The 71,740-nt window shown below is 43.0% G+C and overlaps 3 protein-coding genes across 5 annotated transcripts in view; 1 reads left to right on the top strand and 2 right to left on the bottom strand.

Annotated features, from left to right (window-relative positions):
- Positions 1–13,637: 13,637 nt before the first annotated feature.
- LOC138959444 (josephin-1-like) lies at positions 13,638–30,536 on the bottom strand. Its single transcript, XM_070330945.1, has 4 exons — positions 30,481–30,536; positions 29,743–29,937; positions 22,254–22,379; positions 13,638–21,791 (listed from the first exon to the last, which is right to left on the bottom strand). Exons 2-4 carry the CDS (start codon positions 29,910–29,912, stop codon positions 21,434–21,436), a joined length of 654 nt encoding a protein of 217 aa, XP_070187046.1. The 5' UTR covers positions 29,913–29,937; positions 30,481–30,536; the 3' UTR covers positions 13,638–21,433.
- A 177-nt stretch (positions 30,537–30,713) lies between these two features.
- LOC138959439 (GTP-binding protein 1-like) lies at positions 30,714–69,939 on the top strand. 3 transcript variants are annotated; one of them, XM_070330937.1, is made up of 11 exons: positions 30,714–30,846; positions 31,816–32,359; positions 34,760–34,868; positions 39,084–39,264; positions 40,018–40,264; positions 47,024–47,119; positions 48,188–48,426; positions 57,011–57,155; positions 57,514–57,696; positions 58,605–58,740; positions 65,309–69,939. In XM_070330937.1, the coding sequence occupies exons 2-11, from the start codon at positions 32,249–32,251 to the stop codon at positions 65,848–65,850; spliced, it is 1,989 nt and encodes a 662-aa protein (XP_070187038.1). In that variant the 5' UTR covers positions 30,714–30,846; positions 31,816–32,248; the 3' UTR covers positions 65,851–69,939. The 3 variants fall into 3 exon arrangements, with proteins under 3 accessions (XP_070187038.1, XP_070187039.1, XP_070187040.1); XM_070330938.1 differs by lacking the exon at positions 30,714–30,846 and adding an exon at positions 30,909–31,065; XM_070330939.1 differs by lacking the exon at positions 30,714–30,846 and adding an exon at positions 31,118–31,390.
- A 1,348-nt stretch (positions 69,940–71,287) lies between these two features.
- LOC138959441 (4-aminobutyrate aminotransferase, mitochondrial-like) overlaps positions 71,288–71,740 on the bottom strand; it is a 15,242-nt gene continuing 14,789 nt past the window's right edge. The window contains exon 13 of the mRNA XM_070330940.1: positions 71,288–71,740. This exon is cut by the window's right edge and continues 1,586 nt beyond it. The gene's annotated coding sequence lies outside the window, so the exon portion shown is untranslated.

The following is a 71,740-nucleotide window of genomic DNA, read 5'->3' as shown; positions in this document are numbered from 1 at the left end:
GTCTCTCTGTCTCTCTCTCTCTCTTTGAGAGCTCGTTATGCTGACAGTAGTTGGAGGGACAGCGTGACGTGTGATTGCCACCAAAGCGTGCTCGTGCATCCCGCCTCCCACAAATAAAACACGAATTGGAATATTCTGCTTTCTCGCTGTCTGGTCACCCCCTGGCAGCACTGTGGATGATATGAACTAGTCTGTGACCTTTGATTTCAGTCATTATGTTTGAATGTTCATGAAATTGAAAAAATAACTAAATTGTGATGCATAATTATGAGACAAAAATAAATCCTTTTTAAAACCATAAACATTACAAACAGATGACAAATAAAGTGCATTTGGAAAAAAACTGTTTTATTCCCTACAATAATGTTTCATAGTACAATGCAAGGCAAGGCAAGGCAATATAAGGCAATGCAATACAATACAAATGTTATGCTGGAGGGAGTTCCATTGTTTATGGGCAGCATAGGAGAATGACTTTTGACCGGCCAAAGGTTTTAGTTCTAACATGAGGAATTCGACAGGAAGAAAAAAACCGGGAATCAGAAAAGGAGCGAAGCAGTCTGGAGGAAGACTACACAGTCAAAAGATCAGTGAGATAGACAGGAGAAGTCTGATACAAAAACAAACTATAGAGTACAGAGTTTGTTGTCAATGTGGTGGGCTTGAGCACAGCATTGAGAGCACAGCCATGACAGCTGTCGACCCTGATGTTTGCAGAGAAAATCTGCCAATACTGAATAGTCAATATTAGCACAATGAAATGTTGTTGACTGTCCGTGTCCTGTGAACTGTAGGCTACACCTGTTGCTAGATGTAAATACTGATATGTGTGTTTATGTGTGTGTGTGTGTGTGTGTGTGTGTGTGTGTGTGTGTGTGTGTGTGTGTGTGTGTCAGTGCGCCGGTGTGTGTGTGTGTGCGCCGGTCAGTGTGTGTTTGTGTGTGTCAGTTTGTGTTTATGTGTGTGTGTGTGTGTGTGTGTGTGTGTCTGTGTGTGTCTGTGTTTGTGTCTGTATGACTGTGTTTGTGTCTGTATGTGGGCGTGCGTGTGTGTTTTACGTGGTGACTGAATAAGCAACCGCCTAAATGCGGGCGACATTTTTCAACCTGCTGAACCTCACCCTTTTTACTTTTCCGGAACAATTCACATAGGAGTGAGCGAGCCCTCCAAACTCTCTGGATGAGGATGTAAGGACAAATATATATTTATCAGACTGTCTGGTTAGCACTTAAAAATAGCCTGTTAATGTTTGCAATTAAGTGTGTTTGGCATTTGTTGTATATATCCGTGTTGGTTCTCTGTCAGGAATTGAATGTGTGCGTTGCGGGAGCCGTGGTGGAGTGAATAATCTTTTGCTAAACTGAGCAACCCGTTCTTGTATTCTAAAGGATCTCTGTGGGCGGGAATTTTGACTCAATGAATACAGACAAAACCAACTCTAAGATGACTGTTTCTCTCTCTCCTCCCCCCCCTCTCTCTCTCTCTCTCTCTCTCTCTCTCTCTCTCTCTCCGCACGGTGTGTATGTGTGAACTTGTGTGTGTGTGTGTGTATGTGTATGTGTAGCCTATGTGTGTGTGTGTGTGTGTGTGTGTGTGTGTGTGTGTGTGTGTACCACGGTGTAACGGAATGTACTGTGTGCTTGAGTTTGTGCGAGTTTATAGGCGTCAGTTGTGCTTCCATGACTGAAGTTCATTCTTTTATACATGTATGTACAGGAGTGGTGACATAAGTATTGCATATCGGAAGCGGTACATTTGGATCGCTCACACGACTGAAAAATCGAGAAAAAAGTACTTGCCTTAATTAAATGCTTTCGAAATTCCGATATTTAGCTAAGGTTATTTGCTCCGTGTATAAACGACGTGGTCTACGCCTGAAAAAGCGATAAGCCTAAGTACAAATTAAATCCGAGTGCGAGATCGAAGTGGACTTTGCACCCTCGAGTTTGCAATACTTAGTGTACCCCTCCGTGTAAGTGTGTACTTGTTCCAAGTCACATACACTCTTCAAAAAAAGTTAAGGATCGGTTGAAAAAAGGATCTAATTATAAAAAAATTGCCAAAAAATTAAACATCGACATAATAATTAAAAGATTAATGTGTTTGAATTAGAAAATGAACAATGAGTCTTGACCTAGAATTTTGTTTGGCAGGCAGAGTTATTTCCCTTGAATTCGGTCTTGTCTGTTTTGTGTGGCGTGCTTGTAAAAAAGTGATCCTTAACTTTTTTTTGAAGAGTGTATTGCAACAGAGATTTAAAGAACAAAAGAGTAATTCCTAGCTTTGCTTTTTATACTCGGACCGACGAATGGTCCCCACCTTGGCATAGTTCGTTCCTACTTCGACCGCCATGCCAAATAATGCTGCGTCGCCCAAAACAAATAACGGTTTTGGGTGTGACGAAAAAAAGAACAGGGCCGGAGTGCTATATGTAAGTTATGAGCAATTCTTCCAAATCCATTTAAAAAATCTGACACTACCAGACTGTTCCAGCATATTGAGCCAGAATTTTTCGTTATGGCAAATTGATGTTGCAATTCCGGAGCAAATGATCAAAATTTCTTTGCGAATTTGCGTTCAAACGTACGTGTTTTTCCCATAATATAACAATGCACAGCTCGAAAATATGGCCAAGAATAAATCTACGGTACTTCGAAGAAAGAAGAATAACAACATTCTTGTCCATTACGACTTGCAATTTACCGAGTGCGCTGTAAAATCTCCCTACCTTCAAAGCAGACGAAAAGCAGACATCTTCATTTTCTTCCAAGGGAGAAATCGTTGGTCATCAAGTCTGGCAGGACCCAAACATACTTCTGCACACTTTCTTTTCTTGTCATATTCAGTTGCTTCGCAAAAATAAAATGTCATTGGTTTTCTCAACTTGTCAAATCAGTCAAAACAACCACAGAGCACAGAACTCGGAAATGACACCGATTGAAATACGAAATATCTTCGATGACGAAAGTATAAATGACGTCATGTGGTCACACCTATCTCGAGAACTAAGCGTCGCTCAGAACCAGCGCCCTTCCATTAAAAGCTAAATGAATTCGTCCAAAACAAAGTGTATCTACGTAGCAACCGCAAATATCGTTGTATTGTGAAAACACTCTGATGTTTTCAAGCTTGGAATTTTTAATTTTCACAAGGTATTCCTGCAACTTGAGTTCCCAAACCCCGAAAAAATACATTTTTAACACTATTGTGACTAGCATTGCCACGGCGTACTACTTCGTATCATAATCCCCATCAAGCATCACTAATATCAAACGGATCCTTGAAACTAAATCTGGTAGAAAACGTAAAAACTGTTTTAACTTCGTGTAATAGGATGCTCATTAAAGCACCAGTAAGTGGAATGTTCACAACTAAAGTGTTTTTTTTTAGTGTTTTATTTTTATCATCCCAGTTGCTACACTGACATGAGTCAAATTGCGTTGCGCTTTTCTCTTGCCTGGAGATAATTGTCCATAGCGTTACGGTGTGAAAATACGCATGAATTAAGTTGCTGGTGTTCTCATATGGCATGAAGCTATTTTCAACTGGTTGCTAGGACGTAATTACATTATTGATGATTAACAGTGCTTAATTGTTCACTTATTTATTGCTTTCATGTTGAAACTGATGATCCTACTGCAAGATTGTACTTTTGTCCTTTATCTTTCAAGGTCGCTTTAAACGCAAGGCTCATGGCTTCCGCACGTTTTCGTACTATGGACCTCAGTTATGGAATTCACTCCCCTTTCAATTACGTCACTCTCCATCCATTTCATCTTTTAAGTCCAATTTGAAAACTCACTTGTTCCAACAACACTACGGATAGTTCCTTAGTATAGAGTCTGGGGATGTGAGATGTGCATGATGTGTTGTTTGAATCTGACAGTGATTGTATGATTTTTGTATACATGTATTGTTGTCACGCGCTTTGAACTTCTGATAAGGCGCTTTATAAATGCCCGTTATTATTATTATTATTATTATAGTTGTGTGCTTTTTGTGGAACAGGTCCGTGTTTTTACCGTATGCTGTCCTTAAAATGTGCTCCCAAAACCTGATGTGCTTTGATCATTTAAAAGTCAAACGAACTGCTTCATTATCCTTTTTTTTTATCAAATAATAAGCCTGTTTGAAATACAGACATGTTGAATTGAAGAAAGATTTAAGAATGGCAAGCAAGTGAGTGAGTGAGTGAGTGTGCATGCGCGTGTTGTGTGTGTGTGTGTGTGTGTGTGTGTGTGCAGTGGCGTGAAGTATAGTCCAACATGTCTGTCTGTGTGTGATGCTATTCACACTTGCATGCTGGTTTGAGTGAAAGATAATTTTTGCAATACATTGTACCAGAAGTCACAGATTTAATTTCCACAGCAACACACACAGTTGTAAAGGTATTATTGTTCAGTGTAGGAAAACAGTGAGGCAAGGAAAGAGTAACACACACACACACACACACACGCACACAGAAAAAGTATTCGTCATATCATTTAAATACAGGAACAGGTTTCTTTTTCAGAGCTCATAAAAATCCAAATTCACAGCATTTTCACAGAAACATCACCAATTACATATCAAGTTGAACAACTGTTTTCAAGAGTAGAGAATGAGGCAATATCATATATATATACCACAATGTTATTCCATTCAAAATAAATACTAGTATTGTCCATGTCAGCATACACTCTTCAAAAAAAGTTAAGGATCGGTTGAAAAAACGGATCTAATTATAAAAAATTGCCAAAAAATTAAACATCGAAATAATAATTAAAAGATTAATGTGTTTGAATTAACAAATGAACAATGAGTCTTGACCTAGAATTTTGTTTGGCAGGCAGAGTTATTTCCCTTTGTGGGACTTCTCAAAAGCTTCTGCATTTTGGAAGAAAAAGGGTGTTTTTTTATAGCCCCATGACATTTGCGGAACGCATGCCAGGGCAAAAGGTTGTGATGCACGTGCTACAACAGGGTCCTGGCTATGAACATCGCTCACCAGCTTGTGTTTAAAGGTTGACACGCTGACACAATTATGCACAGTAGCAACATGCCCCCACGAAGAAAACTGAGCGATTTGGATAGAGGAAGGGCAATAGGATGGCTACAAGACGGTGTTGCTGCCAGGCAAGTGGCCCAGATGCTTGCAGTATGGCTCCCTCTGTCATCATCAGACTAAAACAGAGATTCCACGCAACTGGAAGAGTGCAGGAGCGACAACGTTCTGGTCGGCCCAGAGTCACCACACAAAGAGAGGATCGCTTCATTCAGAGGCAGGCCATGCAACAAAGAATGGCTATGGCAAACAATATTGGGCAACGCCTACAAGCTACCACCGACACTGTTGTTAGTGGTCAGACGATCCGAAACCGCTTACACAACTTTGGCTTGCGTGCAAGGCATCCAGTCCGAGGAACAACCCTGACTGCTAATCACAGAGCAGCTCGCCGAGCCTGGTGCACTCAACATGTGAGGTGGCAACGTCAGCAGTGAGCTCAGGTGTTGTTTACAGATGAGTCCCGCTTTTGCTTGGAACCTGCTGATGGTCGCATCCGAGTGTGGAGGCGTCGTGGAGAGCGCTTCGCAGAAGGCGCTGTTCTGGAACGACAGCGTTTTGGCGGTGGCTCTGCGATGTTCTGGGGAGGGATCAGCACACGTCTAAGGACACCTCTGTATCATGTAGAGGGCAACTTGACCGGTGTCCGCTACAAGAATGAGATCCTGCAACCCCTGGTCGTTCCAGCCCTCCAAGCGATCGGCCCTCGTGCGATTCTTCAGGATGACAACGCACCTCCCCATCGCTCTGCAGCTGTAAACACCTTCATCCAGCAGGTTAGGGTCAACAGGATGCTGTGGCCAGCCAACAGCCCGGACCTGAACCCCATAGAGCACAGTCATGTGGGACGAGCTTTGTCGTCGGGTACAGCAACATCACCCTCCTCCTGCCAATCTGGGTCAACTGCAGCAATGGCTCCAGCAGGAGTGGAATGGAGTTCCCAGAGCATTCATATATGCAACCTGATCCACTCCATGCGCCAACGATGTGTTGAATGCCTGGCACACAACGGAGGGCACACGCGTTATTGACACTGATTCACATTGTTGTGAATTCCATTTTCGAGGGTTGTCACGTTTGACACACTCTAGCTAAATTGTCGCTGCCGCGTTCGATCTTTGCTTTGTTTGTCATTACTCCTTGGTTGTTCAATTCTATAATTTTTAAAAAATGAAAGAATTCGGTCTTGTCTGTTTTGTGTGGCGTGCTTGTAAAAAAGTGATCCTTAACTTTTTTTGAAGAGTGTATTTGTGTGTGTGTGTGTGTGTGTGTGTGTGTGTGTGTGTGTGTGTGTGTGTGTGTGTGTGTGTGTGCGCACACGCATGCATATATACTCTTCAAAAAAAGTTCAGGACCGGTCATGAAATGTTCACAATCTTTAAAATATTTGCCAAAAATCAAGGGTTTAAATTTTTTATTGAAACGTGACTTTTTTGAATTTACAAAAGGGCAGTGAGTCTTGCTCTAGGAATATTTTTGGCAGGCAGTGTTACTGTGTCATACAAATCAGGCGACTTTTTTTAACTTTATTTGGTGTTTAACGTCGTTTTCAACCGTTCAAGGTTATATCGCGACGGACAAATCAGGCGAAAAAAGTGAGGTTTTCTTTAAAAAGGAGGCAGTTTTCAAAGTTCTGTGAAATCGGTGCAAGACATACCAGGACAAAAACCAGTAATGCACATGCTACAACAGGGTTCCAGCCACGGAATGCGCCCACACATTTGTGTTTGTAAAATGACACACTGACGAAATAATGCAATAAAACAACATGCCCCTATCACGAAAACTGAGCGACTTGAATTAGGCAAGGGCAGTTTGATGGCTACAAGATGTTGTTTTTGCCAGGCAAGTGGTTCAGAGTGTTGCAGTGTCTCACTTCAACAACATCGGACTGAAGGAATGGCTTCAAGCATGGCAGAGTACAGTTACGACAGTGTTATGGTCGGCCTACTGTCACCACAACAATGAAGAATCGCCTCTTCCAAATGAAGGTTCTTTCTTTATTTGGTGTTTAACGTCGTTTTCAACCACGAAGGTTATATCGCGACGGGGAAAGGGGGGAGATGGGATAGAGCCACTTGTCAATTGTTTCTTGTTCACAAAAGCACTAATCAAAAATTTGCTCCAGGGGCTTGCAACGTAGTACAATGTATTACCTTACTGGGAGAATGCAAGTTTCCAGTACAAAGGACTTAACATTTCTTACATACTGCTTGACTAAAATCTTTACAAAAATTGACTATATTCTATACAAGAAACACTTAACAAGGGTAAAAAGAGAAACAGAATCCGTTAGTCGCCTCTTACGACATGCTAGGGAGCATCGGGTAAATTCTTCCCCCTAACCCGCGGGGGGTTCCAAATGAAGGTCATGCAGCAAAAAAAGGTTACTGAAAAGGCAGCAGGCATCGACAATGAGCAGCCATCACACACTGTTGTAATGAATCAAAGTGTTACAAACTGCTTACACGCTTTCAACTTCAGTGAAAGACGCCCAGTCCGCAAAACAACATTGACTGCCAACCATCCACCTGCCCACCGAGCCTGGTGCACTCAACATGTGAGGTGGTTACGTCATTGTAGGGCTCAGTTCTTGTTTACAGATGGGTCCCGCCTCTTCTTGGATCCTGTTGATGGACGCATCAGAGTCTGGAACTGGAAGCGCCGTAGAGAGCGCTTTGCAGATGGCGCTGTTCTAGAACGAAATCGTTTAATGGGGGCTCTGTGATGGTCCGGGAAGAGATCACCTGACGTCGTAGGACATCGCACTACCGATCAGTGGGAGATTAACTAGTGATCGCTGCCGGAATAAGATTTTGCAGTTTTTCGTTGTAAGAAATACTACAGTTGTGAATTTGAATCAGAGGGTTGTCTAGAGTAACAAGCTCTAGCGTTGTTTTCGCTGGCATGTTTGAATTGACATTTTTTGGAGACAGTCCTCAGTTCTTCAATAAAACAATACAGAAACAATTAACTCATTTAACCTTGTCCTTTCTGTATGGCATGCGTTTAAAAAAGTGGTCCTTAACTTTTTTTGAAGGGTATATATATGTGTGCTTAAGTCTCTTATACAACAAGCAATTTCTGTGTTCAAGAGAGCGTTAAATGCATGAAAATAAGCAATTATCACAAGCATGCGTTGAAGAATTCTTTGCCCAAGCAGAAATTGACAGAAGATAGAAATCAGTAAGTGTGGCACATATATAGGCTATACCAAAACTTCATTCATTTTCTTGTTCATCATGATTTTTTTGCATTTATGCAACACAATTCTCACCAAACACAAACTTCTGCAACACATGAACAAGGAAAACATCTATGCACACATATTTGAAACAACTTTAGTTGGACACCTACCAAATATTAATAGTATGGATGCTTCTTGTGCACATGAGTGGGAATTTGACGCTGATTTTTGTTTGTTTTATCACATTGATATAGGAGTCAGTTATGAAATCATTCAGCAACAAAATCCACTCTGCACAGAAAACAGCCAGGCTGTTAAATTTTTGCATGCATCCAAGTAGAATCTTATCTCATGTAAAAGCCTAGGAGGATCTATTGTGATTTACGTAATCTTCTTCTTCTTCTTCTGCGTTCGTGGGCTGAAACTCCCACGTACACTCGTGTTTTTGCACGAGTGGAATTGTACGTGTATGACCGTTTTTACCCCGCCATTAAGGCAGCCATACGCCGCTTTCGGAGGAAGCATGCTGGGTATTTTCGTGTTTCTATAACCCACCGAACTCTGACATGGATTACAGGATCTTTTCCGTGCGCACTTGGTCTTGTGCTTGCGTGTACACACGAAGGGGGATAAGCCACTAGCAGGTCTGCACATAAGTTGACCTGGGAGATCGGAAAAATCTCCACACTTAACCCACCAGGCGGCCGGGGCCGGGATTCGAACCCTCGACCTTCCGATTAAGAGGCCGACGTCTTACCACCCCGCCACAGCGCCCGTCGATTTACGTAATGGTCTTTGTCAAAAGGAAGGTAATTTAAGCATGATTTCAATGCATTTTTGAATACTTTCCAAACATAAACGCGAAGTTCATGTACTGGCTTTTTCAAGTATTTGTTTTACTGCAGGGTGATGAACTTACTGAAGATATGATTGCCTTTTACTTTCCATCACTTCAATTAAAAACTATAAAACAGAATCAGTAAAACAATTCACTTTTAAAGGGAAGTACAATAATTAAAAACAAATAATCCTTTTATAAGTCCTTTCTTTCTTTATTTGGTGTTTAACGTCGTTATCAACCACAAAGGTTATATCGCGACGGGGAAAGGGGGGGAGATGGGATAGAGCCACTTGTTAATTGTTTCTTGTTTACAAAAGCACTATTCAAACAAGAAGAGCAAACGCTCGATCGAGTCACTTTCGCAGTTCTGAATATTATATGAGGCATCAGATGGACAGGAAGAAATTGCTATTCACAACACAATGAGTCACGTTCACATAAAATTTGAGCCCGGTCACTTTTATAGTTTCCGAGAAAAGCCCAACATTAAGTTGTGTGTTGCCGAACAGAAAAGGCTAGTTATCTCCCTTGTTTTTCTGATAACGTTCGTAAAAGGCTACAGATGTAAATACTTTGATGTAAAGAATAATCCTACAAAGTTTCAATCACATCCGATGAACTTTGTCAAAGATATAAAATGTCTAATTTTTCCTTTGACGCTGACCTGTGACCTTGAAAAAGGTCAAAGGTCAACGAAACCATCGTTAAAGTGTAGAGGTCATTGGAGGTCACGACTAAACAAAATATGAGCCCGATCGCTTTGATAGTTTCCGAGAAAAGTCCAACGTTAAGGTGGTGTCTACGGCCGGCCGGCCGGACGGCCGGCCGGACAGACTAACACTGACCGATTACATAGAGTCACTTTTTCTCAAGTGACTCAAAAATTACTCCAGGGGCTTGCAATATATGACCTTACTGGGAGAATGCAAGTTTCCAGTACAAAGGACTTAACATTTCTTACATACTGCTTGACTAAAATCTTTACAAACATTGACTATATTCTATACAAGAAACACTTAACAAGGGTAAAAGGAGAAACAGAATCCGTTAGACGCCTCTTACGACATGCTGGGGAGCATCGGGTAAATTCTTCCCCCTAACCCGCGGTTTTTTTTTATAAGTCCTTCAGAAAAATGAAAAGCATCCTCCCAACGAAACAAAAATGGTATACCTGTATAACTGAGAAAAGAGCAAAAGCCGTATAACCGTATACAAGGATTCAAAACAAATACAATATGTATATATTAACACAATTTCCATGTGAAAGTCTTTAACAAAACATGAACTTCAAATCCACAAAAACAAAAACAGAATGGCAAAGAATTACAAAATGTTAAGTCATATCTCAAACTACTCTCTTGTCTTACATTAAAAAAAAAAGATTTCTACAACTAAATGATAAAACTATTAGTATTAGATTAATCATAGACTGAAATAAATTAAGATGAAAAATGGAAACATTCTGAACATGCACTGAAAAAGGTGAGAGCATGGGCTTTTCAAGCTTACTGAAGCAGAATTCAAAATCACATTTGTTTTGGATTTGTGTACGTGTACAGCAACAACAACAACAGATTACAAAATCACACTTCTCGGGGAAACACTTGAAACAATCACAAAATCTTAGAACATGCAGGTATAAGGTACCATGCCACAAAACCTGATTGTTTACAACAAAACCTACCTGCTAACAACAGTAACAACGACTGAAGAAATCTAGACATACAGAGCAGCTGAAACAACACTCAAAGTTGTAAAACAAAAACAACAACAACAGAACTTATTATAAATAATGCTTTTCACAAAACAAAACAAAAAGCACACATCTTTCTTTCTTTATTTGGTGTTTAACGTCGTTTTCAACCGTTCAAGGTTATATCGCGACGGGGGATGGGATAGAGCCACTTGTTAATTGTTTCTTGTTCAAAAAAGCACTAATCAATAATTTGCTCCAGGGGCTTGCAACGTAGTACAATATATGACCTTACTGGGAGAATGCAAGTTTCCAGTACAAAGGACTTAACATTTCTTACATACTGCTTGACTAAAAATCTTTACAAACATTGACTATATTCTATACAAGAAACACTTAACAAGGGTAAAAGAAGAAACAGAATCCGTTAGTCGCCTCTTACGACATGCTGGGGAGCATCGGGTAAATTCTTCCCCCTAACCCGCGGGGGGTAAAAAGCACACATACACACAAATAAAAATAAATAAATAAATAAATCAGACACTAAAATACAACAGGCTACAAAGTCATTTTGTATAGGACGGCTAACAAATGACATTCAGAGCCACAAAGAAAGACAAGTACATGTACTACAATCAACCAAGGAAGTCTTGTTCTTCATAGTAATACTGATCTGTCACACTACCTTCTGTTTAAACACAGAAAACTAGATTTTCAACACAACATTTGCACACAGAACGGGTGTGTTTAAAAGCTAATCAAATATAAGCAAAATCAATTTAAAAATACTACACTCAACACTATGATCAAAACCTGGAAAAGCTACATAGATAAGGAAGAGTGTCTTAACTTTCTGTCTACTTGTACACAGATGATCAGTTGTGATGGAATTATTAAGAATGTATACTAGACATACATAGGATGACATATAAAAAAAACAACTTTAAACAAAAAGTACCACAGGTAAAAGCTCAGTATCTATCTATATATATATATATACAACTTGTGTCTGTGTGTGTGTGTGTCCGCGATGCACGCCCAAGGTTCTCGATGGATCTCTTTCAAATTTGGTGGCCATATTCAGGTACACCCCGGACACAACCTGCTCGATGAGATATTTCAACATGTGCTCTCAGCGTGCAGCGCTGAAACGATTTTGGTTTTTCTCTGGATCCATTCCCAGTAACTCTTCCTTATCTTCTCCAGTGTTTTCAGCGTTTATCTCCCTTCCTTCGTGTGGCGTCAATCCATATTCCCATTTCTATTTTTAGAAGGTCACTGTCGACAACGCTCAATCCATATTCCCGTTATACTATTTTTACTCTTCTCCAGTGTTTTGCGCGTTTATCTCCCTTCCTTTGTGCGGTGCGCCGGCAAAGCCGGCGTACACCTGGCAAAGCCAGGTCCCCGGCTGTGCCGGGTATTCGGCTCGACTTCTTCCCGGCGAAGCCGTACCCGGCGAAGCGGGTATTCATCTAGTGTATCAATGTACAAGCAGAATCCTGTCACACTAGACACACACACCCTTCTGAAACTGTGAAAAGAAGCAATGTATTCACAGGTGCACACATACATATGTACACATACTGAGAAAATGGAGGGAAATTGTCAGAAATAAGCACACTGGTACATGTAGAAACAAAATTAAAATAAACATAATAACCCCCTGAATTCAGACCAAAAAACCCTTGGTAAAACCCATATCAACAGAGCAAGAGTAAACTATCTACAAAACAGATTCTGAAATACTAATCTCGGTATCTAACAGAGAATTTATTCTCACAGGTAAACAGTGTGGTAGTCTGAAAGCATGTATGTTACACCTTGGAGTGTGTCAAATAGACATTTTCTGTTGGCTCTTTTTCTACTGACAAAATTGAATACAAATGAAGAATTATACTGATTCTGAACAAAAAATAAAAACTACAGTACAATATTAAACGCATATATATCAGCATGCCATAAAACACACACATTTCAATCCAGTCAATAGTCACTAATACAACTACAATGTATCATTACAGTATCAGCATTCCATAAAACAAATACATTTCAATCCAGTCAATAGTCACTGATGCGACTATCATTACAATAAAACTTTGATCAGTGTTGAGTTGTAAGCTTATGTTGCTTCTTTTTTTTTTAAGGCGCAGTTATCAGCAAAGGCTGAGCAAGAGTTGGTATGTGTAATCGCTGTACAAGAATGGACAAATCTGCATGGTCAAGATACATACATCATTACAATCAGTTAGCTTTACAATACTTTTGTTGTCACAAGCATAATATACAGGTTCACATCGAAAATCCTAAACAAATGAAAATCTGTATTACAAAGCTTGGAATCAAAATATCACATCAAGGTTAAATGACTAAAAAGTAACCTGTCATGTGGTCACTCACAGCACACACAGAAGATACCTACTACAGCAGACCACACTCCCCCTTTTTAAGAAAAAAGAAAAAAAAAGAAAAGAAAAAAGCTGAAGAATCAGGTCTTAAAAAGGAGGTTGTCTTGAAATGGGAGATAAATTCACAGAGATTATGAATAGAAGAATCAGTAAAACAAGGTCTCTAACGGAGGGAAGTCTTAATTAAATTGAAAATTTTCATCTAAATTTTAATTTGATTATATACTTACCCAACTCACATCAAGCAATTTACTCCAGTTTAGTGCTAGGACGCTGAATAGCATCGCCTTGGTAACAAGGGGAGGTCACCCTAAAAAAGAGCTACCTTGACCCCTTATCATGACAAAGTCACGCGTGACTTCCTGACCTTGCCGCCATCTTTGAATCATTCAATCGAAAGCGAACATAGAAAAATTTCCCTCTTTTTTAGGAAAAAACCCCCATAAAAACCCCAAAAGCGGGGCAGGTGGGCGGGTATCAACTATGTGAGTTGGGTAAGTATATAATCAAATTAAAATTTAGATGAAAATTTTCAATTAAATTACATTCTTATCCCAACTCACATCAAGCAGAATGCTAATGAAGGAGGTGGGGAAACAAAATTCCACTTGTCCAGCCGACAATGGCTGGTAGGGAGCTACTGCCACCATGACGAGTGCTGGCCACATCTCGCAGGTAAAAGTTGATGAAAACACCCTGCGATTTCCAGTAGGCAGCGCCTAAGACCTCTGCCAGCACGCCTGAGCGGAGGACTGCCAGAGAAGTAGCCCAGGCTCTGGCTTCATGAGTTCTTGACAACTTCATAGGAAGGACAGAATGCCCAATCCCAACTTGTCTGTGCCACCACGCATACGCTTGTTTAATAAGCGTAGAGACCCATCTTACCAAAGTGACCCGCGACAAGTCCTTGCTCCTTTCAGTGTCAACTGAGATGAAGAGCAGTTTATGGTCCCTAGACCTAATGGGCGTGGTACGGGATAAGTAGCTGGTAAGAGTACGAACAGGACAATTGACCATATCAGGGTCACCAGACGCAAGAATCCTACTTAAAGGAGGAATGCGAATAACAGAGGAGGACAGACCTTGTTTTTGGTTTTGGCAAGGAACTCCGGCCGAAATCTTAAAACAAAAGAGCCATAGCTCTCAAAAGAAATATCCTTAGCCAGGCCTGAAAGAGCGTGCACCTCACCGCCTCCACTGGCAGAGGCTAACAAAACGAGGAACAAGGCTTTACGAGTCAAGTTAGCTAAGCTCGCTGAAGCTAAAGGTTCGAAATCCGAAGAGGCTAGAAACTTGAGTACCAAAAAATAAGTCCCACGCGGGAAGAGGGGACTTAGCCTTCGTAAAACCAATCGCTGCCCCCTTAAGAACACTAGCAATTACACCGCCCAGGTTAATGCTATGCCCTAATTGCTTCAGAGTAGAAGAAATGGCTGAGCGCCTGACTCTCAAAAAAGAAGGAGCCAAGCCCTGAGCAGCCAAACACGAGAGATGATTTGCTACATGCATAGAGCGAGGTGAAGTAGCAGTAACTCCATTCTCCGAGCACCACTTTGTCCAAGCTGACCAGTGTGACGCATAAACAGTGCTGGTCGATTCCCTGTGGGCCTTTTGGACAAAGCCTAAAGTAGCGTCTGAGGAGCCAGAACGGCGCAGCGACCTAGAAAGAATGGAGGGCCGTCTGCGAGGCGAAGGAGGACGGGGAACCAATGTTGGCTGGGCCACCAAGGGGCCACCAACACCAAGCAAGGCTGTCCCCGCTCCGCCTTCCTGAGAACCTCTCCCAAGAGATGAAACGGGGGGAAAGCATAGGCTCAGACGCGACCAGTTACTTCGAGGGCGTCTGTTTCCCTCCCCTCTGGGTCTGGAAAGGGGGAGATAAAGACCTGAAGCCTGCAGGAGAATCTTGTCACAAACAGATCGACTGTAGGCTTGCTGAAATGCCACCCAGACGTTGTAGGACCTGATGAGTCAGAGTCTACTCCGTGTGCATCGTACACTACGGGCGACTGAAGTAGTCAGCAAGAACGTTGAGTATGCCTGGGACGTCCTTCGCTGACAACAGAATAAGGTGCTGGCTGCCCCAGGCAAGAATCTGACCTGACCTGACAGAAAGAGCGAGAGACAAAGTGCCTCCCTGTTTGTTGAAATAGGCCGCCATGGTCGTGTTGTCTGTGCGAACCCCAATTTATTCGTTCCTGACCATAGACAGAAACGATTGGAGTCCCAGGAAAACAGCCTCTAACTCTAGGGCATTAATGTGCCCCCCACTCTGCGTCTCGTTCCACAGACCTGACGCAGTGTGAACAGAAAGATGGGCACCCCAGCCCTCCATAGACGCGTCTGTGAACAGAAACTCATCCGGGGGGGGCAAACGAGATTGGCACTCCCTGTGAAATCCCAGGGAGCAGCCACTGCCTCGTTGTGTGCCGAAACCAGCTTTCAAGAGAGACTACTGTCTCCCAGCCCTGAAGAGAAGGCTTCCACAGCGAACCCAGGGCAGCCTGAAATGGCCGCTTGTGGACTCTGCCTAAGGGCACAAGAGTGGCCATCGATTCCATTTGGCCAAGAAGAGAGGTCAGAACACGTACAGCCGCTCTCTTTATCAAGGACAGAGTACGAAACAGACTTTGCAACCTGTCCACCCTTCTCTGTGAAGGGCGTACCCGCCAATCGACGGTGTATGTCTTTGCGTGTGGAAGAAAAACAACCCCAATGCTAAAAACGTCTGTGCCAAACCTAGGCTTAGCCACATGATGGTGTTTAGTTCTTTCCGTAACCTCTTAGAAAGAAAAGCTGAAACTAAGGAATTCCTGCGAGTCCTTTGTGCTGCGCCGCGAAAGTCGCTGACAGAAGCCACTGCCTCAAGAGGTAGGCTTAGCCGGAAAAGTTCCGACTGAGAGGTTACGAGCAATGGCTCAGTGAGCCTAAAAATTCAGTCAGAATGTGAGCCCATAATTTGGACATGTTCTGGCGACTTGTCAGCAACCAAAGCTTATGACCCTGATGAGAAAGCGCAATTCCGTAAGCCGTAAAAGCCGAGAAAGTTTTAACAGCTTGCCTTGTTTTTCACCACAGAGGCAAAAAACAAAAATTGAGGCCTTAGCAACTTCACCCTAGAAGGTGAAAAATAAGAGGTATGCCGCACCAAAGATGGGCGTACATACCGCGAAGCTGCCTAAGGCAGAGGGTTTAACCCAATGTGTGTTTGCTTAGCTCCGTATCTTGCCTAAATAAAGGCCAAATGTGGCCAGCCGACGCAGATCACAGCTTCTCCCAGAAGATGAACCACAAAAAGCAAAGAGCGGAGTAGATCCGCCTCTTGTTTGCAAACTGAGCCAAGCAATGTGCCAAGAAAAGCGCTGGGAGGCTCCGCTGTTCAAAAGACTTTAGCCAAAGCAGCTAGAAGCGACATGACATCCTTCTCCCGTGCGTCACGACGAAACTCGAAGTTAACAAGAGCAGAGAAGATAGAGCTCTATAAAAAAATCTTGCAAAGTTTCCTAAACAGAGGATAACTTGAAAAGATCATGTGCTTATTCCCCCAGAGACAAGAAAGAGGACTCAGTATAACATACTGTTCTACTGTAGCCGTCTTCCCTACCAGAATAGTGACAACTTTCTCTACCGCATCGTCACGAAACCTGAATTGGTCTAATGACGACGCGATCAATCTCGACAGAGATCTCTGCAAAGTCTCAGAGAGAGACGATAACTCAAGCGTAAGCCAGTTACTCCAAAGACAAAAGAGAATTCTCCGAAAACGGGACTACTCTGTCTCTGCTGTATCATCTTGCCTAAGGACTGCAAGTTCCGGAAAAGTGGAACGAGGCAAGGCAAACGAGCCAATCAAATTGACTGAATTATGCAGCAGTGTAAACCTCTTAGCCAAACCAGCAGGCAAAGCTGAGGCTAAAAACAAAGAAGCACGGTAAGGCTGCGCTGAATCAGGAGCCAGACCTTGTGCTGTTAACCACGGTACAGCGTGAAACGCACCGCCGTACTGCCCAGTAGTCAGTAGCATAGACAGCTCAAACGCTACCAACGGGAATTTCCGAAAACGGGAATTTCCGAAAACTGAACTGCTGTTTCCGTCCTTTGCAGAACGGGAATCCCCCAAAGCGGAAGGAGGTTGGGCAACAAGCCTACAAGTGTTGCCGCACCCTCCTCGAACTACCTTGAAGTAACTTCCGCCGCCAAAGCCAGTGCTAGCGGAAGTTCAACCAGTACACGGAAGTTGGCATCTTTGTCAACCTGAACAGAAGCACCAAAATCCGACTCATACTGAATCCCGCACATCCGTGCAACAAGGCAACGAACTTCCGCCCTGACTACTATAGTCAGGCGAAGCGTCACCCAGAAGAGACGACACACGAGGGATGCGATACCCAAGCAGTGTGTCCCTAGGGACTGCTTTCCTGCCCAGAGGGCGGAAGCGGGGAATGTCACCCCCTCCTCAAAATACCGTGAAGCCACTTCCTCCGCTAAAGCCAGAGCTTGCGGAAGCTTAGTCGGTATGCGGAAGTTGACATCTTCGTCACCCTGGACGGAAGTGCCAAAATCCGACTCGTAGTCCCTCACTTCCGTGAAGTCAGGCAAGACACTTCCGCCGTGACTACCATAGTCCGATGAAGTGTCGCCCGGAAGAGACGCCCACGAGGGATTTTATAATAATAATAATAATAATAATAAATAACTTTTCTATAGCGCGAGTCCCATCAATTGGCTCCAGGCGCTTTACAAATTCATTATAGAATAAACTAGCACAAATCAACAAGCATACAAAGCATACATTTAACTGAGACATAACACCAAGAACCCAAGCACTAAGCAAAACTTAGCGTACAATGTTAAAAGTACACACACACACACACACACACACACACACACACACACACACACACACACACACACACACACACACGCACGCACGCACGCGCACACACAAAGCGGTACGTCCCTAGGGACTGCTTCCTGCCTGAAAGGCGGAAGCGGGGAAAGCTATGAAAGCTGTGCTGCCGCACCCACTGTTCCTCTAGGGAGTGTAGGAGGACGCACTTCCCCTGTTCGGTCAGAGACCGAACGCGTGTCTGGGCTTTTCCCTCGATCTAGACGTTCACTCAATCGGAACGACGTAGACCTAGGGCCTAAGCTTTCGCGCACACGAACTGGTGTGGCTACTCTCTCCAAACACGCACTTCGTTTTGGCCGGAGAACCCGGTTACTGGCGAAGTATAAATACCTTGATCGTCGTCAGTCCAAGAGGCCTGGGAACGCAGCAGGGAAACACCACAGATGCCCTCAAACGAGGCGTGAACGTCGGCGGACGTAAAAGTGGAGGAAGGCGGAACACACACCCTGGCAAGGGAACGCACACCTCCCACACCGGAAGGCAAAGACACATCTCAGCCTTGGTAGACGAAAACTCGGCTGAAAGAGAGGATATCTAAGCACTCAAGGAGTGCAAAATAGCATAAACATCCTGCTTCTCGCTAACAGGGCCTGAACCGGACAAAACCGGTGAAGCAGCTGAAGGCAAAGTAGGCATAGCCGGAGAATTAGGTAAGTCTATCGCACATCAAACGAGGATTTAGTCAAGGATCTGTGACTTTAATCAAAGCTTAACATGCCGAACTCTACGACTTACGAGAAGGCTTCTTTGTGGGAGAAGGCTCGGCCACCAACTTAGCATTTTTATTCTTTCCTTATCCGACATGGCGAACGGAAAAAATGTAAACAAAGCTAAGTATTCGACCAAACCTAAGTCACAAAACGATAACAAACGACAAAAAAGCTCACCCAAACACACAGTAGGAGCAGAGGGACCGTGTGCAAGTACCAAGGCAGGGTCTGACAAAGGCAGAAGTCAGACAAACCGGCTGAAAGCCGGAGCAAAATCAAAACACGTCTGTAGACACAGATCGCTGGAGAGTGAATGATTCAAAGATGGCGGCAAGGTCAGGAAGTCACGCGTGACTTTGTCATGATAAGGGGTCAAGGTAGCTCTTTTTTAGGGTGACCTCCCCTTGTTACCAAGGCGATGCTATTCAGCGTCCTAGCACTAAACTGGAGTAAATTGCTTGATGTGAGTTGGGATAAGAATGTAATTTAATCGGGGGTTCAAAAGAGGGAGTTACACTGACCTATAAAGCTTGGAATCTCACACTGGCCATGACACATCACACATGACAATACTGATGATGATGATGATGACAGCAATGATAATAACAATGATGATCAGCTGAAGATGACTGTGGTATTGATGATTCTGTGGCCATGAATATTAACAGTGTATGTATTGTAAAGAGTGTGTGTGTGTGTGTGGGGGGGGGGGTCAGTGTGTGCGTGCATGTATGTGAGTATGCGTGTGCTCTTGCCCGTACCAGTACGTGCCTGCACATGTGAGTGAACATGTGTGTAAGCGCATGTAAGCGCATGCATGCGCATGGTTCTAGAGAGGGAATTAATGCACATATTGTAGGATGTAGACAAAAGAATGACCCACAGATCCCTAAGGTAATATCTTAAGATAAACTTCAGCTAAAAAATAAACGCATTTAGCACAAAGCAGTGAATGCATGCATATTTTTGTGAATGTTTATACCACAGATGCTAGATTTACTCAGGTCACTCACTGGCACAACTTCTATTAATTCTTTTAGGTATGTACTCAATCGCACTGAAAAAGTAGGTCAGCTTCATCAGGAGGCTGGCCTTACCAGCAAAACGTGTTGAACTCATCCTAAAATTCACAGACTTTTTTTTAAAGACCTTCAGTCATAAAGACTGTCAATCATTACCCAGACACAGGCTAAAGGCATCAACGTTACCAAACTCAACCAGTCAGTAAAGGAAGATAACCCAGCCAAGACCTTAGACTTAAAGAGGGGGCGAAATCAGCAGCATTGCTCAAGAACTTTATCTGTCTAGTCTAGACCATTGATTGAAAGGACATTACTTTAAGCGCCCATTTCATCCACTTCCCACTAAAACTCACATGATTTTTGTCATTTGTGTGAATTGGTAGCATGAAATAGGACTTTAAAAGACCTCCCATAGTTACTTTGAATTAATCTTTGTGTCTTCCTAAAAATGTTCTTGGTTTTATAAAATGCACCGCAGTTTCTTCAAACTTCCACAGGTATGAATAGATCATGCAACCTGGTATGTATGTAGAAGATCTACCAAGGAAAATGTCCATCTACTATTCTATCTAACAAGATACAGGTGCAAAATGCACTGTCACACTGATATAACACATTTCAGGGATTACAAATCAACAGCTTGCCTGAAGCAGTTAAAAATACATGAAGCAGCACAGAAATTAAAACCAACAAATGCAAAAGCATACAAAGTTGCACAAGTGCTTTTCACAGAATTGCTGAAACATGTGCTGCCATTCAGGGAATACCAGAGAGAGTTTAAAGCATTCGTAAAGCACTGAGGGTCTTCCGTACCTGAATATGCTTGGCGACCCATGATTACACAGATACAGTCATATCACACCAACAAAGTGTCAAAGTACAAATCATGACACAACAAAGCCAGTCAGATACAAAATGAGTTTTCTGGTTACACTGTGAGGTCTGTGCAGACCTGCAAACCTCCCAGACCAGACCGGTCTGACTAGATTCAGTCGCCTCTTTGGAGGGATCAGACTTTGCCCCGTTTCAAAGACGAGCAGAGGTTAGTGCCTAAATGCTCTGGATGGTCTCTGCTGGAGCAGAAAAACGTTCACTTGCAGACGCATACAAGGGCTTGACTCATGCAAGGCTTGACACAAGGTTTCATATTCATAAACACAGCTTCTTAAGCTGCAGTTTTGCAATGGAAACACATATATGTCCTGCTTCGCTCAGCACAATTCATGCTGACACAAACATCTGTCTTCATTTTTTGCACACACAAGGTCCGATCAGACTAAGCTATCATATTCAAGTCTGCCATTTTGTAATGTTTCATGCCTTATGTTGTAGTACTAGTACTGCCCAGTTTGCCATTTTGTCAAGATTGCCATTCTGCCAAGCTTGCCATTTTACATTAGCTTTTCCATGCATCTTCAGCTGTTGAAAATCTATTAATTTCCGCACAAAATGCTCAACCCTATGAGCAGGTTGCTGTGTGGAGTGCAAACTTTTGCCAGCAAGTGCACGGTTTTGCGCAGCCATCACTACTTGTGACATCAAGATGCGTACATCACACAAGGACCAACAGAATAATTAACACAAAGACAAAGTCACCCCAGCTTTTGAGGCCTACATCATACATCATGCATCACTTCCCCGTTGTCTTTCACAATGTGGTTGCTGTGCTGCGTTGGTGTCAAACTATCTCGTCGCCATGATGCAGCTTCCGAAACTCCTGGCTCTACCACCAGCAGCAGCTCTTTGTCACCGTCCCGTAACTCACGTCGTAAAAATGTCACCAGGTCTAGGGCGTCACCTATCGTTTCTGGGCTCTCCAGCTTGGAGTCTAGGTTGAGGTAATAGTTGCCCACCTTGCGAATGGCAATCCAGTGCTTGCGGTGAAAAGGGAGGCGAACAAAGCCAAAGCGATAGTCTGTGGGCGTGTTGAGGATGAAACCCATGATGTTGTCGACGACCAACACTCCTACATCCCTGGAACCAACAAGACAGATTCGTTTCACTTCAATGCTCAGTTTGAAAAGGACATGCACGCAAAATGAATGTCTCCCCTCCTCAAACCTGTCCTTCTGTGGCGACACTGACAGATGTTTCTAACTATCTATTTTTTTAAAATGTAGCTTTTATCAAATAAAAACAAAATGATATGAGATATATTACTCATAACAATCACCTTGAAAAATTTAGTTCTCCCAGTCTAGAGGACTTTGCTTCTCTGAATAGCGCCAATGTCAAAACAAAAAAAATCCTATAGAATCTGTAACTCCTGCCATTACGCCCATTAGTTATCTTCCTTAGACCCTGTGTAGATCATTGTTAAAAGTTTTCTTCAAGTTGCAAAAAAGTAATTGTCTCAACATCTGTAGGGAATAAAGTTCACCAACATATTGTCAGTTAACGATAACATCATCAAAAACGTCCCCATTTAGAACTTACTTGCGTTTATCAAACCAGATGGTTTCATATCCTTTCTTCTGTAAGGCAGCCATGATGACATTCACGTCATAATTGCCAAGTCCAAACATATTGCGATGAGGGTTGATAAATGCATTTGGAGACATCCTGAAACAAAGCAAAAAACTGTTTCAATAAAGTTATACAGAGGCACAAATACACACATCATATGCAGTGCACACAAAAGATTACAAATCATACTTTAAAATTGAAATATAATATATATATACATCTATATATTTTTGTTATTATGTAACAGGTTAACGAAATGAAGTGTAGAGAGCTTTTGTGTTTTGAAAATAAATGTGTGTGTTGCAAAACAAAACACAATTTCCAGTTTAATATTCAGAATTGGTATTTTGACGAAAGACCAAATACATGTACACACACACAAAAAATTCTCCCCTGTCCTTCACGCAAGAGCAGTTTTCACCTAATAACTATGTTTGGAACCTCAAGTATTCTGGCACACACACTCTCTCTCTCTCTCTCTCTCTCTACGGGACTACGGGAGAAAATGGCGGCCATGTGTGATCCTCCATAAAATGCCTCTGTGATTTTTTTTCTTCGATTGTGTGTGTTTCCATGATATGGCTATTGTTAACATTCATATGCTTCTCATATGTTACAAGGCTCGTGTCTGAGATAGATTCAAGGAGAAATTCAATGTTGTTCATCAGTGAACACTGTTTATTTCTTCTGAAACCGTGATCTTCTACTTTTTCTAACAATACTGTGGTGACTGGGGAGTTCTGAGATGGAAAAAGATTAACACTTGGATTTCATCGCTATATGCTTCATTTCAATGCAGGCACATTGTTTCATGTGTTTGTTCTTGTGTTGAAATCGTGGAAGTTACTAACTATTGAATTGAGGAAAAGCTGATAATTGTGTTGTTTTGACTCTATATGGAAAAGGGAAAGAGGTAACGTCATATCTCTGCGTCAGACAATGATACGTCATTAGTTGAAGAGACATTCCAGAAATACATTATGTAACACATTGTGATATTTTTCTGGATCATTGAATTATAGTGTGTTTTAGTATACAGAAGTTGACGGCAATTCTGGGTCTTTTGTCTATATTGGAGAATTATAGTATATGTCAATACAATGACATGACAATAAACTTGAACTTGAAATGTAAACAATGTTGAGATATCTTGATACATTTTTTTTTGTCAATTCTTTTTCTAATGACACCTGGAATGGAGTATAGACTATATCTGTAAGCTACATGGAATTACCAGCACCTGACCATGTTCAGGCTGTTATGGCCCAAACTCTGGACCCTATTCAAAAGACATATAAATGTTCTCTAGCAGAACTTTATAACTGGAGGTCTGTGCTAATCACAAAGTATGGTGAACTTCGGGATGATCAGCAACAAATAACTTTGGAAGTGGAAGATAGGAATGAGGAAGAACAATGTTTGTCTTTCCCTACTAACGAACCTGCCTACAGTTGTGGCACACAACTCATCAAAGATGTTCCAAATGATCTCAGAAAAACAATTATAAGACTGTTTGATACAAACATTGATTCTCGAGATCAAAAACTGATAACAATTACACTCTTTTTCAAACATAAATCGCAGAGCGGCACACTGCTTGCTCAAGGACACAAATGTCCAAACTGGAGTGAAGAGGACTTCCTACAAACTGCAAGCTTAGTGACTGCCATGAACGACGAAACGAAATCATCGACTGACGCTGATCTTATAAAAGACATTAAAACTGCCCCTGTCCCTTTCATCCAGTCGTATCTCAACCTATCAAACTGGGATGATGATGACAGTTCACCAAACACAACGAACACCCCCAACTCAACAACATCAACCTCAGCTAAAAAGAGACTTAAAAAAAGAAGACAATCAACTAGATTGACACCTATCTGCACAATGGTAATGAAAACCAGATTGGAAGATGTTGAACATGAAACCATGGACCTAAAAATGAATATGGCCAATGTTAACGAATTATTAGCTGTTAACCTGCAAGACGTTGAGAAACGCATCAAGTCCTCTATGCGGATTGAAAATAGTGCGGCAGTACAAAAACTAGAAGATAAAATAACAGCACTGTCAAACCAAGTGAACAATCTGGAAGAGGAGAATCACAAACTCAAAAGTCTTGTTGGTGATCTAAAAGTGAAACTGAACGACCAACACACGTTTGTCAACAACAAACCTGCAAAAAAATCCATTTCAACTCATTCTCATGAAAACAAACCCACTACTCCCCATCCTTCTACCCCCTCATCTACTAAAGACACGCCGACAATGTATACAAACCTTAAGCACCGACGATCTTTTGTGACACCTCCTTCCTCCCCTGTTAAATCAACAATGACGCAGCAACAAATCAATATGAGTCAACATAATGAACCATCGGAATGTGAAGTCAACTCAGAAAAAGATGTCACCAGTGAAGATGACAATAGTCAAGAGGAACATCGACCCACCCCAGAGGAAATACTTAGAAAAATTACCATCCAACCAGATGCCACTTTCATACTCATTGGCGATTCTGTACTGAAGACAGTAAACTTAAACAAGTCCTTGCCATCAAAATATAGTGTGCCTCAGAAAGTGAGTGTGGATGGAATGATGGTTGAGGACGCAGTTATGTGGGGAAAAGATCTGTCGCCATCCCCTTCAGTGAAACAGGTCACTGTACATGTAGGCATCAATACATGTACAAACACCTCTAGCACCATTAGTGAGGTGATGTGGACCGATTTACTGCTAACTCTTAGGTGTGCATTTCCCCGTGCAGTCCTGAGAGCATCATCAATCATACCTGCTCGTGGGCGTAGTGATCTAAATGATATCATCCGACCATCCAATGAAAACCTGTCCAGAGTATGTGCAAGACATGGTGTCGTCTTTGTGGACAACATGCCTGTCTTTGTGACTGAGAGTGGAGCCCCGCGTCTCGCCCTTTGTGACTGAGAGTGGAGCCCCGCGTCTCGCCCTTTACAGGGACAGGATTCATCCTAGTCCAAGAGGCGTAGCTCGGCTGGCAGAAAATCTGTTCCCCCCCTCCCTCACCAAGTACTACACCAAATCAACCATCAATGACAATCGTGTGTCAAAGCATCAACACGTTGATCAAAGAGGTCACTCTAAAAGATACCAATCGGTGCAGAGATATGAAGAAGACTTTCCCGCCCTCCCACAGCACTTGGAGACCCGCCTCCCAACAAATCATCAGGGCTTCTTCCGTGACAGACCATTGCCGGCAAACATCGCTCCACAGCATCGCTCAGGTGGTGACAGCCTGGCTTCTCCTCTTCCCTTCGCCGTAACACACAATCAGCAGCATTCGAGTGCAAATGACTACTACGTGACACCTGCTTTGACCTCTCGCAACCAACACGCCGCTGATGAACACAACGTTGGACCGGCCAACGCTTATCACCAGTATCAGCCATCTTTTCGGCACTTCAACCGTTTCGGACAACCTATCAGCTACCCTCCACCACCACATGACGCCGCCCACCTTGCTCCACCCCATATGCACCCAGCCATGGTTCTTCCGCCACATGACACAGCTCATCTGGCTCCACCTCCTGTGCACCCAGCCATGGTGCATGCTTTCTTATCATATCTACACAATTTTAATGAGATGCGCCCATCAATGGCCTACTAAAAGTGCCATCTTTTAAGCGTGTGTGTATGAGTGTGTGTATGTGTGGTGTGTGTGTGTGTATGTATGTGTGTATATGTGTGTGTATATATATGTGTGTGTATGTGTGTGTGTGAGTGTGTGTGTGAGTGTGTGTTTGTGTGTGTGTGTGTGTGCATGTGTATGTGGTTATGTGCTGGTAGTCTTAGCTTTTAGATATTTGAATCCCTATTGCCAAACTTTTAAAGTGATTGCTTTTTGTGTCATTGTGACTGAAATTTAATCTGTGTTGTATTTTTATAATACATCCTCAGACTCAACGGTACATTTCTCTCTACGCTACGTTAAGACTATATATAATATAACAGAGCTTTGAAAGAAGAAAAAGGACTTCACCTGCGATTCAAAGCTTTCGCATATTTCAAAATTGTTTTTATAAACAATAATATTAACATTGATTAATCTGTTAAAATAGTTCTTCTATAATTACATTATTAACTGTAATTATTGAAATTCCTTTTGTGAACAATTTTGCTTAATCGGTATCTTATCATCGTGGGGTTTTGTGTGTGAGGTGTTTGCTTTTGTATTTTTTTATCCTTGAAATTTTGTTGTATGTCTTCTTCAACTCATAATTGTCAAAATAATTGGCTTGTAAAACAAGGGCTTCATATTGGCCATTTAAACATAAACCATGCATATAACAAAATGACAGACATATTATCCTTACTTTCTAACAATGGTAGAAACTTTCATATTTTTGGATTTTCAGAATCTAGATTATCTAACAACATACTTGATTCGGATATTTTCGTTTCAGGTTATAAAACATTACGAAAAGATTCTTCCAAAGACTTAGAAACTGGTTTGTTAGTTTATATTAATGATTCATTAACCTACAAGCGTCTTGAAAAACTTGAATCTCATGGAATAGAATCCATTTGGGTGGAAATATGCTTACAAAAATCAGCATCAATTATTGTTGGATTCTGTTACAGAAACCCAGCAGAGAAGGTAAACTGGTGTGATAAATTCATGGACATGATGGATGCAGTTTTAAATGAATCAAAAGAAATCATTCTTCTTGGAGACTTTAACATCGATCTTCTGAAGCATAATAAGAATTGGTTGGAAACACTAAATCTATTAAATTTACATCAAATGATTCAAAAACCTACTCGTATTACTTCCACCTCTAAAACACTTATTGATCATATCTATGTTTCTGAAAAACGTCATATTAAAGAAACATATGTACCATGTTTTGCTGTGAGTGACCATTTTCCCATTTGTACCACATGGTCTCGTAAAGGGGTAAAAATTCCAAAAACAGGTCACAGAACAATTACATATCGTTCATTCTCTCATTTCAATGAAAGTGCATTTCTTTCTGATCTAAAAAATAGTCCACTTTCAAATACTTACAATTTTACAAACCCTGACCAAGCTTTGGATTTTTGGATATCTGTATTCATTAATATTTATAACAAACACGCACCCCTTAAAACACATCGAATCAAGCAGATTGAAAAACCTAAATGGATCGACAAAGACATAGAAAATGCAGCAAATTACCGTGATTTTTTAAAAGAACATGGTACACATGAAGAGTACAAACAACAAAGAAATAAAGTGAACTCCCTGAAACGAAAACGTAAACAACAATATTTTCAAAACCTCATTACATCTAAACAAGATTCAAAATCTATTTGGAAAGCAATTAACCAACTCACAAACAAAGACATTGCAAATAAATCCTCACAAGTTATTAATATTTCTGTAGATACACTTAATGAACATTTCTCAAAAATTGCCGATAAAGTGATTTCTTATGATCGGACAGAATCAAATGATTTAAAACTTTTGAAAGAATACTGCAATTCCAAACATATCCATGTTCATCATGCATTGCAACCAATGACTATATTGGATGTTTACTCTCAGCTACAACATCTTAAACAAAGCGGAACACGTGACATAGATGGGCTTGATGCAAAAATTATAAAAATGGCAGCTCCAATAATCACGGATACATTAACTTTCATTTATAACATATGTATCGACCAATGTTGTTTTCCAAGTAAATTCAAACAGGCTAAAGTGATTCCTCTTTTTAAATCGGGGGATACTACAAATCCTTCAAATTACAGACCAATATCAATTCTATCAATCCTTTCAAAGCCTCTTGAAAAACATATCAATAAGCATATTCTTTTGCACTTTGAGGACAACAAATTGATACATGATAAGCAATCAGGTTTTAGGAAAAAACACTCATGTCAAACAGCGCTGATTAGCTTAGTTGACCAATGGCTAAACAACATTAATAGTAACCAGTTCTGTGCTGCTCTATTTGTTGACTTTGCTAAAGCTTTTGACCTAATTGACCATAAACTCCTTATCAAAAAGCTTGAGATTTATGGTTTGGCAACTGATTCTGTTAACATTTTAAAATCTTTCCTGTCAGACAGACAGCAAAGTACTTATCTGAATCAATCATACTCTTGTAAACAAACAGTAAGGTTTGGAGTTCCACAAGGTTCTATTCTTGGTCCTTTACTATTTTCTATCTATATTAATGACCTACCATTATTTGTTAAATGTATGTGTGAACTATTTGCAGATGATACTACAATTCATTCTAGTCACAAAGATCTAAGTGAGCTAGCAAGAGTCCTCCAAGAAAACATTGATCGATTGCTGGAATGGTCAGAACTAAACCATATGTCACTGAACCCAAATAAAACTAAATGCATGCTTCTAACCACTAGACAAAAACGACAAAATCTATCATCAAAATTTCCTAAACTACAAATACAAAATCAAGATGTAACTGAAGTTGATAACCATAAGGTTTTGGGAATAACCATTGATAATAATCTGTCTTGGTCAAAACATTTAGATACACTTTGTAGAAATACTTCTAAAAAAATATATCAGTTATCAAAAATTAAACACTTTCTAGACCTACGCACACGGAAACTGTTTTTTCAGGCATATATTCAATCAACTATTGATTATGCGTCCACAGTGTGGGACTCTGCAAGTGCAAACACTTTGAAACACCTGTGCTCTTTACATAGACGAGCTGTAAAATTAATTCTTTTAAAAAATGCATCTCTCTCTATGTCTGATTATAAAAAATTAAAGATTCTTCCTATCAAATCACGATTCATCTATAACAAAGGTGTAATGATGCATAGAATTATGTCAGGGAATGCACCTACATTCATTGCCTCAGATTTCAAACTGAATAATTCAATAAAACTAAACAAATTAATTACCCCAACCCCTAGAATTGACCTTTACAAATCAAGTCTTTCTTATTCTGGCGCCTTATTGTGGAACTCCATTCCTGATTTAATTAAAATGCAATTCAGTGAAACTTCCTTCAAAGAAATGTATATGCTGTTTCTCTTGGAAACAAGTAAATAATTATGTGATAATAATACATCATTGCTTGATATTCATAATGCATTTTGAATGTCTTTTTAACTGTTTGACATGTTAATTATATACATTGTATTGTAATTAATTTAATTTCTATTTCTTCTTGTTATTAATCGAGTTACCCTCAATGGGCGAGGGCCGGACGAAAAAAAGCATGTATATTTTGCTTATTCTGTTACCCTCGATAAATAAATAAAGTTCAAAGTTCAAAGTTCAAAGTTCTGGCCTTCTAATGCACACAGACAGACACACACAGACACACACTAATTCACACGCTGCACTTAAAGTCCAGGAGCAACAAATGCAAACAGACCAGGTTTACATTAACTTGAAAGAATACAACAAAACCAAACACCAAAAAATTAAATTGTTAAAAATGAACGCATGACACACCTGTTACAAATCTCATCCAGGTCTTTCTTGGTAAAGGCACAACCAGACTGGAAGAGATTGTTGAGAGCATGAAGGGCACACAGCTCCTTCATCTGCCGTTCATGGTAGACATCTTCCGAGGGGCTGAGATCTTGTGTATCCATTCCACAATGTGTCAGCTGAATTCCCATAACATTAACACGCCGCACCGCCTTTCTGTTTCAGTAAAACAGACAGTGTTTCGTTACAGCCTGAGTACACTATAGGATGACTTTGCTGGCATTCTGTCTGTGAAATGAATATGAGAAAGGACAAAGCCATTCAATACACATGAATGACATGTATCACAATGAACTGTAAATCTTACTAACATCTTCACCTCCTCTTAATGGTGCGCACAGTTTCCCAACAGCTCAATTAGTAGTTGAATTACTGAACTCTTAAAAAGCTAAAACTTAACAACACAAGCATAAAAAGTTATCATTAAGATATACATTAACAAATACTAGCTTTGTTGTACAAAATCATCTTACTCAAATAACCTGTTGGACCTGCGGACATTTCAAAAGAATAAATTTTTATCTAGATACACTAGAATAACAACACAGTCATGGCAAAGTGCTTTTTCAGGCTGCAATCATGCCAGGAGCGATGGAAAGAGACAAAACTGCTCTGTCAAAGTCAAAACACTGCTGAATTCCAAAACATGGAAAATGTGTGTGTTATTTTGAAGAATTGCAAATGAACTGTAATAATTACCTGAATGATCACTGACTGAAGCATCAAACCTTCGGCAGGCTCATCCCGGAAGTGTCGGCAGACGACTCATACTGTTGCACCGCAGAAAATGCACTAGTTTGGTGTGATTTTTCTCTCATACATAAAAACATTTTTTGTGGCAAAAGAATGAATCGTCTACCAATGTTTCTGAGTTGATTATTTTGGAGATGAGTTGTATATATCACCATGTTGGAGTTTTTATTTCTGCGGATCGTATGCCGAGGCCCGGTAGAACAACTTCCGGCTAAAGTCCTGATGATCAGTGGTGCAACGAATAAGAACAAAATACTCTTGTTGCTGTTTGACCCTGGAATCATTGACCGAGTTTCGCCAGCATTGCATCAGGTATATTACGAATCTCCCTAATGTATAAGCCCAACACACCCTACACTTATTTTTGCGGATGTGATCACCCCGTTTCAGTTTGCGTTGCAACTAATGCAAGGCAGCAGACTGCAATCCAGATCTATGCAAAACGCAACAGCATTGACAAGAAAGTTGATTGCATTCTTTCTTTTGTTGGTTGGCATTACCTGAGAAAATCGGAGGATGTAGTAAGACGTTGTAAGTGCACTGAGGCTGCGTGGTGTTTGTTTTAGTGTGAGTTGTGAGGAGCACTAGAGCTCACAGTTTTTGATTCCAGCATGATACTTAGCTGTTACTAACTGACAGTGACACGTGGATTGATTCTTGGTCTCGTAACTTTAAAAAAAACTGAAGTGTACGTGAAAGGGTTTACATTGAATTGCTGCACTGCGCTATTTTCGTTTTTCTTGAGAGCTGTTTATGATGTAGAGGTATACTTTTTTTTTTGCATTGAGGGGAGTGCACTCTGATACAATCTTGTGATAAGACACTTGATCTGTCCATATTGACTACACTACCTACGGTAGGTAATCTGCAACAGCTGTTTTTGCGTCTCTCTCTCTCTCTCTCTCTCTCTCTCTCTCTCTCTCTCTCTCTCTCTCTCTCTCTCTCTCTCTCTCTCTCTCTCTCTCTCTCTCTCTCTCTCTCTCTCTCTCTCTCTCTCTCTGTAACTTCAGGAGATTAGTGCATAGATTAGAACTTTCCTTCATTATGAATCATTAACATTGTGTTTATAAATTATATATTTTAGATATTGTACAATCACATTTTTACGGGTTTATCAAAGAGATTATTTTAATTTGTGTGGGTGTGTTGATTTTTCTTTTCTGTTGCATTTTCTTGTTACTTTTCAAGGATGTGAGTCGTGAGACTAACGTAGTAATATGAATGTCTTTACCTATTTAAGTTATGCATAATCTTCACAGTGGAAATATTGTCATTTTCCAGGTTCTGATCAGGAGACAAAATCAAAATGATCCTTCGAATACCATTAAGCATACAGTGACAGGCGTGAAGTTTACAACTGCATGGACATTTGAAAAGAAGTTAAGAAGTTCACCTTTACCCCCATAAATAAGCACTTTTGTATTCTTTTTTCCATTGTGATTATATACTTGTGTTCTTAAAAGACATTGAATGCAGAATCAGTCAGGCTCATTGTCAAAGTAGGAAAGGCATTGCCTGAAATAAGGTGCAAAAGAGCAAAACAAACTAACAGGACAAAGAACAAATTGACCTTTAATTTTGGAAATAGCAGGCTAACCAAAATAAGGAAACACAACAAGGAAAAGAAAAAATCAAAAACAACAGAAGACGTAACAAAATTGTTGGAAAGCTTGTGAGACAGAAAATCTCAAGGCTTACACAAGGGCTGTGCAAGATGGCTGCCATTATGGAGGTGATCGATCAGGACTCTGATGAGATGGAAAATGGAGGGGGTCTCTTTGGTCCTGGCGATGAGGATGAGGACATGCTGCCTTCTTTGGGAAAGGTAAATCCTGCAATTGTTTGAATTTTGTTAGTTAATATAATAATAACTTAGTAATTCCAGTTTCCATAGTGTGTTAGGTTATTGATAGGAGCCTGATAGGCATCAGTTTTGTAATTTGTAAAAATTGTATGCAGTGTGTTAAGTACTGGTTGCTGCTCACACAAAACTTGCATAATAAAAAGAAATGTCAAGTTCCAAAGGAAGAACTCAAATATATATGTATGAGGAGTTTTAATGTATGCTGGCAGTGGTACTTGTGTGTGTCTATGAATGTAAACCATAGTGACAAAGTGAGATTCATTGTAATTTCCCTCTTTTCCGATATATATATATCCTAGATGAATACCCGCTTCGCCGGGTACGGCTTCGCCGGGAAGAAGTCGAGCTGAATACCCGGCTACTCCGGGGACCCGGCTTTGTCGGGTGTTTGCCGGCGCACCGCACGAAGGAAGGGAGATAAACGCGCAAAACACTGGAGAAGAGTAATACCCGGCTTTGCCGGGACAGTGACCTTCTAAAAATAGTATAACAGGAATATGGATTGAGCGTTGTCGACAGTGACCTTCTAAAAATAGAAACGGGAATATGGATTGACGCCACACGAAGGAAGGGAGATAAATGCTGAAAACACTGGAGAAGATAAGGAAGAGTTGCTGGGAATGGATCCAGAGAAAAACCAAAATCGGTTCAGCGCTGCGCGCTGAGAGCACATGTTGAAATATCTCATCGAGCAGGTTGTGTCCGGGGTTAGGGTTGTTGTTAAATTGATTTCAAAAATTTAATTTTGATCATAATTTTTATATTTTTAATTTTCAGAGCTTGTTTTTAATCCAAATATAACATATTTATATGTTTTTGGAATCAGAAAATGATGGAGAATAAGATGAACGTAAATTTGGATCGTTTTATAAAAAAAAATTTTTTTTTCAATTTTCAGATTTTTAATGACCAAAGTCATTAATTAATTTTTAAGCCACAAAGCTGAAATACAATACCGAAGTCTGGGCTTCGTCGGAGATTACTTGACCAAAATTTCAACCAATTTGGTTGAAAAATGAGAGCGTGACAGTGCCGCCTCAACTTTCACGAAAAGCCGGATGTGACGTCATCAAAGACATTTATCCAAAAAATGAAAAAAAACGTCTGAGGATATCATACCCAGGAACTTTCATGTCAAATTTCATAAAGATCGGTCCAGTAGTTTAGTCTGAATCGTTGTACACACACACACAGACAGACACACACACACATACACCACGACCCTCGTCTCGATTCCCCCCTCTATGTTAAAACATTTAGTCAAAACTTGACTAAATGTAAAAAGAACTTTAACTTAAAAAGTGTTTAATTTGCATATTTCAGCCATTTGTAAAGCCTTTAATTGATCAAAAACAACTTCTCGATTCTTGCTGCACGAAGCTTTGGCACTGAATTTTTGGTAAAAAGACTTTGCTCAATTAAGTACGGCCTTCAACTAAGTTCCAGGTGAACCCAGCTTTGATTGTTTATGTAACTAAGTTATTGTGGGCATTATGTGTCATGTGATTTTTGACTCACATGCGAAGCAAAAGTGAGTCTATGTACTCACCCGAGTCGTCCGTCCGTCCGTCCGTCCCCCCCGTCCGGACGTCCGTCCGGAAAACTTTAACGTTGGATATTTCTTGGACACTATTCAGTCTATCAGTACCAAATTTGGCAAGATGGTGTATGATGACAAGGCCCCAAAAAACATACATAGCATCTTGACCTTGCTTCAAGGTCAAGGTCGCAGGGGCCATAAATGTTGTCTAAAAAACAGCTATTTTTCACATTTTTCCCATTTTCTCTGAAGTTTTTGAGATTCAATACCTCACCTATATATGATATATAGGGCAAAGTAAGCCCCATCCTTTGATACCAGTTTGGTTTACCTTGCTTCAAGGTCAAGGTCACAGGAGCTCTTCAAAGTTGGATTGTATACATATTTTGAAGTGATCTTGACCCTGAACTATGGAAGATAACTGTTTCAAACTTAAAAATTATGTGGGGCACATGTTATGCTTTCATCATGAGACACATTTGGTCACATATGGTCAAGGTCACTTTGACCCTTATGAAATGTGACCAAAATAAGGTAGTGAACCACTAAAAGTGACCATATCTCATGGTAGAAAGAGCCAATAAGCACCATTGTACTTCCTATGTCTTGAATTAACAGCTTTGTGTTGCATGACCTTGGATGACCTTGACCTTGGGTGTATTTTGGTAGGAAAAATGTGTAAAGCAGTTCTTAGTGTATGTCATTGCTAAGTTTAGTTATTTGACCTGAAGGTCAAGGTCATGTAAAGGTCAAGGTCAAGCATGTGAGTCGTATGGGCTTTGCCCTTCTTGTTTGATGATTGTTTTGGTGTGTGTGGGCAGCATGCTTTGGTGAGCCCGAACAACGAAGAGTTTGAAATGCTGGTGGAAACCATCAAACACAGGGTGGAGGATGCACAAGGGGAAACCATCTATGAACTTGGAATGGGAGGTAAGCCACTTCACCAACCTTGATGGTATCATCTCTAATACTGTTTCTTTCTCTCTCTCTCTCTCTCTCTCTCTCTCTCTCTCTCTCTCTCTCTCTCTCTCTCTCTCTCTCTCTCTCTCTCTCTCTCTCTCTCTCTCTCTCTCTCTCTCTCTGTTTAAAACATTCAGGGATGTATTTTCATGTGGATCTTTACAATTTACTGCGTTATCTATTTCCCAAAGCCATGTTTCTGCGCACTTGTCTTTCTTGCTTTTGTCAAGAGTGATTGAATACATTGGCCCCATTACCGATTTCAGGAGGGTAGGGATGACGCATAGAGAACTCTCTCTTTTTCTCTCTCTCTCTCTCTCTCTCTCTCTCTCTCTCTCTCTCTCTCTCTCTCTCTCTCTCTCTCTCTCTCTCTCTCTCTCTCTCTCTCTCTCTCTCTCTCTCTCTCTCTCTCTCTCTCTCTCTCTCTCTCTCTCTCTCTCTCTCTCTCTCTCTCTCTCTCTCTCTGGAGGATCAGCTTGTATCCTTTGCAAAGTACCTGTTCTTGGCCTCACGAATGCGACAAAAAAGACTTGCAGAAAACGAACCGCTCACATGATTCTCGCGTTCCCTGTACGAACATATATCATGCTCTGGAATCATTGATGCATTCCCCGTAACAAGAGATTGACTTGAAGGTGCCGTAAACGTGAATTCCCTGGCATGTTACAACCTCTTCTTATTATGCATTTCATCTCGGAAAATATGTGCGTAAATTCGGGTGTGTGTGTGTGTGTGTGCGCGTGCGTGCGTGCGTGTATATATGTATGTTTATGTATTTGATGTTGTGACAAAAGGTCGTGGCAAAAAGAGTAGAAAAATCAAAAATCTAAAAATATTTTTTGACACAAGTGCATTTTTATGCTGAATGTTTCATATTTTCATTACATAAAATAAAATAGGAAAAGATAGTTTGGTCAGCGGATTCTGTAGAATAAGCATATTTTGTTAACAATCTGACAGATGTTGGTCGTGATGCTGGACATACCATTTGATTGATTTACCTCCATAAATGAAACTTCTGCAATCCAAATACCTTTTATAAATCAAAAGAAAGTACAACACCAGTGAATTACACGCAAACAATTCCAAAACCAACTTACATTATTTATTTTTTATACATGATGTTATGTCCAACATCACGACCGACATAAACATCACATTTCCGTTTGATGTGTTTACGAAATAAATGACAAAAGAACACTTCTGTCAGTTAAAATCAAGGATATGTAATTCCTTTTACATAAAAACACACACAAAAGAGCTCACAAACTTCAAATTACCATGATCATGGCACTTTTTGAGTCGGTTGTGATGATTAGGCGATGGACAAACTTGATGCTTGTCATTTCATTTTCAACAAAAGAGAATACAAAAAACAATTTTGGGGGGCTATTACCTAACTACTACAGATCTAGTATTTGCAAAAAAACATAAAGGGGACTGGAAGAGCCTTTGTTACGATGACTGTGCTTAATCTTATGGTCGGTTGTGATGACATAGCGATGGACAAACAAAATTAACCATAACACTTAAAGTTAAAACTAAAAGACAGACAACTCTTTTTCTGTCTTATTTTGCATTCTCTCTCTCTCTCCATATATAATACTAATAATATGCAAAACAAAACCCATAAAGAGGACTGGAAGAGCCTTTGGTTTATGGCTTAGCATGTTATCGTAGCGAACGTTCGCAAGCTCTTTCCTCTGTGCAACTCACGACAGGCCTGGAAAAAGTCATAATTAATTTGTAGCTTAAGTTAAATAATGGGAAAATGGGAAAATGCTGTAGAGTGGGAAAGCATCTTAAATGCACCTTCATCGGCGATGATCAGGACTCTGCAGTAATCTGGACTACAACATAAATTGTTTAGGCTACGTTAATTCAATATAAGTTATAAGCCCATAACTATAGCTTATGTAACTCTGTAAGCAAGCACACACACACACATACACATACACACACACACACACACACACACACAGAGCCTGCACTGACAGTGACACCCAACATTTTTTTTTTTACTTAAAAGTTAAACTGAGTTTTTAGGCCATGACCTACTGGTAGGCCTACTACAACTAGTGTCGTCTGATAATCAATTGACAACTGACCTACTTCTTTACTACTACTTTAAAAGAAGGGAAAACAGCTTACAACAACAAAAATTCAAAAAAATATACCAAAGAAATGTAAGGTCAGTTGGTTATGACAGTGAACATAGCAAGTTTGTCTCCTGGAAAAATCATCACAACCAACATAGCAAAGAGTTTGTCTTCTGGAGAAGTCATCACAACCGACAGTAAACTATGTGTGGATTGGAAATATTCATGCAGAAATTCATTCCGTTGCTTGTCGTCAATAATTAGCTGCTGTACAAAACATCGAACGAACACTTGCTTTCTCGAAACAGCCGTGAATTACATTTCGTATGTCGGTCATGTTCGGTTGTGACTTTGGACATACAAAATAATTTGTCCTCTCTCAGCTTTTTACCTATCGCACTCATTCGATGAGCGCGAACAACAAACAGAGAGCAGTGTGTCGTATTTTGATGCGCTCTGTTTCGTTTGAATAACATGCAAATTCGAAATGAGTTCAATGAAAAATTATTTCTAACAGATTGTTTGTCGGTTGTGATGTAAATGTCGGTTGTGACGTCAACTTGTAATTCAGAAAATACGGACAAACGAAGCTCTCTTACTTTCCCTTCTTCGACGCGCCATTTCCAAGAAAAACAAGCCTCGGTTTGAAATCAGTTGGGAGCGATGCTATTAAAACGTACGATCGGAAGTCAACGGAGAGTGTCAGTTGTTGAAAAATTCGTGATTGCTTGGTTGTGACGTCCGGACAAATGATTCGATGCTTAGCAAATTATTCGGCATATCTCTGTCATGTTTGTAAATTTCAAATGCCCAGCGATCTCAACTAATACATTAATTCTTTTTGTGTTCTGGAAACTGCAAAAGTTCGGACTGGAGCATAGATGATACATACACACGATGTCAAAACATCGTTGTCACTTCGGACAAACATCGTCACAACCAACAACCTGAAGTTAATTTCTCCGTTTCTAATTAAATATTTTTATATAGAAGCAGGTTTGTTTACACACATATTGATTTATTATTCTTATTTCCAGATTTACAATGCAGTTTGGTTTTGTGCATTAAAAAGAGTGTTCTGGGTTGATAACAAAAGTATGAGTTCTTGCTTATTGGTTTCGGCGGGAAATTTTTCCACAGTTTTTCACTTTCATCGTAGATTTAATTCACAAAGCTGTTGTTAAAACACACAATTTTATCGTAGGTATCTCTTCATCCTATTTTCAATCCAACAAACAAACACAGACACATACATGTTTTTGATAATGTTGTTTAATTGCTTACAAACACACATGGGGTCTGGAGCACGACCTTTTGTCACAACATCATTTACGTGCGTGCGTGTGTGCGCGTGTGTGTGTGTATGCTTTTGCTATCAAGCATATGATACCTACTGTAATAGTTTCATGCATTTGTTGTATGCATTTAATGACTGCTTCAGATGTGTATATTTGCATATAATTTGCTGTGTGTGTCCCCACACAAGTGTGTATCTATATGTGTGTGTGTGTGTGTGTCCGTGTCTGTACGTGTATATATCTGTGTATGTGTCTTGGTGTCGTTTGACAATGTTTGCTTAAGTTATATCATCTTTCCAAGCTATGTTTTCATGATTATGTCTCAACATTTGGCAGGCTCTTTCTTTATTTTGCCTCACTTATTTGCATGTGTAGGCTATTTTTTTAAGCCCAATGTATCTCACCCTTATTAATTTCGTTTATGCACCAATTTCATTTGTCTGAAAATTGTCAAAATCAACTCATTGATTAGAACAATAAAACATCCATCCATCCATCCATCTCTCTCTCTCTCTCTCTCTCTCTCTCTCTCTCTCTCTCTCTCTCTCTCTCTCTCTCTCTCTCTCTCTCTCTCTAAGCTTACATATATGCCATTATTTCACACCATTTCTCACTTCTGCATTTTTTTTTCTTCTTCTGCGTTCCCAGCCATGCTAAAACTTTAATCCAGTCTGTAGGGCGAAGTCAGCAGTCCACCGCAGCGACATTGCCAGCCTCCAGAGCTTCTTGTGGGCCTCCAATTTTTTTGTTCATATTCCTGCTCTCATGTTTATATTTATCCATCACAGATGGAGAACAGCCCGGTCTGAAGCCGGAGGACTTCCAGGCGTCAGTGGCCACGCTGCGCAGTATCACAGAGTCGCTGGGTCTGGAGTGTGTGCAGCTGAGGGAGCGTACCGTGGAGGAGGGCTCAGTTGCCGAGTTCTTGCTCAGGCAAAAGGTGGATTCTGAGGACTTCATGGAAGTCAGGTACACTGTGTGTGTATGTAAGTGTGTGAGTAAGTGTGCTATTAAATATGTGTGTGTGTGTCTGTGAATTCATTCATTTGCTCAATGTGCTTTGTGAGAGTGAGTGAGTCTCTGTGTGTGCATGTTTGTGAATTCATTCATTTGCTCAATGTGCTTTGTGTTTGTTAGAGTGTGAGTGTACATATGTATGCTTTTGTCTTACTACATATGTGAATTCCGCTCATGTGCTATGACGTCCAGACGTAACTGGTTATGGATTTGTTGGTAAACTCTGTGCATTAAATGATTAACTGGCACTGGAGTTTTGACCCTGTGTTGTTGTTGATTAACCTTCGCAGTTGGAGTTCACAGGCAGGTGCCACTAGGAATGTGTATCTGTCAGATGACAGTAAAGTAGATAGATTTTCTTTATTTACTTACAATGTACCACTGCAAGTCTTGCCAGATGTTATTGTTTGTGTTGTGTGCTCATATATATATATAGAGAGGTTACTACACGAGTGGTTTTTTATATGGCTTGTATTTCAGTCAAGAACCCAGCGGATGAATATCAAGGGACCCACAAGCCTCAATTTTTCAATGAAAATTTGGTTAGCCAACTTATCTTGTTTGTTTGTTTTTACTGTTCAACTAATGTTTGCTGTATATGTATATATATATGAATGATCTGGTTGTTACTTTTCAGGCTTAGGTACAACTCCTGAAGTTTGAAAATTATGATTTCAAACCTGGTTGTTTTTCTCTTGTCTCCAGGGTAGCTGTGGTGGGCAACGTAGACGCAGGAAAGAGCACACTGCTTGGCGTTCTGACCCATGGCGAGCTGGACAACGGACGAGGCTTTGCTCGTCAGAAGCTGTTCAGACACAAACACGAGATGGAGTCAGGGCGAACGAGTAGCGTTGGCAATGATATCCTTGGCTTTGACTCTTGCGGCGAAGTTGTGAACAAACCAGACCACGGCCACCTGGACTGGATAAAGATCTGTGAGGATGCTGCTAAGGTGGGTCTAATTTCTCTCTCTCTCTCGCTCTCATTCTCTCTCGCTCTCATTCTCTCTCTCTCTCTCTCTCTCTCTCTCTCTCTCTCTCTCTCTCTCTCTCTCTCTCTCTCTCTCTCTCTGTGCCATGGTTTGTGCTTTGCATGCCCCTGCTTCGGTTTCTGTCATGTTTGTTACTGTGAATTTAATTGTCCACGTCACCTTAAGTACTTTGGTGTGATCCCTGGAATCTCCATGGTTTTGATCAATCATTTCTTTCATAGTCCCACTATTGAAGCAACAATGTTTGCGACAGATTTATTACTACTACTACCACAGTTTAAACAGTTTGTTCACACATATGTGGCTGTTACAAGCAAGAGAGTGCTAATATATTATGGAAAGATTGCTCCTGTTGCCGCCTGTGTGGAAGTTGTGCGAGCACCTTGTTGTAGATTTGACACTGTGTTTGAGCATTGTACACATAGAACATTTCTTTGTTGGAGGCTTTGTCTCCGGCTCATTGCTGTGCACCAATTCAAAATGACACTTCCAAATAGAGGAACTCCTGAAATAACTCTGTCGAGTTTGTATGGGTTGTGAAAGAGTGAATACCCTTGCTTGCAAGCTTTTCACACATACTCCTTGTCCACGTGTGTCCGACACACTCCACACTAGTGACTGGCCTATAATGTCACATGGGAAAGTTTGCCTCAATAAAAGCAAAAGTAATCACTCTTTCACGACCCATACAAACCCGACAGTCTTGTCTAAACATCGTCTATTAAATTACATCCTTTACCCAACTCACAAATAGCAATTAACTCTAGTTCAGTGCTGGTAACGCTGTACGCGTCCCCTTGGTAACAAGGAAGGCGCCTCTAAAAAAAAGAGTGACAGAGACCCGTAAGGGTGTCAAAGCCAGCCCGGAAACGAGGCCCCTTCCGTATGCGTGCGCATAAGCCGCCAACTTATCATTCTCAACTCAGCGCCCAACAGGACGGGTCGCTTTACTGTACGCTCCGACTGTTTTCAGTCTTGTTGCTTGGTCTTCTGACTTTGGCTTCTACCCCTTGGTCTGCCGCCTAGCTGGGTCCGCATCCTTGCCGTTATTGGGTGAGAGATTTCTTGTTTTTGTAACTTTGGCGACATTTTGTCGCATGTTTGTGAACTTATGAAATTTTCTTGAAGAAATATTTTTTCGTGAGTTTGCTTTACCATGGCGGATAGCGTCAAGCCTAAGACTAGTTCGAGACAGGCTTCGGCTACTACTTCTCCTACTGCTAGTTTAGCTTCGTCTAAGTCTTCTTCTAGAAGGGAGAGTGCTGGAAAGGCCGCTTCTTCTTCTGGGTCGGGGATTGATAAATGTCCGAAAGTTGTTGACAAAACTTCGTCCGCCATTTTGTCCGTCGAAAAGGACAAGGTCACGCCTTGTGACAAAAATGTTTCGAATGTGGATAAACTTGCTTTGTTGTCGGGGGCCCCTGGCGATTCAGGGTTTTTGCCCTCCGATATTGCGTCTTTGCTTCTGACTATTAGTTCACAGGTTTCGACTTTGGCCGCAGATTTGACGGCGACGAAAGCAGAGTTACGTTCTTCCGTTTCAGCTTCCTCTCTCGCAGGTGCAGCTGTGGCTGCTACTTCGGTGGTCCGGGCTGAGGTTCATGCGTCGCAGCAGGGCGATGGACGTCTTGTGCCCTCGTTGTCTGAGCATGGGCTCTTTGAAGGTATGTCCTCACCACATGGTGCCGGGTTCTCCGGTGCCAGTGGTGTGCGAAAACAGGAGCGAGTAGACCGTGTTCGCGGCGAAAGCACCGAAACCCCCGCCGTTAATCCGCATCGAGCGCTTTCGGTAGAGGCTAGGAGCCCTGTTGTTCGTAGGGATTTGTCATACCACTCTCACTCAGAGTCGGGTCGATCATTTCCCCTTCCGCCCTGGGGGCAGGAAGATGATGGTGTCTCCGGAGCTGACCAGGAGAGTCTCTCTGGGGTTCACCTGCCTGACTGCGATGGCGAGCAGGCTGAAGAGATGGATGAGGGTGCTTCCACGGCTGTGGATGACACCCAACTTAACGTGCCGTTTAAGCTGTCGAGCGCAGTGTCGTCGGCAGCTGAGACGCCTTTTAAGTACTTTCCGGAAGGGGTGGTGCGAAGCAAGCAGAGACTTCCACCACCGCTGTCCGCCTTTGACGATTTTCGGTCCTCCAAGAGTCCGAAGGATCAGTTCCGGTTTCGGGAGTCGTCATCGGTTGCTTATGTCTTGGCACATGTGTTCAAGGGAAGGAATACTCCTGCGGTGCCGTTGTTGGCTCAACACGGAGAGGCACCAGAGGATGTGTTGCCTTGGTTGGCTAAAGCGGGGGAGAGGGCTGTTTCTGGGATTCAGAAACTTAGGCTCACCCCTCGTCCTATCAGTTTGGTCGAGACGTTTGCTCTGCCCTCTACTGTGCTTCCGGTTTCCCCGGAATTGGCTTCTTTGAGGGAGGATGGCTACGGCAACAACAGGGTTGTCCCGTATTCCGAAGCCTCTCTTTTGGCTTTGGAGGAAGCAGGGAGAGCTCAGCTTGAGCTGGCCTCAGTGTCAGAATCGTTGCAGCGGGCCCTTTCTAGGTCTATTGCTTCGTCGTTGGACCCGTTTGAATTTCGTTTTGAAGCGTCTGCACTTGATGTGAGTACTCTTTTTGCCACGCTGGCGAAGGTCACTAGAGAACAGATGGTGATCTCCGCTAACCTTTATGCGCATGCCGTGCATTCAAGAAGGACAGCGTTCTTGACAGGTTCTAGGATTACCAACAAATCCACGATCGAGAGTTTAAAGGTTTCTCCTTTCTCGGAGGGGTCCCTGTTGGGTCAGGCATCTCTTGATGCGCTGCAGAGGGAGACCCAGGACGCTAGGGACCTAGCTATAGCCCGTCTCGCTTCTCACGGGTTTTCGAAGCCCCAGAACAAACCACACATGCAATCACAGTCCTCCGCCAAGCCTCAGACTGCTTCGTCTGGTGGTGGCAAGACTCACAAACAATCCTTTGCTTCTTCGAGTAGGGGTCGCGGTGCTCCGTACCCGAAGAGGGGCCAATCTTTTGGCGCCTCTAGGGGGTCGGGGCGTAAGCCTCACCCCCAATGAAGCTCCCCCGAGCTGGCTATCCCGGTAGCCCCCGCACTGGTTGTAGCGGGCGGCCCGTCCAGGGCCCTCACTTCCTGGCTGCAGCTGGTGGACAGCAAGTGGGTTACTGGGATAGTTCGTTCGGGGTTCCGACTTCTCTGGTCAGGAGAAAAAGCACCTCTGACCAGGATAATCCCGCCATGCAAACCTCCAAGAGATCCAGAGGCGAGAGCCGCAGTTCAAGGAGAGGTTTCAGCTCTGCTTTTGAAAGGGGCGATAGAGGAGGTATTGGACCTTCGGTCCCCGGGGTTTTACGGCAGACTTTTCGTTGTGCCAAAAGCCTCGGGGGCTTGGAGACCGGTGCTGGATCTATCTACTCTGAACAAGTATCTCCGAACTGTGAAGTTCACTATGGAGACGCCGACCTCTGTGCGAGAGGCACTTCGCCCAGGCGATTGGGCGACCTCAGTGGACCTCACAGATGCATACTTTCATGTCTTGATGCATGTAACAGACAGAAAGTGGTTGCGCTTCCGCTGGGGCGAAAAGGCATATCAGTTCAGGGCTCTCCCGTTTGGCCTCTCTCTCGCACCATGGATCTTCACCATCGTGGTGCGACAACTTTGCTCTCTGCTGAGAAAGGAGGGCATTCGTCTGCGAGCCTACTTGGACGACTGGCTGATCCTCAATCAGGACAGGGATCTGTGCCATGTTCATACTCGCAAGGTCCTCAGGCAGGCCGCTCAGCTCGGATTCTCCGTAAACCTGGGCAAGTCGGAACTGATTCCATCACAGAATTTCACTTACTTAGGGATGGAGTTCGACACTCTCAGTTGGACTGTCCGCCCTTCTCAGAAGAGGGTGTCCAAGCTTCAAGACTTGCTTCGTGCGCTTCACGGAGAGAATCTGGCCAGTGTACGGGTTTTGACATCGGTACTTGGCCAGATGGAGTCTATGGCTACTCTTATCCCACTGGGCAGGGTGCACAAAAGGCCTTTTCAGGCTGCCCTTCAGTCTCGGTGGGATCAGTCAACCCAGGGTTGGGACACTCAGGTTTCGCTGGAGACCTGGTTTTTCGAGACCACGCAGGTCTGGCTCCTCCCCTGGGTTTTACAGGGAGTTCCGATAGTTTGCCCGTCTCCAGAGAACGAGCTCTTCACAGATGCTTCTCTGATGGGGTGGGGAGCTCACCTGGGGGAGCATGTGGCGTCGGGGGTGTGGGACTTGTCTCAACCTTCACGTCACATCAACGCGCTGGAGTTGGAGGCTGTTTCGTTGGCGCTCCAAGCTTTTCTGCCTTTCGTTCAGAACAGTCATGTCAGACTGCACACCGACAACATGACAGTTGCGGCTTATGTGAACAGGCAGGGCGGAACGAGATCCCGCAGTCTTTCAGACAGGGCGTGCCTCATCCTAAAGTGGTGCGTTTCGCATCACATTCTGCTGTCAGCCATCTTTCTGAAGGGAAGCTTGAACGTCCTGGCGGACGCACTGAGCAGGGGGGACAAGGTGGTCCATTCAGAGTGGACCCTGTCTCATCAGTCCCTGCACCGATTTTGGGTACAGATACAGAAGCCGCAAATCGACTTGTTTGCGACTCGTTATTCAGCGAGGCTTCCTCTGTTTGTTTCCCCCTTCCCGGATCCTCTGGCGTGGGGCGTGAACGCTCTGGAAATGGACTGGTCCAATCTGACAGCTTACGCCTTCCCTCCGTTTTGTCTGTTGGGCAAAGTTCTCAGGAAGGTCGACTTGGAGAGGCCAGCGCTGGTTCTGGTTGCCCCATTTTGGCCAAGCCAGCACTGGTTCCCGGACTTGCTGCGACTGGCGGTTCGACCGCCTATCCCCATCGCAGTAAGAAAGGGAGAACTCTTGCAACCCAGGTCAGGCATTCATCACGAGAACCCTCAGGCGTTAAACCTTCACGGTTGGATACTGTCAGAAGCTCTTTGCTTAAGGCAGGGGCCTCTTCGGCCACGGTAGACTTTGTGAATCATGCTCATAGGAAGTCCACCAGTTCGGTCTACTCGTCTCACTGGGCCTCCTGGGTTAAATGGTGTGAGCTGAACAGAGTTAAGCCCTTGGCACCTAGATCTATGCAGGTAGCCAATCATTTGGCTTGGCTAGCAGGGCAGGGGGGGTCAGCATCTTCCCTTCGTGTGCGAAGGTCCGCTATTTCTTCAACGCTACGACAACTGGGTCATAAGATTTCTCTTGATGGGGTCATCTCCAGCGTTATTAAGGGTGCCTCTCTTAAGGCCGCGCGCGAGAAATCTCCGCTCCCTGCCTGGGATTTGTTAATCGTTTTGCGTTACTTGGCTTCTAACGAGTTCGAACCTATTCATTCAGCCAGTTTGGTTAATCTGACGCGCAAGGCAGTTTTTCTTACTTTGCTTGCTACATCTCGTAGAGGTAGTGAAGTTCATGCCTTTTCCGGCTTAGCTAAGGATATCTCAACCGGTAAAGATGGTTCTATTTCGCTCAAATTCAGGCCAGAATTTTTAGCTAAAAATCAGAAACCGGGCCAAATTTCGCCTGTCATTAACATTCCTGCCTTGAGCAACATTCTTGCTCCTGGAGACCCAGATATCGTTAACTGTCCGGTTAGAACGCTTAGCAGTTACCTGTCTCGAACTCAGTCCATTCGTTCTGAAAGTCAAAAATTGCTTTTTATTTCGCTTAATACGGCAAGGAGTAAAGACATCGCGAAAGTGACTTTAACCAAGTGGGTCTCCACTTTGATCAGGCATGCTTACGCCTGGTGGCATATTCAGTCTGGCGAAGTTAGGGCTGTTCTTCCCCTGACATCAGCTAGAACTCATGAGGCTAGGGCATGGGCCTCCTCGGTGGCTGTGCTCCGTTCAGGCCGCTTGGCCGAAGTTTTGGAGGCAGCCTATTGGAGATCTGAGGATGTTTTCGTGAACTATTACCTCAGGGACATCTCCTCTCTGCGTCAGGATGGCAGTTTTGCGCTACCTGCCATGGTAGCCGCAGGACAAGTCATTCTTCATTGAATTCTGGTAAGTCCCGCCACCTATAGTAGCAATCTGCTATTTGTGAGTTGGGTAAAGGATGTAATTTAATTTCAAATTTTAGAAATAAATTTTCATTTAATTAATACTTACCCAACTCACAACGTTTATTCCCTCCCACCTCCCCGCTGTGGTTGGTACTGGGGTCTAAAAAAGAGTGAGTTGGGCTTCGTTTCGAATGATAAGTTGGCGGCTTATGCGCACGCATACGGAAGGGGCCTCGTTTCCGGGCTGGCTTTGACACCCTTACGGGTCTCTGTCACTCTTTTTTTTAGAGGCGCCTTCCTTGTTACCAAGGGGACGCGTACAGCGTTACCAGCACTGAACTAGAGTTAATTGCTATTTGTGAGTTGGGTAAGTATTAATTAAATGAAAATTTATTTCTAAAATTTGAAATTTTTGCTGTCTCAGTGCCAACCAATAGGTTAGTAAGGGTTTCAAACCTTTTGAAATGGTGTTATTTTAAAGCTTGTGGTGTATACAGAATCCAAAACATGCCTTCGATGAAAGACACTGTTATCAATAAGAAATGTTATCTTCCTTCCTTCATTCTGTTGATCTCTTCTGCAAAGTGTGTCGAGCTGTGGGAAGCGCTTTATAAATGTTGTATTAGTATTATATTATTATTATAGAGCTTTGTTCTTGTTTCAGGTGATAACTTTCATTGATTTGGCAGGCCACGAGCGTTACTTGAAAACCACAGTATTTGGTATGACGGGACATGCGCCAGACTTTGCTATGCTTATGGTGAGTATTTAACTTTTAAGTTGGTGGCACATTTCATTGGTCGCACAATTCATTCTAAAAACTAAACACCATTCACACTCTGAACATTACCATCAACTTTTTTTGGATTAAATTACATATCTTAACCCAACTCACATATAGCAATTTACTTCAGTCTAGTGCTAGAACGCTGTATCGCATCACCTTGGTAACAAGGGAGGCAACTCTAAAAAAAAAGCTACCTTGACCCATAAACAGGACAAAGTCACGTGACTTCCTGACCTTGCCGCCATATTGTAATCATTCTCTACTCAGCGCTCCATGGCTACGGGCGTGTTTCGCTTTGCTTAGGCTTTTCAGCCTTTCGTCTGACTTTTCCTTGGGTCAGACTTCACCTTGGCTATCCTTGCACGTCCCTCTTCTCTTACTTTGTGTTTGGGGTGAGCATTTTTGCATATTTTTTTCGTTTTTTGCTTGACTTAGGTCGGTTCTGCACTTAGAAAATGTTTACACGCTTTCGTCCGCCATGTCGGATAGCGGTAAGAAAAAAGTTCTAAGCAAGTGGTGGAGCCTTCTCCTGTTAAGAAGCTTTCTCGTAAGTCGAAGGGCTCTTCTAGTCAAGCTGTTGTGAAGGTGTTAGACCCTTCATCCAAACATTCTTTTGATGTTAAGATTGACATACCTAAATCTCCCTCCATGCCTATTCTGCCTTCAGAATCTGTACCGGTTGCTTCCGGTTCTAGCTCTGTCAGTGATATGATAAACAAGATGTTTCCGCTATTCTCCGCTCTTTGAGCGCTCAGGTTTCCTCCCTTTCAGCAGAGCTTTCGTCGACTAGGGCAGAATTTTTGTCCTTGCCTCTGGGTGTCGGCGATACGCGTTCCCTGGCCAGGGTGCGTGTCCCTCCCTTGGCTACAGTGACGTCGGCCGATGTGCATGCTGCATTCGATGCGGGCAACGGAGTCTCTCTTCTGCGTACTCAGGCCTTCGCTGGTGTTCGGTCTGACTATGATCAAGGTATTTATCCTTCGTCAGTAGCTGGAAAAACACTAAAAAAATCATCTCTCAGTTATGTATTCCTTTCTACAGATTGGAGCCAATGCAGGAGTGATCGGCATGACCAAAGAACACCTGGGTCTGGCGTTGGCGCTAAACGTTCCAGTGTTTGCGGTGGTGACCAAGGTGGACATGTGTCCCCCCAACGTCCTGCAGGAGACGCTCAAGTTGCTCACCCGCATCCTCAAGTCCCCCGGCTGTCGCAAGATCCCAGTCATCGTGCAGAACAAGGATGACGTCATCTGCTCTGCAACCAACTTCACCTCTGAAAGGTAAGAGACTTGTTTCAGTGACTGCTGTCTTCTTTCTGGCTTAAGGGTTTTGATAATTGAGAATGTAAACCCCTTACAGTTACAAGCACTAAAAACCAGGGCTATTTGAGTGGAGGGAAGAAAAGTTAACCCTGCCTTTCATGCTTCCCTGCAAGAAACATAGAGCCACATGCAGCAAAGCTTGTTTCATGCTTTAAGAACAGTTTAACATGGAATTTCCTTGATCTAAAGATTATAGTTGACCTTTGAGGAACCTGGAACAATAAACTAAAGCCTCAGTGTACCTGTGTTTCAGAGTGTACAAAACATAACAAGAATTCTCACTTGTTGAAATACGCAGGATAAAGCCATGGGCTATTAAATTACATATTCTTACTCCGAATCACATAAAGCATTGACACAGTCTGAGATGCTAAGGTCTGAAAAGGCTACCCGTCTTAAACAATTTTAAAGGGAAGCAACCCCACCACAAAAAAAGTGTAAATGGAGCTATGGTAACGACCACACACCCAGGGAGTTACCTCCCATTGGTGTGTACTACGTCACTACCGCTCCTCAACACGTGATCAAGATCATACGACCTTTTCAGCTTCTGAGAGAAGGTCGTGGATTTTTGGCGCTCTCGTGGATTTTGCTGTTTGGGGTCTGCTTGGCACCCACCGGCACCCACTTACCCGTCTTATTACCTTCTGCGTTGGTAGTCGGTGAGCTTGTTCCTTTTTATATTTAGTCAAGTTTTGACTAAATATTTTAACATCGAGGGGGAATCGAAACGAGGGTCGTGGTGTATGTGCGTGTGTCTGTGTGTGTGTCTGTGTGTGTGTGTGTGTAGAGCGATTCAGACTAAACTACTGGACCGATCTTTATGAAATTTGACATGAGAGTTCCTGGGTATGAAATCCCCGAACGTTTTTTTCATTTTTTTGATAAATGTCTTTGATGACGTCATATCCGGCTTTTCGTGAAAGTTGAGGCGGCACTGTCACGCCCTCATTTTTCAACCAAATTGGTTGAAATTTTGGTCAAGTAATCTTCGACGAAGCCCGGACTTCGGTATTGCATTTCAGCTTGGTGGCTTAAAAATTAATTAATGACTTTGGTCATTAAAAATCTGAAAATTTAACAAAAAAATAAAAATTTATAAAACGATCCAAATTTACGTTTATCTTATTCTCCATCATTTGCTGATACCAAAAACATATAAATACGTTATATTCGGATTAAAAACAAGCTCTGAAAATTAAATATATAAAAATTATTATCAAAATTAAATTGTCCAAATCAATTTCAAAACACTTTTATCTTATTCCTTGTCGGTTCCTGATTCCAAAAACATATAGATATGATATGTTTGGATTAAAAACACGCTCAGAAAGTTAAAACAAAGAGAGGTACAGAAAAGCGTGCTATCCTTCTTAGCGCAACTACTACCCCGCTCTTCTTGTCAATTTCACTGCCTTTGCCATGAGCGGTGGACTGACGATGCTACGAGTATACGGTCTTGCTGAAAAATGGCAGCTACTTGACTAAATATTGTATTTTCGCCTTACGCGACTTGTTATTCTTTGTTGACAGGAATTTTCGTAGTTGCTGATACATTTTCGTCCATTTTTTGGACTTGTATTTTTCAGTAACTTTTGCGGTTTGGCCGCCATTTTGTGCGTCAGCATGTCTGACAGCGATAAAAAGCGCGGCAAGGCTGATGTTAAGGGCAGAGTTAAATCTAAATCTTCTTCATTAGTTTCCAAGCCTCCTGTTATGGTAGTAGTCTCGGACGAGGCTCGTAATACGGTCATGGCCGTACCTATTTCTGCTCCTAGTGACCATTCGGTTGGGGGGCAGCCAAGCTCTTCTGTTCATTCTGTTTCTTCTCGCTCTCCCTCCGTTTCGGGTTCAGAGCAAGCTTCCCTGGTGTCGTCGTTATTGACTTCTTTGGTTCCAGAGATTCGCACTTTGGTGCATGAAGAAATGCAACGTTCCAAGCCTACGGCCAGTGTTGTGTTCCCGCCCGCCGTGGGGGAAGCTCGTTCGTTGGCTTCTTTGACGGTTCCGTCTGTGACTTTGTCCAGGGCGGATCTACTTGCCTCTTCGTCTTCTACCGCTGTGGTGGGCGCTTCCGGTAAGTCGAACTGGTCCACCGGCCCTCGTGAGGCTGCCGGACATTTCCTGCTGGGAAACAGTTCTTTGGCGCGGGATCACAACCCGCAAACTTCTGTTCCGTCTCACCCTTGCCTCGTCGCGGGCATCTGTGTTTCGGAGCAAGGGCGGCAGCCGGTTCCGGCTGCTGCGCTTCCGGTTCCTACCGGAGGCATAGGTCCCCTGCCGCAAGCACCCGCTGTGGTCTTGTCCAGGGTTGACCGTGGACTGCCCTATGGGCATTCGGGCTTCCGGCCCCAGTCCATGCAACCTGCGCTTCCGTATCATACGGTTTCGTCGGTTGCGTTTCCGGCTCCGCCCGGTTTCACTGCTCCCATTCCTGGCACTTCCTCTCGGATGTCGGTGAGTGAAGAGCAGCGCCCGCCCTTTGGGCAGGTGGCCTCGCAGCTTAGGCCGGGGCAGTCAGTGTTTCACCCGTCGGGTGCTGCTTCGACTGCTTTTCCGGTTCCGGCAGTTACGGACGTGCCCTCCTCTTACTCTTATCCTGATTTCAGTCAGGGTATCAGTTCGGATCCGTCGCGATATAACCTTCGTGGTTGAAAACGACGTTAAACACCAAATAAAGAAAGAAAGAAAGAATCAGTTCGGATGGCGTCCGGGGGGACGGATTTCCGGTTTCCGGTCATTCCGTTCACCGTCCAACCACCAGCAACTGTGAATTCGGTCCTTGTCCTTCGCTGGACTATTCTGACGTTCAGTCGGTTACCAGTGAGCAGGCATGTTCTGGTTTTCCGTAGAAGCTCAAGGTTGCCCTTGAGGCTGCAGCTGAGGTTACCTCCAGATATTTTCCGGAGGTTGCATCGGCTTCTTTGGCTTCCGCTTCGGTTGCCACGTCAGCGATGTCCGATTTCCGTTCCGCGAAGGATGATGATTCATACTTCCGGTTCACGGAGTCACCTTCGGTAGCGTACCACCTCTCGCAGGTCTTGGCTAGACCATCTCCTTCCGGAAGTGGTATTCCCACTGTTCCTGTTCCGCTTCTCGTTCCTCATGGGGCAGTTCCGGCTTCACAGTCTTCGACCTTTGTTCCGTCTTCTCATAAGAGGCTCACGTTGCCAAAGACTAACCGGAACTTGTTGTCTTCCTTTGCGCTTCCGCGTGCATCGTTGCCGGTGACGCAGGAAATGCTTCCTCTGCTTGCCAAGCAGATTAAGAAGGACGCGGGTGTGGTGTTTCAAGATCACACTCTTGTCGCTTCTGAGGAATTGGGTCGTCAGCTTTTTGAGCTTGCCTCCATCTTGGAGACTCTGATCAGAGCTCTCTCTCGTTCTCTCACTGAGTCGCTGGATCCGTTCACACTTAGTGCAGATCAAGACGCTGACGATGTCTCGACTCTGTTGTCTGCCTCTTGCCAGGGTGAATGAAGAACAGATGAGACTGTCCTCCCTTCAATACGCTCACTCAGTGATGTGTCGAAGGGATCTTTTCCTCTCACACTCTCAGTTTACTGAGCAGGCGACGAGGGACACTTTGCGTGCTTCCCCGGTGGTGGAGGGCTTTCTCTTCTGTCATCTGGTCTTTGATGCCAGAAGACAGGAGATTCAGTCAAACAGAACTCCAGAACATGTTCTCCAAGCATGTCCCCGCCTCGACCAACTGCGGATCCAGACATGGCCTGACCCAACAGATCTGAGGACCAAAATGTGGGGAGCACTGGAGGACCTGGAAAGAACGTCCATGTTCATGGCATCCTCCAGATTCCGAGTCTGACACAACCGTCGTACGAAGAAGAAGAAGAAGAAGTCAAACAGAGATTAGCAGTTGTCTGATTTCTTTCTACAAAGTTTGAAACAGAGCAAGCCTTCTCGGCAAAAGCAGACTCAGGCCTCTGCTCAGACGAAACCGGCCGACAAAAGACAGTCCCCTTCTGTTTCTCGAGGTTCGAGAAAACGAATGGCTTCGGGCAGGGGGAGGGGCGGCTCTAGCAGCAAGCCTCACCCCCAATGAAGTGCTCCCGATCTCACCCCCCTCCGCCCTCCACTTCGGTGATGGCGGGGGGCCCCTCCCGGGCATTTTCGCATTGGCTGGTCTCTGTACAAAGCCAATGGATTGTGGGTGTGGTGAGGTCGGGCTTCCGCCTGCTTTGGCAGGACGCGAAGGCACCTCTGTCCAGGCGTCCGCCGGTCTTCAAGCCCCCCTCCTCGCAGGAAGCAAGGTCCGTTCTTCAGGCGGAGATTGCCTCCCTGCTACAGAAGGGTGCGGCGGAGAGGGTCTGAGACCACAGCTCCCTCGGGTTCTACGGGCGGCTTTTCCCAAGGCCTCAGGAGAGTGGCGTCCCGTCCTGGATCTATCGCATCTCAATACCTTCTTGAGAGAGATACGATTCAAGATGGAGATGCCAGCCTCGGTCAGAGACTCTCTCCGCTCAGGAGACTGGGCGACCTCGATCGATCTGACAGATGCATATTTTCACATTCTTATGCATCCAGCTGACCGGAAATGCAGCCTGTCCTTCCCCTTGACTCTGTTCGAGCCCATGAAACTCGGGCTTGGGCTTCCTCCTTGGCCGTTTTGCGGTCGAGGAGACTGGAGGGGGTACTGCATACTGCGTACTGGCGCTCTGATGATGTTTTCCTCAATTTTTATCTGAGAGACATCTCCGCTGTTCGTCAGGACGGCTCCAGAGCTCTTCCTGCCATGATTGCAGGAGGCCAGTTTTTGGCAAGGACTTAAGAGTGAGTTGGATTTTTTCTTTCTCACCGCCTTCTTGAAGCTATCTGCTTTATGTGATTCGGAGTAAGAATATGTAATTTAATCAAAAATTTTACAAGTAAATTTTCATTTGATTAACTCTTACCAGTTCGCTCCCTTGCCCATCGTAAGCAAGCTTACGATGCCCCCCCTGTAGTTTTCCACTGACCAATTATCTAATTATTATTTGTTTTATTTTTTTTTTACATTGGATGGGTCGGACAGTGGATAAACTCATATTTAAGACACACTTTATGCCTGAAACAAGCTGGGTTTTTGTTATAAGTTAGTTATAGAAATGCATTATTAGGCATAAAAAAAAAGAAGTCTGTTAACGGTAACATAGGCAAAAAAAATAGGGTCGGTAGCGCGGGACTTTTTTTTATTATTTTTTTTATTTCCCCAAAACATATTTTTAAGTTATTTTGCCAAAAAACAAAGCCCCCTTTTTTTTTTTTCCCCCATTTTTTTTCATATTTTATTATTTTTTTTTCAAATTTTTTTTTTTCAATTTTTTTTTAGTTTTATTATTTTTTTTTTACCAAATGCCAAACAAAAGTCTAGGGTCGCGCGAAAAAATAGGGTCAGTCAGGATACCGTAAACAGAATATTTTTTTTGGGGGGGGCCTTAGGCATGAAACGTCCAACTTTGAAATTTGGGTGGGGGTATTCAGGTGACAATAACTTTTTTGTTTATCAGCAAAACTCTATAAAACTTTGCTATGTTATGTAAAATGAATGCCCAAACAGACTAGTTAGCAGCATATCTAAAATAAACTGAACACAAAAAAATTTTCTTCTTTGTGTTTGTCACGTGTTCCAAAAAATGGGCGTACAAATTTCAACAAAAATCATGTTGTCACCCCCATAAAATTTTTACCTTTAAAGATAGCACAATTCTCTTTGCAAATATGAAAAGCTTATTCATTTTCCTTTCATTTGATATATAACTTTCTATATTTCATTTAGAATATGACCCCAGATAGCCACTCGGCAAGTAGGCACCAACAGCACTGTAAAATATGCCCTAAAACCCCCGAACTGGTAAGAGTTAATATACTTACCCGAATCACATAGTTAATTCCCTCCCGCCAACCCCGCTTATGGTTTTTTAGTTTTCTTTAAAGCCGTATGATCTTGACCACGTGTTGAGGAGCGGTAGTGACGTAGTACACACCAAGGGGAGGTAACTCCCTGGGTGTGTGGTCATTACCATTGCTCCGTTTACACTTTTTTGTGGTGGGGTTGCTTCCCTTTAAAATTGTTTAAGACGGGTAGCCTTTTCAGACCTTAGCATCTCAGACTGTGTCAATGCTACAGTGGAGTCCAGCTATAACGAACCTGGGTATAACGAAATCCCGCTTTTAACGAACTGCCATTGATTTCCCGGCAGACAGCCTTCTATTTCTTACTTGTTACTTTCCGACTACAACGAACCTTTTGAACTCATTTGCATAACGAACCCCTCGTATAACAAACACGTTTTCATTGCCCCAGAGCCGTTTTGTCTCTAAAAGTCACAAGGCTACAACGAACTGATGTCAATAATTGTCTCCAAAGACAAAAATACACAAACACAAGTGCACATCGCGTGATGAGCAAACTCTGAACAAACCGCGGGAGGTGCACGGAACAGCCACAGCCACTGTGTTTTCACTATTCCAATCAGCTGCTAAGCTATGACTGTGCTCAGTACACACCAGTACACATCGGGCACAAACACGTTTTCATCGCCCCAGAGCCGCTTTGTCTCTAAAAGTCACAAGGCTACAACGATCTCTGCGTGTGCATCGAGATCACAGGGCAGCTGGGTGGCCTTGGTTATAGACACTCAGCGACCTTCTTCCCAGGGGTCATTGACCTAGTTTTAGCTATGAGAGGTGGTTCTCCTTTCATATATGGCTGGGGGAAGGGAGAGAGAGAGGAGGGTAGCTGGCTAAACTCAGTGGGGTGTCTGGTGTCACTGTCAGCAGGAAGATCATTGGAGAGAAATAGAGAGGTGCACTCTTCCACACAGTTTCCAAGCATAAGTTGTCACGGCTTTAGGGTAGGCAGCGAGGGAGAGTGAGAGCGGTGTTGTGTTTAGTGTATTTCCGACTGAAGAGTGAAAAGTCACTGCCACAAGATCGGCATGCAGTCAATAAAGCCAGACAAAAAGAAAACAAATAACTTGATTATGACATGCAGCTCTATGCTGCTTTTTATTCAAACTGGTTTTCAAGGTTATTCTCGCAAAGCATCTGCACATGTGCCTCTGTGCTGTGTTTGTGTGGCTGCTTTCGTATGTCAGTGCATGGTGAGTGCGGTCACTGCCTTGAGGATTTATTTTATCTCTTCTTTTCAACACCATTCATACAAATCATTTTTTACAGAACGTTTAAAGAAATATTAGGAGTTTGTTGTTATTGTTTAGTAGCCACAAGAAGTGGTTAGCATAGACTCAATCCTGTTGTTTGTGTGTCTCTGTGTGAGTGTATGGGGGAGGGGGTGGTGTGGTCACCCCTCTCGTGAGGTTGAAAACTCTACAGCGAATTACTGATATAACGAACTAAAATGCATCTCCCTTGAGATTCGTTGTACCCGGACTCCACTGTATATGTGATTCGGGTAAGTATATTAATCAAATGAGAATTTACTTATAAAATGTTTGATTTTATAACGACAGCACTGCCCAAAGCATGTTACCCATCAGAAACAATAGAATTTGAAGCATGAGTTTCTGGGTACAGTTGAACGTCCCTTTTATTACATAAATTTAAGACTCCCTCCTTTTTGAGGCCTGTTTTTTGTTATATTTAGTCAAGTTTTGACTAAATATTTTAACATCGAGGGGGAATCGAAACGAGGGTCGTGGTGTATGTGTGTATGTGTGTGTGTGTGTGCGTGTGTGTGTGTGTGCGTGCGTGCGTGTAGAGCGATTCAGACCAAACTACTGGACCGATCTTTATGAAATTTGACATGAGAGTTCCTGGGATTGATATCCCCATACGTTTTTTTCATTTTTTTGATAAATGTCTTTGATGACGTCATATCCGGCTTTTCGTGAAAGTTGAGGCGGCACTGTCACGCCCTCATTTTTCAACCAAATTGGTTGAAATTTTGGTCAAGTAATCTTCGACGAAGCCCGGGGTTCGGTATTGCATTTCAGCTTGGTGGCTTAAAAATTAATTAATGACTTTGGTCATTAAAAATCGGAAAATTGTAAAAAAAAATAAACATTTATAAAACGATCTAAATTTACGTTTATCTTGTTCTCCATCATTTGCTGATTCCAAAAACATATAAATATGTTATATTCGGATTAAAAACAAGCTCTGAAAATTAAATATATAAAAATTATTATCAAAATTAAATTGTCCAAATCAATTTAAAAACACTTTCATCTTATTCCTTGTCGGTTCCTGATTCCAAAAACATATAGATATGATATGTTTGGATTAAAAACACGCTCAGAAAGTTAAAACAAAGAGAGGTACAGAAAAGCGTGCTATCCTTCTTAGCGCAACTACTACCCCGCTCTTCTTGTCAATTTCACTGCCTTTGCCATGAGCGGTGGCCTGACGATGCTACGAGTAAAATGGCATTGCGTTCAGTTTCATTCTGTGAGTTCGACAGCTACTTGACTAAATATTGTATTTTCGCCTTACGCGACTTGTTCAGATTTTGCAAGGTCTTAAAATGGGGGTTCCACTGTAATGGACTTCTATCATTGGTTGGTGTGTCTTTTTGTCAACAGAATGTGTCCAGTTTTCCAGGTGTCCAACGTGACAGGGGAAAACCTGGAGCTGCTCAAAATGTTCCTCAACCTCCTGTCCACCCGCGTCAAGTGCGATCTCACAAAACCTGCTGAATTCCAGATAGATGACACTTTCTCTGTACCTGTGAGTAATACAGCATAACGTGGAGGATGGGTTTGCTCAGTATACACTTTGTTTCTGTATGTGATAGGCTATGGTGGACCTCAAAGAGAAGGTGAACATTACACATAAAGAACAGTTTCTTTAAAAAGATGAGAACAAGCTCAGATTTTTGGAATTTTTGTGTGTGTGTGCACATACAAAAGTACACATTGAATCTGATGATAGACACGGGTAAGGAGAGCATTGCTTTCTCTACAATTCAATGACAAGTTACATTTTCTTTCAAGCTCTAGAATATAGTTCTCTGAATGATTTCTAAACCATGTTTTATTATACTATCAATAAATGTCCTTCTACAAGTTGCTTTTGTGATTTACAGGGTGTTGGAACAGTGGTATCAGGAACACTGCTGCAAGGTTACATCAGGCTGAACGACACACTATTGCTGGGGCCTGACGCACTGGGACAGTTTCAGCCCATCGTTGTCAAATCCATACACCGGAAACGCATGCCTGTGAAGGAAGTGCGCGGTGGCCAGACAGCATCATTTTCACTCAAGAAGGTGAGGTTTTTGACTACCTGAGTCTGGTGGCACAAGAAAGACACAATTATACAGGTGGGACTTGCATCGGTCTCGTGGCACAAGAAAGACACAATTATACAGGTGGGACTTGCATCTGTCTCGTGGCACAAGAAAGACACAATTATACAGGTGGGACTTGCATCTGTCTCGTGGCACAAGAAAGACACAATTATACAGGTGGAACTTGCATCGGTCTCGTGGCACAAGAAAGACACAATTATACAGGTGGGACTTGCATCGGTCTCGTGGCACAAGAAAGACACAATTAGACAGGTGGGACTTGCATCGGTCTCGTGGCACAAGAAAGACACAATTATACAGGTGGGACTTGCATCGGTCTCGTGGCACAAGAAAGACACAATTATACAGGTGGGACTTGCATCGGTCTCGTGGCACAAGAAAGACACAATTATACAGGTGGGACTTGCATCGGTCTCGTGGCACAAGAAAGACACAATTATACAGGTGGGACTTGCATCGGTCTCATGGCACAAGAAAGACACAATTATACAGGTGGGTCTTACATCGGTCTCGAATAGCATTCACTGCTGCTGAAGAGACGTTAAACAATATTAACCAACGAACTCACCCGAGTAATCAGGAGAGTCTTTGAAATGAGCCGTGTTAGGCCGTCCGACCAGCCAATTGGTGAGTCGTATAAGCATTTGCTTTTCTTGTTGATATTTTGGTGATTTTTATATGCCCCCAAGATCTATTAAAAGACATTTTAAAAATAAAGGAGAGAAAATCTTCAGGAAGTTTAAAGATTTAGTAAAGACAAGATCTAAGAAGTAGTTCCTTAAAAGAGAGCAGGTCTTCCGTTGAATATTCAAAGTTTTTAATCTTCATTACCGTATATTTCATTTCATTTGTCTTTTGATTTTCAGATCAAAAGGTCATCAATACGAAAGGGCATGGTGATGGTTTCACCACGCCTGGAGCCCAAAGCATGCTGGGAGTTTGAGGGAGAAATCCTTGTTCTTCACCATCCCACCACCATCAGTGTCCGCTATCAGGCCATGGGTGAGTTATCCCCCTCAGACTGCTGCACTGTTGCTGCAGTTTCACTTGTCTTAAATCAAAGAAACAAGAAAATGTATCAGTGTTACTGGAACGTTTAATTTTTGACAAAGCAAGACATTCACAAGTACATTGACCCAATGGTCTTTTTAGTGGTCAAACAGACATATAATTTGATAGCAATTAGAAAAATAAGTAAACTTACCTGAGGATGTGATATCTGGCAAGATGAACATTCTTCATGCTTGCCAAAAACTGAGAAGTTGCACCTTGCTGTTTGAGTTCCGTGTCACTTTATTTTCAAACTTTTTTCTAAATCTGAATGTCTGCATTTGTGACCAATTTTCTTAAGTGTAATTAAACATCTTGTTATTAGATCCTAACCTCAAACAAAGTTGAGTAAGTAACATGGGACAATACCTGACTAATTTAAACATAAATAAAGTCAGTCTAGCAGACTAAGCAGTTCAATAAATTGTGGTGATTTTTTTTTTAATGTTTAAATATTGTGTTTCAGAGTTTTTATCAGGGTTTACTTACTTGTTAGCATGAGCATAGTTGATAGGTTTGAGTCAGCAGAGGAGTTCAGTTACAGCTATGAATGTTTTTTCACAGTTGATGAGGGTGGTGTATGCAGATTGATTTTACAGGCACATTTAGTCCTTGAAGCATTAACCTATAATTTTCAATTGATTTTGTTAAGAGTTGTACTCTTCATTAAATTACATATTCCTACTCCGAATCACATGTAGCATTAACGCCCCGGAGATGCTAGGTTCTGTACAGGCTAACCGTCTAAGGGAAGCAACCCCAACCACAAAAGTGTAAACGTAGCCATGGTAATGCCCATACACCCGGGGAGTTACCTCCCCTCGTGCATGCCACGTCACTACTGCTACTGAACACGTGGTTCATATCATTCGACCTTACAGCTTTCGAGGGAGCAGGTTGTTGTATTTTTGGGCTCCCCTGTGGCTGCGCTGTTTGGTGTTGTTTTGACACCCACCGGCCACGTTACCGTCTATCTTGCCTCCTGCTTCGTAGTTGGTGAGCTCTTTCCATTTTGGTCATTATTTTGACAGGAAATTTGTTGTAGTTGCTGATTTTCGTCCGTGTTTGGACCTGTGATATTTCAGTGACTACTGTTGGCCGCCATTTTTGTTGTCAGCATGAGTTGACAGATTTTTGTGGCTAGGCCGATGTATTTTGGAGGTAAACGTAATTTTACCTTCTTACTTGCTTGCTGCTTTGTTTAGTTGGTAAGCTTGTTCCTTCTTGTCTTTAGTTTGACAGGAATTTATCTATAGTTGCTGACTTTTTGTCCGTTTGGACTCCTAAATGCGTTTCAGTAACTTATCTTGTGGCCGCCACTTTCGGTTGCTCAGCTTTCCTGACAGCTTATTTATGTGGCTAGGCCTATGTTATGGTGAGGTTCTCCTTACTTTACCTGCGTTTTTGCCTTCTGCTTTGTTAGTTGGTAAGCCATTTCATATTTCGTCATTACTTTGACAGGAATTTTTGTTATTGCTTAATTTTCGTCCGTTTTGGACTTCTAAATTTTGTCCAGTAACTTATCGCTTGGCCGCCATTTTGTGTATCAGCGTCGCTGACAGTGGTTTACTTGGCTAGGCTTTAGCAGGTATCTACCAGTCCGTAGGACTTGTCGTGGTTTCGGATTTAACATGTTTGTTATGTTTTGTTCGTTACTCTTTCTGCCTCGAACAAACACTTTGTGGGGCAGTCATATACTGTTGTACGTCCTGTTTCTTCTCCTCGCCTTCTCTGCCGTTAGCAGATCAGGTGTTGCAGGTGTCTGCGTTATCTTTGTGAAGAAATTTTCGCGTTCCAAGCCTGCGTCTTCCGTTGGTCCCGCTGTCTGTGGGCGACGTCACCTTGTTGGCTTCTTTGACGCTTCCGGCCGAGACGTTGTCTAGGGCGGATGTTTTGCTTCTTCGTCTTCTACCGCTGTGGTTGGCGATTCAAGTAAGTCGAGCTGGTCCACAGGCCCTCGTGAGGCCGTCGGACAGTCCCTGCTGGGACACAGCTCTTTTCGGCGGGTTCACGACCCGCAAACCCCTGTTCAGTCGCACCCTGGCTTCACTGAAGACCATTGTGTGGCTGAGCAATGGCGGCAGTTGGTTCCGGCTACTTCTCCGACGTACGCACCCGCTGGGGTCGTTTCCGGAGTTGTCTAGCCGTTTCCGACTGCTGCGCTTCCGGCACTCGCCGGAAGCATAGGTCCCCCGATGTACGCACCCGCTGTGGTCGTTTCCGGGGTTGACCAGGTCCCCCGATGTGCGCACCCGCTGTGGTCGTTTCCGGGGTTGACCGGACGTTGCCCCTCGGGCATTCGTCCTCTGTTCAGTCGCACCCTGGTTTCCTCGAAGACCATTGTGTGGCGGAGCAGTGGCGGTAGCCGTTTCCGGCGCTGCGCTTCCGGCACTCGCTGGAAGCATAGGTCCTCTGACGTACGCACCCGCTGTGGTCGTTTCCGGGGTTGACCGGACGTTGCCCCCCGGGCATTCGTCCTCTGTTCAGTCACACCCTGGCTTCCTCGAAGACCATTGTGTGGCGGAGCAATGGCGGTAGCCGTTTCTGGCGCTGCGCTTCCGGCACTCGCTGGAAGCATAGGTCCTCTGACGTACGCACCCGCTGTGGTCGTTTCCGGGGTTGACCGGACGTTGCCTTTAGGGCATTCGGGCTTCCGGCCTCCGTCCTCGCATTCGGCGCTTCCGCTTTTCGCGGTCTCGTCTGGTGCTTTCCGGCTCCGCCCGGATTTACTGCTCCTTTCGCTTCCACTTCCTCCCGGATGTCGGTAGCTGAGGAGCAACGCCAGCCCTTCGGGCAGGTGTTGTCTCAGCTCTGGCCGATGTAGTCAGCGTTTCAACCTTCGGTTGTCGCGTCGACTGCCGTTCCGGTTCCTGCGGCTGCAGACTTGCCGTCTTCTCTCTCTTAGCCTGGTCGAGGCATGAGTTAGGACGACGTCGGGGGGGACGGATTTCCGGTTTTCCGGTTATGCCGTTTCACCGGCCTTCCACCAGTACGTGGACTTCGGTTTTTTCGCCGGTTGTGTCGGACATTCAGTCTGTCGTCAGCGATTCCACACGTGCTGGTTATTGGGAAAAAGGCTTAACGCTGTCCTCTAAGCTGCGGCAGAGGTCACGTCGAAGGTTTTCCCGGGCGGGGCTTCGGCCTCTTACACTTCCTGTCTGGAAGCATAGGTTCTCCTTCACAAGCGCACGTAGTGGCTTGTCTGGGGTTGATCGAGGACTGGCCTACGGGCGTTCGGGTTCCGGCCCCAGTCCTCTTCTGTTCTGTCTCACTCTTGTTCCGTCGTGGGCATTTGTGTTTCACAAGTGCGGCAGCCGTTGTCGGCGTGGTGTTTCCGGTTTTACTGGAAGCATAAGTCCTCCATTTCAAGTACACGTTGCGGTTTTGACTGGAGTTGACAGAGGACTGGCCTACGGGCGTTTGGGCTTCCGGCCTCAGTCTACTCTATGCAACTTTCGCTTCCGTTTTTTGCGGTTTTGTCTGCTGCATTTCCGGCTCTGTTCGGATACACTTCTCCTCTTCCTGACACTCCTTCGGAGGTCGGTGGGTGAGGAACAGCGGCTGGCCTACGGGCATTTAGGCTTTTAGCCTCAGCCGGGGCAGTCTTCACTTTACCTGTTGGGTGTTGCGTTTACTGCCTATTCAGTTCGGGTGGCCCTGGACGTTTCCCCTATTCACGACCGTCAGTAGGGGGATAAGTCAGGTCTTTTTCCGGTTGGATGGTTTTCCGGTTTCCGGTCATCTCATTCATCAGTTTACCACCAGCAACTGTGACTTCGGTTTGCGTTCGTAGCTGAGCTATTCTGGTTCTCAGTCTTTAGTCAGCAATCGAACACGTTCTGGATTTCCGTCGAAGCTCAAGCTTCGGCTCAGGATTTCCCTTGGGTGCATCGACATTGGTGGCTTCCTTGTTGGTTGACTTTGTTGTCGATGTCGGACTTCCGTTCCGTGAAGATAGGATGTTTTTCTACTTCCGGTTCCTTAGTCACCTTTTGTAGGTACCACGGTTTGCAGGTTTTGGCTAGGCCATCTCCTCCCGAAGGTGGTATCTCTAGTGTTTTGGTTCTGCCGCTGTTTCTACTATGGTTCAGTTCCGGAACATGCTCAGCCTTGGCTGGCTTCGGCTACACGGGCTTCACCTTTTGTTCCTTCTTGCTTATTCAGCCTTTGGAACTTGCCTCCTTTCGCTACTCTGTTGGCCAGCCCTTGCTAGGGTGAGCATGGAGCAGATGAGGCTGCCCTTCCTTCTCTACGCTCGTACGGCGGGTGTCGGAGGGACTCGTTTCTTTCGCATTCTCAGTTCCCTGAACAGTCAAAGAGAGTCGCTTAAACTTTGCCTGCAGTAGAGATTCAGTCGAGTAGAGATCACCAGGTCTCTGACTGCTTTACAAGGGTTGAAGGAAGGTAAGGCTAGCATACTCAGAAACATGCTTAGCAGAAGCATGCTCATTCCTCTGGTTAAGCTAAGCTGGCAGCCAATAGGCAGCCTTGGCCGGGCAACAGCCATTCCACGTTGCGGCGATGGTGGTTGTTGCCTTCCCGTTTCTTGTGGCTTGTGGGGTTCTCTGGCTTCAGGTTACCCCTGTTTGGCCACAAACGTTCGGACTTTGGTCCTTGTTGTCTTTCATCGAGTCGGACTCTGTCTTTCTCTAGTGATCAGACGCGTTCTGGTGTTTCGTCCAAACTTAAGGTACACTTGAGTTGGCCTCGGAAGTAACATTCAGGTTTTCCTGAGGGGGCATTGTCTTGGACAATGGATGTTGGAGGAGTAGTTCTTTGTGGCTTTCCTCCTCTCTCTCAGGTTTTGGCTACTCTTCTCCTTCGGGCAGAGGTTTAGCTAAGGTTCGGTTCCTGTGACTTCAGTCTTGGGCCTTTCCTCTCTTCTTCCTCATCTTAGTATGAGGCGAGTCAGGATGACGTCTGTTGGGTCGGGTTTCCTTACAGTCGCCCGGCTACAAAAGGCAACTTTGTCTAGGGCGGTTGTCCGTTTTTCTCCGCGTTGGACTCTGTCTTCAGACAGGGACAGACGCGCTCTGGGTTTCTGGCCAAACTCAGGTAGGCTCTTGATTTGGCTAGGAAGTTAACTGCCTGTTTTTTCCCTGAGAACTCTGGTTTCGGGAGTCTTATGGCTGGCTGGCTTCACGGTTTACGTTTACCAGTCTTGGTTTTCTGCTTTCGGTTTTTGATTCACTCTCGATTACCTTCAAGCAGACTGTTTTGGGAACATTCTGGCTTTTAGCCATTTTGTTTATGGTTGCCAGTCACATCGGTTTTTGACCACCGTGGGTCCTCACTTCCGGTAGCTTACGCACAGTCGTAAGTGGCTGCTGTCGGGTGCTACCTCTCTCCCTGCGTTCGCAGGGACTGGTAGGGGATAACTGGCGACCTTCTATTTGTGAGTTTTCTCTTCGAGGTGGACTCTGGTACTTAGTGCTTGGATGTCTCTCTCTCGCTCTTTCGTGGGGATTGGTCACTCTTATTTTGAGCTGACTTCTTTCTCACAAGCCTTTTGGGCTTTACTACATCCCAAGGTTTGCAGACTTTGGCATGGTTGTCTTAAGGTCACCGCGGGGGTTCGTCCTTCTCAGTTGAGGGGACAACCTTACGCACGGATCTTCTCAGGACATTAGCATTTCCTTCCAATAAAAGGGGGGGGGGGGAAGCTTGTCTTTCCCTTGGCTCGCCAGGGTTATTAATCCAAGGCTTGGGTCTATTCCTGTGCTGTTTTTTACGGCTAGGAGATTGGAAGAAGTGCTGAGCACAGCTTTCTGGATCTCTGAGGTTGTCTCTTTCGCTTTTCGCCTGAGATTCTTCTCGGCTGTCAATCAGGACTTTCCTTGGTTCCCTCACTGCCTGTTGGCAGTGGGCCAGCCCTGGCAAGGGCTTTTGAGTGGGTTAGATTTTCTTTCCCACTGGGACCGCCCTGATTCTTTGGCAGCGGTCCAGGTTTTTGGCAAGGTTTTTTGAGTGAGTTAGATTTTTCTTTCCCACCGCCTTGTTGTTGTAATCTGCTACATGTGATTCGGAGTAGGAATATGTAATTTAATCGAAAATTTTATTGTAAATTTTCATTTAATAAATATACCTACCCGAATCACATAGTATATTCCCTCCCGCCAACCCCGCTTTTGATTTGGAGAATTTATTCTTTAGGTCGAATGATATGAACCACGTGTTCAGTAGCAGTAGTGACGTGGCATGCACGAGGGGAGGTAACTCCCCGGGTGTATGGGCATTACCATGGCTACGTTTACACTTTTGTGGTTGGGGTTGCTTCCCTTAGACGGTTAGCCTGTACAGAACCTAGCATCTCCGGGGCGTTAATGCTACATGTGATTCGGGTAGGTATATTTATTAAATGAAAATTTACAATAAAATTTTCGATTCAAAGCTTTGCCTGATCATTGCAAAATAGGTGTTTTTTCTGTAGCTTCTTGAAATACTCACCTCATGGTCCATGGATTTTGAGCACTACATGATTTTAAATCACAGTGATAGATATCCGTGTTGTTGTTTGCAGTTCACGTAGGCAGTGTTCGTCAGACGGCCACCATCATCCAGATGACAGAGCATCATCTTCGCACAGGCGACAAGGCTCAGGTGCGCTTTCGCTTCATCAAAAACCCAGAGTACCTGAAAGATAACATGCGCCTTGTGTTCAGAGAAGGCCGCACCAAGGCCGTCGGCACGATAACCAACTTGTTCCCCCACGTCAGCGCAGTAGCCCAAAACACGCGGCAACAGCGGGCAGCAAAGAAGGCGCAACAGGAAAGCAAGCACCACGTCAACCCTCAGAACGAGCCTCAGAAGCCCAGCAAGCGTAACCGCCGAACTCGTCGTAGCGTCAACGACTACAACAGAGAGCATGCGCACAACGGACCAGCAGCAAGCTCTGGGGCCCCAACCTCCTCCACCACCCCCATCGCTGCCCCTGGCCTGACCTCCGCCCCCGCCCCCTCCATCCCCGCCCCCGCACCCTCCACCCCTGAGCCCAGCGTCTCGGCAGGCGCCCTACCACAACCTACAGCGGCAGCAGCAGCAGCAGCAGCAGTGCAGTCTTAAGCAAAAAAGCATGTCTGGTTCTTCTGCAAAGATCTTGTAACATTTTGTGAGATAACCAATTGCACTGGCCTTTTTGGAAATGTTTCCCCCCTTGTTGATTTGACTGAAAGTGAGACCCAGCACACAGAGCTTCTGTTTTCTGACCCTTACTTATAGCATGCCTCTGATTGGTTTGATTGATTTGTCGTTCACCAATTAAGTGCATGTACTGTGAGGAATGGGTTGAACTTATTGGTAAGTGCTGCATAAACAAAAGAAAAGAAGGCCAAAAATGTAAAACGGAAATGGTGTATGTATGAAATGGCATGTCGGAAGAATGAGAAAGGGTATGTATAATTTTAATCATCTTTTTTGCTTAGGTGGGAAACCATCGCATTCTCAAACTAACTCTCTCTCTCTCTCTCTCTCTCTCTCTCTCTCTCTCTCTCTCTCTCTCTCTCTCTCTCTCTCTCTCTCTCTCTCTCTTTTTCTCTTCTTGTACCTGGTCTTTGTACATTTATATACCCCATCAAAGACATTTCCCAACTGTTTTGTTAGGTTTGAACAATTATACAAGCTTTCGTTCATCAGTAGCCCACAATACAAATACTGTAATTTTACAGTTTCAAACTTGATAACCTTAACTAATCTTTAAAGATGAAAATAATAATTGTAATGTAATGATTTTTGTGTTCCAGTAAGTCACAATGCCAGTGTCTCAACAGATGTATATATTGAATGCTTCATACTGTTAATGACACAACCAGAAAAAAGGTTTTCCAAGAACACTATACTCATTGCTATGACCTACAGTAGCAGCTGGTTTGAATCTTATATGATGTAAAATGAGCAGTCATTAATTTCATAATTTTGTTGTTGTTGACTAAAAGTGATTGTATGATGCAAATGGAGGCCACGATCTGGACAATAAGAATGCTTGACTGATCTTTATGATCTTGGTTGTGTTGTAAGGATTAACAAGAAACTTAAACTGTTTGATTTGTCCACCCACCTTCAATCGGCGTATGCTGTGGAAAACATTTTAGCTTGTTTCTATTAATGACAAATTCTACATATCACGATTTTTAAAAAAATTTTTTGCATGCTTTTGTGAGACCTATTTTCCAGCTGTACCGTACCCTCTGATAAATATTTGGTTCGGTTTTTAGTTTTTGCTCATTGAATGACCTTGACACGGTACAAGTTACATTTATGCCCTTCAGCTGCAAGATCCATTTTCCTTTTTTTTGACTCACATGCGAAGCAAAAGTGAGTCTATGTACTCACCCGAGTCGTCCGTCCGGACGTCCGGACGTCCGGAAAACTTTAACGTTGGATATTTCTTGGACACTATTCAGTCTATCAGTACCAAATTTGGCAAGATGGTGTATGATGACAAGGCCCCAAAAAACATACATAGCATCTTGACCTTGCTTCAAGGTCAAGGTCGCAGGGGCCATAAATGTTGCCTAAAAAACAGCTATTTTTCCCATTTTTCCCATTTTCTCTGAAGTTTTTGAGATTGAATACCTCACCTACATATGATATATAGGGCAAAGTAAGCCCCATCTTTTGATACCAGTTTGGTTTACCTTGCTTCAAGGTCAAGGTCACAGGAGCTCTTCAAAGTTGGATTGTATACATATTTTGAAGTGACCTTGACCCTGAACTATGGAAGATAACTGTTTCAAACTTAAAAATTATGTGGGGCACATGTTATGCTTTCATCATGAGACACATTTGGTCACATATGATCAAGGTCACTTTGACCCTTATGAAATGTGACCAAAATAAGGTAGTGAACCACTAAAAGTGACCATATCTCATGGTAGAAAGAGCCAATAAGCACCATTGTACTTCCTATGTCTTGAATTAACAGCTTTGTGTTGCATGACCTTGGATGACCTTGACCTTGGGTCAAGGTCACATGTATTTTGGTAGGAAAAATGTGTAAAGCAGTTCTTAGTGTATGATGTCATTGCTAGGTTTAGTTACCCTAAAGGTCGAGGTCAAGCATGTGAGTCGTATGGGCTTTGCCCTTCTTGTTTATTCAGTGTTGAATATTTGTTTTATTTGTTGTTTTCTTTTATTGCGTGTCTTTTTACTTTTCTGGTGTGTTTCTTTTATAATATGATACGTTGAACAGCTATTACACTGATGAAAATTGTTTTGTTTCTTATCTTTGATTCTGATGTTTGCCCAGTTGAAAAGCTACCAAGTTAGCAAAGGAATGCATGTTTTGTGAACTACAATTTATTGAGGTTTGTACACGTTACATTCATTTCTTTTGTTTCATTGTAGTTTTTACGATCAAGCACATCAAGTGCAGTACTAGGCGAACAATTTTATACCTATCGTTGATGGTTGCTTTCTATTAGATCACAACCAGTCAGAATAAAGATGGCAGCATTTCTGTGTGAGTACTGAGTTAGTGTAATTAATTCCATTATATGAGTCACAATACAGTTTGTAAATAAGATCTTTTAAATGTTGAATGTGGTGTAATTTTTACTGGAAAAAAGTTGAATTGAGAATTTTAAAGTCTATTAGTATTACTCACCCCAGAAAATTAGTATAGAGTCATTTTAGATTTGTTAAGATGTTATCAGTGAGTGTTCACTTTTTGTTCTTTCTTCAAACGATTTGAAGGAGCTTTAGCAGCATGAGTATTGTTTAGGTATTAATGGGAAATTTAAACCCTGGATACAGTTAATAGGTTTCCCTGCTACTTTTTAAATACTGTTGTAAATATGCTAATTGATGTTGCATATTGCCGTTTTAGATCCTGTTCTACTTTTCTCACACAGTGCTGTACTGCATGTTACACATACAGTTACTGTCATGTTTCATTTTTATGTTCACAGTTTTCATACAAAAATCATGCCAAAGATGCACATTTGGAAAACCGACTTTGGAAACATAAAAATGTGATTTTGCAAAGCAAATGATTGTAAAAATGAAGTGTTAATTTCAATCATAAGTACAAAAAGTTGCTTTTGTCAGCACAATGACTTAAACAGAAAGAAAAAAATCTGTGTTAGTTTATGGAGTCGCAGTGAAAGGATTGGCGATGTTAAAGTGAGTATATTCATAGTTTTTAACTGGATGAGTGAGTTACTGTTTGAAATAACTCTTAATTTGATCTTGTGTAGTTATTACATGTATTCCTCATTATAGGTATTTCATTTATGATAAGAGTTTTGCTTACTGCACTAGGGAACAAGCTGTGTTATTGAGCAAGGCATGGGACTGTTTAACAAAGATGTGGTGATTATTTCCATAACTACTTTCATCTACAGTTGTCACTGTTAAGGCCTTCTTGGCATTTACTTGCACGATCTTCTCACAACCAAATTTGGGAAACTCTTCTGTTCAATCTTTGGGTACTTAACACTGCTGCTTGAATTACATGTGTCAAAAATGTTTATTAAACTATCACTAGTATGGTGAAATAATTTTGTGTTTGCGGCACATCAACTCGAGCTTTCTGTCTTCATGTTCTGCCTCTCTCATTCTAAGGATGGTTCAAGAACAAAGAGAGATGGTTGAGCACTTTATTAATTGCAACATCTTTTTTGTTGTGCAGGCATAGTGGTGATGGTGGACTTGAACAGACAGTAATAACTCAAAGTCAGGGTTTCTATTGACTGTGGAAGAGTTGCGCCCCTTTGAAATAGTGAGGCAAACACACAGCATGGATCATTATAGGTGAGCAATCATGGTGTCGCAATGAATGATGAGCTCCGATGCAAACTGTTATGCAGCGCCTGCACGATATCATGCCCTTTTCTTTGAAAAATGTGCTCGAGGGTGTTTATTATTCAGTTGCCATGGTTACTCTTGTCCCTTGATCAGTGGCCACATCTGTTTGCCTCACCGTTTTAAGGGCCGCAACTCTTCTACAGCCAATAAAACCCCTGTAATTTCTGGGTTTCATCTATTTTATGGTGTGTAAATAATCTTTTCAGCGTGTGTTCCCTGTGCTGTCCCATAGCATCAATATTGTTGTTTGATATTCATTTGCACTTTGTTGTGCTTAGTTTTCCAGAGTGTACAGTTTTTTGATTATCATGCAGGGTTGCAGCAGAATTAAAAAAGTTAAAGACTTTCCCCCCCTGTCTCTTCCTTGAGAAAATCTTGTTTGTGGCATGTGTGTGTGTTTGGGAGTGGTTCAAGGTTGCTTGTTTCTTTGTTTTCGCTTCAATTGTTCGATCACTGAATAGACAGGCACGGTTGGCCTAGTGGTAAGGCGTCCGCCCCGTGATCGGGAGGTCGTGGGTTCGAACCCCGGCCGGGTCATACCTAAGACTATCAAATTGGCAATCTAGTGGCTGCTCCGCCTGGCGTCTGGCATTATGGGGTTTGTGCTAAGACTGGTTGGTCCGGTGTCAGAATAATGTGACTGGGTGAGACATGAAGCCTGTGCTGCGACTTCTGTCTTGTGTGTGGCGCACGTTATATGTCAAAGCAGCACCGCCCTGATATGGCCCTTCGTGGTCGGCTGGGCGTTAAGCAAACAAACAAACAAACAAGAAGAGCAAACGCTCGATCGAGTCACTTTCGCAGTTCTGAATATTATATGATGGACAGGAAGAAATTGCTATTCACAACACAATACAGATGTAAATAATTTGATGTAAAGAATAATCCTATAAAGTTTGAATCAAATCCGATGAATAGTTTCAGAGATATGATATTTCAATTTTTTTCCTTCAAGACATACCTGTGACCTTGAAAAAGGTCAAAGGTCACCAAAGCAGACGTCAAAGTGTAGAGGTCACTGGGAGTCACGTTCACATAAAATTTGAGCCCGGTCACTTTTATAGTTTCCGAGAAAAGCCCAACGTTAAGTTGTGTGTTGCCGAACAGAAAAGGCTAGTTATCTCCCTTGTTTTTCTGATAACGTTCGTAAAAGGCTACAGATGTAAATACTTTGATGTAAAGAATAATCCTACAAAGTTTCAATCACATCCGATGAACTTTGTCAAAGATATAAAATGTCTAATTTTTCCTTTGACGCTGACCTGTGACCTTGAAAAAGGTCAAAGGTCAACGAAACCATCGTTAAAGTGTAGAGGTCATTGGAGGTCACGACTAAACAAAATATGAGCCGGATCGCTTTGATAGTTTCCGAGAAAAGTCCAACGTTAAGGTGGTGTCTACGGACGGCCGGCCGGACGGCCGGCCGGACGGCCGGCCGGCCGGACAGACTAACACTGACCGATTACATAGAGTCACTTTTTCTCAAGTGACTCAAAAATCACTGAATAGTTCAGCTGGTTTCCGATGGTCTTTTTTTCAAGTGACAGGAGACGAAAGTACATTGTAGATGGAACTGCTCTCAAAAGCAGCATCTAACAGTGTACCTGAAGGTATGCTTTGCATTCCTCTTATAAACAAAAATGAAAACCAAAAACTGATATTGTTGTAAAGCAATACAAACACACATACACAGGAAGAGTAGTCTCTTTTTTAATGTACTTCTAACCACAGTCACTGAAACAATGACAGTTTTCTTGTTCAGCACCACACAAGCCATTTTGAAATAAAGGAAATATATTCAATAAGTTGCAGATACACTTTCAACAACAAATACAGTATAATAAAAATGCCATTGCATCAGGAGTAAATGTAGGTAATATACCTGTATTTAAATGCTTGCATTTACATTAATCACAGAAGAAAGTGGAGAACCTTTTTGTGCATTTATTAATACATATGTAAGAAAAAATGTGGTACAGTGTGCCCTATGTTCAACAAATCTGATCTAACACAGATCAGTGACAGATGCAAGACATGCTTTGGCAGTCACAGAAGTTTAACAAGTTACTCAGGTGGTAGGTAGAAAGGCGTTTGAAAGTTCTTCCCATCACTGCATACAATTTGAACAGTAGAATCTTCTTGAGTCCGT

Source organism: Littorina saxatilis, linkage group LG2, assembly GCF_037325665.1.
Source record: "Littorina saxatilis isolate snail1 linkage group LG2, US_GU_Lsax_2.0, whole genome shotgun sequence".
Lineage (NCBI taxonomy): Eukaryota > Metazoa > Mollusca > Gastropoda > Littorinimorpha > Littorinidae > Littorina > Littorina saxatilis.
The sequence above is the reverse complement of the archived record's forward strand: the minus strand, read 5'-3'. Positions and strand labels throughout refer to the sequence as shown.

Excerpts from the sequence above, each read along its gene's own strand:
- LOC138959439 (XM_070330937.1), top strand. The coding sequence starts at position 32,249 with ATGGCTGCCATTATGGAGGTGATCGATCAGGACTCTGATGAGATGGAA. Across the intron at positions 40,265-47,023 it reads TCTGTGAGGATGCTGCTAAG|GTGATAACTTTCATTGATTT; the intron begins GTGGGTCTAATT and ends TTCTTGTTTCAG. Across the intron at positions 48,427-57,010 it reads ACCAACTTCACCTCTGAAAG|AATGTGTCCAGTTTTCCAGG; the intron begins GTAAGAGACTTG and ends TTTTGTCAACAG.
- LOC138959444 (XM_070330945.1), bottom strand. The coding sequence starts at position 29,912 with ATGGGAATTCAGCTGACACATTGTGGAATGGATACACAAGATCTCAGC. Across the intron at positions 22,380-29,742 it reads CTGGATGAGATTTGTAACAG|GATGTCTCCAAATGCATTTA; the intron begins GTGTGTCATGCG and ends GCTTTGTTTCAG. Across the intron at positions 21,792-22,253 it reads ATCTGGTTTGATAAACGCAA|GGATGTAGGAGTGTTGGTCG; the intron begins GTAAGTTCTAAA and ends TGTTGGTTCCAG.